Below are 72089 nucleotides of genomic sequence, written 5' to 3'. Positions count from 1 at the left end.
AAAATGGCTGCCGTGATTTGATTCAGTTTACCCAAGAGCACCAGTTATGTGAAACCTGACTCAGAGTCAGAGCGTTCAGCAGAAAAACAAACAAAATAATCTGAAAGTTTAAAACTAACTTTGTACGAACGACCACCATATACAGCTGGCAGAACCCAATTGAATCTACAAAATAACTTTGGAAGTCTGTAATCAGAAGTTCAACATACATGAGATACATTTTTACTAAAAAGATGACAATAATGTCATTTTTTGTGACATACAGTTAGGGAAATTTATATCTGAAAGGATTTGTTAAGATTTGTGTACGGAACTTCTGCAGCTCATCTTCCTTCCAAGGATGAATCCCGCTACTGTGGACATTACTGGGCTGTTTATATCTGTCGGCTGCAATGGATATGAAAGCACTGATTTATGGTTAAGGGAATGAAAAATAGTAGGGAGGTTTTCTATTGACCCTGTAAAGCCAGACAACCACCAGTTACATAATTGTCTTCTGGGAAACATCCTCCACCATCAGAGCGTTATGTGACTATGGTTTTTGGACTGTATGAAAAACAGACAGTGGTGGAAAATCGCTGCATGGGAACACGTTTCAAAAACATATTTTTGTAAAGTCCTTTTAGCTATATTCATTTTTTTAGAAGTTGCATGAGAGTGAACTATGACAACATCTGCTAATCCTAAAATTAAAATCCTCAGATTTTTAAGAATATGACTGAACCATGGCAATGGCAACCTTTGGGTTTATCACAACAATATCAGACCCCTATGCCGAGTCCAATATTGTCAACCTCTACATTTACATCTAGGCTGTCATGGGGTTTAGTGTTGCTGTGCTCATGTTACTCACTCTTGTATTGTTTCTTACACTACCTTATTTTAGCCAGGATGGTTTGAATTTCCCTCGGGATTAATAAAGTATCTATATATCTAGATATCTGTCTTTCTGTCTATCTGTCTATCAAACCAGAATGTTTATCGTCACTGCAGGGTGTACTTTAAACCACATCAAGATGGTTTCATGAATTTAATCAAGCATTTTTGTGCTATATCATGACAAACAGCAACTGAAAAGAGTAAATGTAAAGCAATAATGCAAACACAATGGTCCCTCATCTGACTAAAATGGTCTTACTGTGGAATTATATGGTTCATTTCCTCTACCACCAGCACACATATAAATAAGGATTTACTTGGCCAATAAATATCCCCAACCCACAACATGCAAATGTACATGGATTGGGCCATTGAAATAAGATCCGGTGAATTAAGATGAAACACCCAGGATCCTGACATAATATCAGTATGTGACAGCTTGAGAGTGAGAATGGTGTCTTTATGGAATAAATTAATTTACTAATGTAAATGCACACATTCATTGTAGCGCGATAATAAATTAAAAGAAAACAGCACCTTGTAAGAACACAACAACCTTCTAGACTAAAGGCTTAAGAAAAGGAAATATCGTATATCAGTATCATAGAGAAAAATCCTATTTTCGTACCAATAAGAAGCCAAGTAAGAAAGTGCAGCTTTTTTCCTGTGATAGATTTTGAAATGGCTCCTTTCATATTTGCCTATTTCCACAGTGCAGGCAATTTTAAGAGAGCAATCTTGTGAGTGTGGTTACTGCGGGTGAATAGTCACAATAAATGTCTCAGTGTCTGGCTTTATAGCAGCTGACACAGCATTGTGAACAGGTATGCACTTCTCATAAAACGAGGCATACATGATTCATTTTAACAGAAACAAGCAGGTGATGTGTCTGTTTTTATCAAATAGACTAACGCTCGGCCTACGATGGAAGAACAGTTGACATGTAATAGTACCACACGTTAACCTTCATAGTAACTGTACAATCCCAGCACATTCTTCTAAAGCTGATGAGTTTTACTTTCATACTTTATTACATTATCATGACCACAGTGTGATGCTACTTTTGAGGCTGAACAGCTGCCTGCAATCAACTGACACTTATAATTTGAGGAACTCCGGGGTCTCTAAGTTCAATGCTCTGAATTAAAGTTTTTCTTTTTACTTTTTACTTCTTTTTGTTAGGCTGATGAGGACACACATTAGGTTCCCACATGACAGCTAATAACAGCAATAGAAACTGTCAGTGATAGATATATTCTGTTTGGCCTCCCACTGCACAAACCATATCTATGGCACTCGTTCACTGGCTGAATGGTAATGGCAGTGTAAGGATACATGATTGGTGTTGTCTGTGCTCCAGGCACTTCTTAGGGGTGTTTTCAGCTCTCTGAAAAGGGGCTGTTAAAGGACCAATTTGTGCCAGACAAAATAGAAAACCCATACACTGCAAAATATATACTCATTGCAAATGTTTTTTTTCCTGGGAAGCCCTTTAAGACCATGGATGGCTAACAGTAATAGAACTGGGTGCTGAGGAGGGTTAGTTATGGTATTCATGCTGCTTGCAAAAAGGATGAAAATGTGGGTTAAAAATGTTAAAAATGCAAAAGTACCCTTTAGATCCGCTAATCTAAATAACCATGGTTGTAAAAGTTTGACTTCAATGTCTGGAAATCATGCGCGGGGGCATCTGTGTAGTAAAAGCAAGTTTATCAATCTATTAAAACGATACTATATATTGTTTTATTTGCAAAGACCAAGGCACTTGCTGTTTTTTATTTAATTTTCTAATATATATTATCTAAATGTAATCAAATAAAATCATCATAAATTGTCAGCCAATGGTAAACTCTACAGTTTAGGCATGTGGTTATAGAAAACTGTGCAAAGCTCTAAGTCTGTACAACTCTGTTGCTGCTGGTTACGACAAGGCAAGTGATTAATAGATGGGTTTAAGTCATCACGGAGGTGCATGTACATCTAGGAGGGAGAAAGGAGTGCTGAGTTCTTTGGCAGAGCCAAATTCCTACACAGAGATGGCAATACAGTAACCTGTGCATCCTGTATGAAAATGTGGATGTTCAGTATTCTGAGCGGATCACAGCCCTTTTGGCAAGAGCAGAAGAAGATTGTGAATCAACGCCAATAAAAAGGCAGACTGGCGAGTCCAGAAAATCCCAAATAAAGCAGTCTCTGCAAGCAATGTGTCTCAAAATGCAAAACTCGTCCATAAGACTTCTGATCGCAAATTTATTTCTATAATGCGGTACTAGTTAACTCTTGAATCAGTTGCAGCTACTGCCCCAGCTCACAGTAAATATAATTTCTATGAAATATACCAGGTTGTAAGGTAGCATTGTCAAGAAAGTTTTTACCTATTAGGCCTGGTTAAACTGTTGTTATCACAAAGCTGCTGATATTGTTCAATAAAGAGAGCAGAATACAACAAATATTAAAAGGTTTATATTAAAGCTCAAAGCTTTGAATTATTATTTTGTGTTTGAGTTATTTAATTATTGATGCATAAAGAATTTACAAATGATTCATTAAGTGAGGTTATTACATGCTCCGCTGAGGCCTTGCCCCCTGTGAAGGGGTCCATTTGGTAATGTTTGGAAGAAGAACAACAACAAAATAAAATAATCTGTCTACATATACAGTATATATATATATATATATATACACAACAGATGCTGTTTTGTTGAATTATCCCTGAAAGGATTGCCAGAATATTTATTTTCATGCTAAAATGGAAGAAATTTGGAGCCAAAAACAGTATTGGTGTAAAGTTTAACCAACATAAATTGAAACTCGATTTCAACGGTAACGATTTAATTACAAGTGCTCATGGAACCCCGCATCAAATAAAGTGTATCATAAACCAGTAATGGTCCAATTATAGTTTACAGCCAGTTGACTAATGTTTTGCTGCAGAGTCGAAGTTAGATCTCTGCATCAACCCAAGAGTAAAATGTAACAGTGAGTCGCTTTTAACAGCTTATCAGCTGGCCCACACAACAGTTCCTCTCATTTCCACTTAAATCGTGCAGCGATTGTGGTGTGCAAATTAATTAATAAAACATTCAAATTAATCAATTTAACGTATCACGCGTGAACAGACGTGCACGCTTGTGCACAGTATCATTAGTACATTGTAATGAAATGTGGTCTTGATTTTTTTTCCGGTCTGTGGTCTCTTATCATTTTTTTTACTTCTGTGCAATCCTTCATGGCAAGTCTGTGTTTGTTGTCTGGTTTTATAAAAGAATTTGGAAAATTTGCAAGCATTATTTTACAATGCAGATACCAAAAGTATCATTACGGTTTGATAAAATATGCTTTACACCGATGGCTATGAAAACATGTGTTCTATCTTGGGCTTGCATGATGTGCACATTTTCACTGTTTTGTCCTGATTCAAACTCAGACGATGATCAGATACCCGTGACTTGCAATTACAGCCTGCTGATATAGGCAGAATGGAGCCTGGAACCCCATGGAGCTTCTATAGAATAAATGGACAAAAGAAACCAATGAGCCCAGGTGGGAGGTGTTTGAACATCAGCTGATGCCATAAAACATTTTGGGGCACATTCAAACACAGCCAAACTTTATAAAATATAATCCTAATAAATTGAAAGGAACTGTAATACCTGTGGGAAGAAAATCAAGTCAAATTAATTGTATACTAAAAATGATCAATCATTGTTTCTTTCAGTCTGTGTTTAAGTCATTTTATGAGGAAATTATGTAAAATCTCAATGGACCATCTATGTCTCAGGTCCTTAAACCATTGTCTGGATTAAACATTGTCTTTGTGACCCGGATACCAAGTTTTTGCTGAGGGCTGAGAGCGAATGGATGCTTAGCGTAGTGACACTCTCATACTCCCTCTATCATTCACATTAAAACCTTAGCAAAAGCGAGATGGGTAGCAGTGTAACGAAAGAGACAGAAGCAGAGGTGAATTACAACATGTATTAGAATAGATGTGGTAAAGAAAGTGACATAGGAAAGGGAAGAAACTGTTAAACAAAATGTCGTTACCTCTATAGTGCTTCAAATCAGTTGTCAAGTCCCTGGCCCTTATGGTGAGATAGCACTAGGGAGGAAAACAGGCTGAGAGACACAGAGGAAGATATCGAGGGAACTTAAAGGTCAGAACACAATGCGTTCCCATCAAGGATGAGGGCAAAGTCAAGTGTTCACATCCACCAGCCAATCTCTGTTGAACGCTGCAGGCCACCAGTGTTGTTTCCAGGGCATGCAGCTTCCCACCAGCCAAACAAAACTCTCAATGTGCAGTTCAGATTGCTTGAGTGCATGAGCTGCATATTAAATAAGTTTAGTTTTCATGTGTGGCAGCATTGCTGCTCAACTGTCTAGCCACTGTTGATACTTAGAATTTAAAGTGTTGCTGAAGTGTTGATATCACCGTGCTGCTCACCTTCACATTAAGTTTTATGTTCAAATTGTGTTCTCCTGATTCTGTTTCTGTTTGTCACAACTCTTGATCAGCACACTGAGTGCAGAGCTGTCCTGAGTGTTACCAAACAGGTGTCATCTGGCTGGAATCCAACAGAGAAATGATGGCTTCAAGTTATATTTGTCTCATCACCTGCACAATTAGCATTACCTGTTAAGACGATGTTTCATAGTGTGGTTTCTGAGTCTTGGAGAGGCCTTGGATGAGCATTCCTCACTCCAGTCAGCTTTGTGTTGAATCTAAGTTTTTGGATGTAAGGTTAGACTGTTTTATTTCTTTTAAGATATTTTAGATTCTACTTGGTATTCGCTTTGGTGTTTCTGAAGTCTCAAATTACAAAAATATCATCTCTGTGCATCTGACCTCTCAAGCTGATGATCACAAAGTAAATACAAATATCATGTATAAAGATAAGTAAAATTAGAAAATAACACAGGTTTACCTGTGGTCAAAGCTGTGGTACACTCAATCATTTAATCAGTTATGATATTGCTCATTTTTTCATTACTACTATTATTATTATTATTAAGGTGTTTATATTTGCCATTATATTTGTATTTTTTAAGAAAATGGGTACCGAAGGAAATAAACATGTAACAGATACATTTGTCAGTTTTTCAGTATATGTAGTATTGTTATAATCAAAGGCTGTAAATTGTGAAATTGTAACATATGCCTGTTGTTTTCAGTTTTCAGCAGCAATCGCGTGACATTGCGTGTCTCTGATGATTCAGAGGTGAGAGTGCGGTACGCAATCATGAGTGGAAGCTAATCAAATGTGGGACCTCCTTACAGTGCAATTAACCAATTTAACACTAGTGAGGTGTGGAAAGTGGACATCATTATGGACGAAGACGCATGGAAACCTGGAATGCTACAAATGTATAGGTAACAGAATAATGCTTTGAATTTGGTTCTGCATTAGAGCTTTCTACAAACAAACATTTATATGTTGTATCATTTTACTACCACTTAGGGAAATCCCAGAAAGAAGTGAGGATTCAGAGCTCTTAGTTGCATTTGTGCTGTTGTTGGTCTTTTAGTTTTGTTCTGCTGTGAAAAAAAGAAATCACAGTGGACAAAGTTCTGCTTTGTGATGGAGTAAAACTAATTGTTTCATGCATAATTTTTGACACGTCGTCCTCTTTGTTGTGAAATCTATTGCTGCCCGTCCCGTTTCGAGCTGACTCTCATTCAGCCAGCATTCGACCAACCAATTGATCACCTTTGAGGGATACATGCAGTTGAGATTTGAGATGAGTGGGTGTCTATCTGTCTGCAATGAAAAGATACCCAGATTTGTTAACTCTGTAGCGGCTTTGAGTGAAGCAGACAGAGACCTTCATGCAAGTATAAATATACTCTAAGGAAAACATGGTTTATCAATTGTAAACTTTTTGAGCATGTAGCTATTTCAAGCTCTGTCATGTGGTCAGGTTGCAACACCAGTACAGTCTCTTCTGTTTTTAATGCAGTTTACAGTATCAGCTTCAATTAAATCACATGATGACATGACCTTTAGATATTTGACTGTAAAGATTGTAAATTAGTTCCCCCTTTACTAAAGCATGGTTTTGTGATCCTTTTTTCACCCTCCTGCAAATGCATTTTAAATCTCTTATCTGGAGAAGTTGATGGATCCCACCAACAAGACTTTTGTTTTAGCAAATGATTAGGGCTAAAAACAATCACTTGAATTTAACTTGAAAAAAAGAAAAACATTTCTTATGGTTTATGACTTTCCCAACTTTTACTCTCACGTTAAATGCTCAAGACACCATTCACCATCTCTTCAACCCAATACTCCAAACATCATAACTGTTCCTATTATTTCTAAAATCTTTTAAGATTTTAATATGCAAAAGTGCTTATTTTCTGCTCTTTTTTTTGTGCAGCAGATAATAGATTGTAAACATAGTAGCCTAGGTGTGATTTTGATTCAGTGAGTATGTAAGGTTTAATGAGTTTGTTGCCAGTTGTTTGTAGGAAATACATTGACAGGTCTAGAAAAGTTAGAAACAAACTATGTTCCATTCAAGATGAATGATCAAGGACAAAAACTTTATGTTGAAGGCCCATATTTCTGTCAGGATAATTTGTATCCAAAGGCTCCATGTAGGATGCCAGAACTGATTGTTTTGAGAAAAATACTCCTCCACCAAGGCACCTACAAAAGGTCTGATGTAACGTATTGAGAGGTTTTCTGTGAGGAGGTGGCTTTTGAAGCTTTGATACATAAATGTAAGTCTGTCTCATGGGAGAAGGCTAAAAGTGGGGATTTGTTAGGGCGTTATTTAAAAGCAAAGAGAAGCAGGTTTTTTCAGAGCTTCCAAGGGGGGAAAAATTAAAATGGTTCTGCATGGATTATAATTGCCAAAGATCAGATAAAAATAAAGATCAGATAATGCAGCAGTGAAACTGGACTGAATGCATGATAACAAAGGATGCATGAGACAAGAAAAAAATCGGCAGCAGCTAAGTTAGTCATAAAAGAGCTATGAAAACCATATATTTATATTCATAAAAGAAAGTGACAGTAGTCTTTTTTTTCACTTTCATAATTAAACAGTTATTAATGTGACATACATCCATTCACTATACACAACCATAAATATCTGTTTGATGAAAATACAGGGAATCATGCAAATATAACACTTTATTTCATTGTCATAAGGGACATTTTTTTTCCACCTCTATGCTTTTACTTTTAATACTTTAAATAACTGCAGGTAGCCATTGCACAGTCCCCGACTGTTTACAGAAAAATATCAGTCCCATCCCATTGACCCAGCCTCCACACAGAAAGCTTCACCCCCCTCCCCCCTCCCTCCTGTTCACCAAACAAACATATAGAGATAACAGGCTCAGTAGAAAACCAGTCCTACAATTTGTACAAAATTCACAGATTTAACTTGTTTGTTTGCCTTCTTTGTATAGTTTACACATCGCTTCTCAAACAGGCAACCAAACTGCTGTAAAATCACAACGGAAATACATCAAAGTACACCAAAGAAAGCAAACACTAACAAAACTTAACATAATTAGTCTAGAAATAGGTTCTACGTGCTCAATATGGGTCCGTGAATTATGATACAGCAGATTTTTAGGAGGTGCAGAACACAGATATTCACATTTCAGTTCATTGTCTGATTCCATTTGTCACTATTCATGTCACACTGCAGTGTCATGGTCCCCCATCTGATCTGTCGCTTTGCATATCAAGTTAAACTCATAACAACTGCCGCACTAATAAAAAGACTTTATTAGTGTTGGCTGTGGTTGTCATTTTACAGACTTAGAGATAATGAGCTGTATTTTGATACCAAATAGCGCAGCCAGTGATCTTTGTCTTCTTTTTAGCAGGATCAAATTCAACCTAAAAGATGACAATTTACACCTTTTTGATAATGAGTGAGCTTTTATGTCTCCTGGAGAAAATCTAGCTTTTCATTATTGTGTAAATATTCACTGTATTTGTGGTCAGCAGTGATCATAGAGAATGAAGGAGGAGAGTTAAATTAAACTGAGCCTGATAGCTCACCACAGTGAAAGAGAACTGGTGAGGTGGAAGGAGCTGATGAATCAGGACAAACATTAAACTGCCTGTGTCAACACGAAAAGTTGCACACTGAAACTTTTGGGAATGTCTGGAACTGACGATATTTTATAGGTTTCTCCACAAACTATAATTTGTATTTACTATAACTTTAGTCAGGTTGGAGTACAGAACACAGGAAAACAAGTGTAGTTTGTTAAATGTGTGGAAAAAAGAAACATCGGAGAATAAATATAACAAATTTAGATGAACCGTTTTTTTTTTCTATGAGGAACAAATATTTTTTCTTTCTTGTTCCCAAGATAAAACAGGAAATATATAGAAGTACATATTTCCAAAACAAAACTATGAGAAACTTTAATAAGTATATGCTGTAAGAATATGCTGAAAAAATGAATGATGTTGCACAAGAAGTTTAAAATAAAAATCAGACATCAGCACTTAGTGACAAAACAGTTATGTTTCTAGGATGTTTGCACAAAAGTTAATGACTGAGATTGAGGTTTTCTTGTAGCTTGGTTGTGCTCAGTATATCTAATGATAATCTGCCCATCTAACTGTGTTTCTTACACTCTGATACAGGTGTTTGCGGGTAAACATTTTGTGATTACAGCGGCACTATACATGTGGTCTACAATACTCTATAGTATGCCATTGGACAAGAAGCAGGGTGCAGCCTGGACAAGCTGCCAGTTCATCACATTTGCACACACTCACATTGAGAATAACTAAAAATACACAGCTTCATCTGAACAGTTGAGGTTGGCATAACACTCCATTAGAAAACCAATTATGTAGTTTCAGACAAGTCTCTGCCTCCTTTTCCAACAGATTCATTTACCAGGGTTGTCCACCTGTATGTATATCTTCTGTGTGACTGACTTTTATGACTGATTTTATTTTAGTTAGTTTTATTATGTCATTTAGTGATTCAGTTTAGATGGTTGGTGGTTATATTTGCTTATGTGTTGTGCCACATCTCTGTGTTAAAATGTATCCACTGCATCTCTGGAAAGGTCTGAATGAAAAAAAATTAAGCTAGTGCCATGTACGAGTCTGAAGATGAAACCTGAACTCAGGTCGATACTGAGCACATTCTGAAAAGCTCAATGATTACTTTTTTTTTGTTACTTGAAAATGGCAGCACTGCACTCTGGCAGTGATTTGCCTATTTCACAGTTAAAGGTGAAGTGCAAAGTCAATGAGCACAAAGGAAGAAATGAGGGGAAGGTGAAAGGAGGACTGGAGCGTGACACTGCTGTAAAATAGTGGGGGGAGCAAGTGTTGATGTCGGTCACTCAAAATGCAGAATTACGTCTGAAAAGCTTGAAACTAAGAGACAATTCTCCGCGAAGGTGACGGATGTCAAGTGTGCTGATTGGTTCATTCAGAAAATGATCATTTCAGGGAGGCTTTTGTTGGCCACTAATTGAGATGGGATGATAGCTCATCAGCGTGAGAAATAGTGGTAGATTTCAAGTCCACCAATGTGCCACCTGGGGCTATTGCCATGGCAACAGCTGGAGATCTCAGCCAAAGGGACTGATTAGACTCATATGATTAAAGTCATACAACAACTCATGAAAGAAAGAAATAGCTTAACCATGGGGTGGTGTGTGTAAAATAATTTCTGGTTATAACAACAGTCATGATACAAAGTGGCAGTGAGGGCATGGAGTCAGTTAATGGACAATCCGTTGACTCCTAATCGATATACAACAGAAGCTGCACTTGTAACTTTTTCCTCCGAGACTGAGTGATGACCCTACAACAGCTCCCAGGGGCGTTATAGTCTTCTGCACACATTTTTTAAAAAGTTCTTGTGGAATAAGGGACATGGGGCAGAGATGTGAGAAGTCTGAAGTTTCATGTAGTTGTTTTATAAAGTTAAAAACCTTCAGTCAAAAAAAACGAAGAAAAAAATGTAGCAGAATGCAAGTAGCTACTGCACAAAGCTAAAAAGAAGCAATAAACCAAATGATTCCCTCCAAACAGATAATTGTTCACCAGAAGTTTACACATCTACTGAACATAGTTCACTTTAGACCAACGAGTATGACTTTCTCCTATGCTGTTGTGTTGCTAAAATGGGATTTCACACATTAGCAGAAGCTGAAGTAACTTTGAGACCTCACCATTTGATGTGTGATCCCAGTGGAATCACATCCTATCAAATGATAGCTGGGATCAGCTCTGTGTATGATAAATGAGGCAGCTGCGCCAAATTACTTCTTTCAAAACGTCAAAACTTTCAAAACACAATTCTTGTTAAAGAGTTGTGTTTTGTTTACTTTACTGTGTTAATCCTGAACTTTCCAAGCTGTGACTTTGCTACTGTAGGTCTTATATATAGATGTTACTCAGTCAGTTAATTGCAGCCAAGGAAGAATACTCAATAAATGTTTTTGCAAACCATATATGTTTTTCTGAGAAGCAACATGGTGTGATTTTTGGAATTGCTGCATATATAAAAAAAATAATAAAACAGGGATCAAAAGAGGCGTATGTCACTTCCCCTGCAAACATTTTTTAATTTATATGAATACACTGTGCAGTAGAACGTGTAAACCTCCATTGACACTCCGATTCAAACATAAGAATATCCTGGAGATGGTCATACCTGAGAACAAATGCTGAGGTAGTGAACAGATGCAAAAGTGTAGATATTAAATATAAGCACCTCTTGGACACAGTCATTACACTCCATATTCTCATTATGATGATCAGTGACAATTCAGGCCAAGTTCACAAAATCTAAAAAAAAGCAAATGCTGCAGTGACACTTGTATATAATACTGACTGAGGGAAACAATGGCGATTTGCAAGGACTTACAAATTAAAGAATTATAAGTGAATGAGTGTTCAGGAACACACTTCACTGTTCTGTGGCAGGATGTTTTCTCATCTTAATCTTCCTTTTGGTCTTTGATTCATGAATATAATATTTATTATGAGGAGAACATACCGCAATTGCAAGAAGAAATTCTCAAAAAACTAAAACATCAAAAACACCTTTCCATTGAAACACAAAATCAAACTCTGCTATGTAGAATGAAAACTATCCTTACAAGCAAAATTGGTCAGTGACTAAAATCAACAAGTCCTCAAATGTGTTTATTCTGGCCCTGAGATACAACTCATGATGGTGTCCTGTTGAGTAATGTTCCTGCAAGTGTCTGGAGAGAAATACGACTCTTTTGAGTGTTCCACAACAAAGCCAACATTGTCTCATTAAGTTCCCTTCAAGAAGCTGTAAAATCCTCACAACGACATGTGCATTCATTACACCAGCTCATAGCCAACATGTGACTATGACTTTTCCACTTCTGGGTTACATTCGGTTGGTAAACACAACAACACTTTACTAAAACACTCGTCCCTTCCTGGTTGGGTTTAGGCAATAGCATTAGTTGGTTAGGCTCGAAAAAAATTAGGGTTAGGACTGTAATGCATTATTTTTACAATGCGACCATTTCCCTCATGGACATCATGTTGCTGGTTGCTTTGGTTACATGTAAACATATATTCGTACTTTGTAGTTAGTTTTAGCCAAAAGCTTAATTTGGTCAGGGTTAGAAATCATAGCTCGGACTAAAATAAACTCTTTTTACAACGCAACCATCATCTACGTTGACACCACCTTTACAATCTACACGCATTTGCTAACACGATCACTCAAAGGTTGTATATTCTATAAACATAATTATAGGCCATTTTAACCTAAATAAATATATTCCCAATAGGGATGTATTCATGTTAATTCATTAATTTTTTTCATTATAAGCAACTTCCAATTGTTCTCAAGTCATGATGATGGCTCGGAAACCTCTTTGGAGTTAGGTTCACGTTTGTATTCAGTGTGTATAGGACCCTAATTGACCTGTCTCTCATGTCACACTTATGCCTTTGTACTTTTTGCATTATCATCATCAGATAATCGTTTTTCCCACAATTATCATTGTGGTTATAAAGGTCTTCACTGGGCCTTTATGTCACTCCATCTATGGTTTTACCTTTCTTACCTGCCATGGTCCAGGCCTCTAACAACTTTTCTTGAAAAATCAGCCTACAGTCCACTGAACGCTACCCTGTAGTTGTATCTACTTTGAATCACTAAAGCCCTTCTGAGTCTCTCTGTCCCTCCTCTCTCTGTTCATCTCTATAACTTAAGTCCAATCAGAGTAAGGGGCTCTAATAATGAGCCCTCTGACAGGATAGAAAGTACGAACATTGATCAACTGAATCACTCACACCTTAAAAAGGACAATGACACACAGAAACAGATACACAATCCAAGTACTCTTGACACACAGTAGGAAAATAACTGACATGGTGTTTGCATACAGGCCAAAAAAGACTTGGCGCTGTATTTTTTTATACACCATAAATGAGCATACCAGGTCCTCGATATGGCTGTGTAATATTCAATTATATGCTTGATCAGCCCTTGTGGTCTTGTTGTTTCCATGAACACATATTCGTTTTTTTTACAAACAAACAGTTCTTCATCCCCTCAGAGATTTCAGACATATTTAGATGATGCTCCGGAAACGTGGTGTCATTTCAACCGCAACGCTGGAGAGGTGGTGGGGTGGGTGGTTTAGAGAGGTGTGGGTAGACGGGAGGAGAGGAATGGGGAGAAGGAGGCAGTGAGGGAGACAGAGAGAATGACAGATATGAGAAGAGGGAGATGGGACAGGCTATCAGAAAAGGGTGTGGGCTAGGGGTGGATGTTGATTCTCATCCATATGACACTGAATGATTTCAGTAAAGTCTCCCCCCATCTGTCTCCAAGTGACTCTCCTGTCCTCTCTGTCTGCCTGCACCCACCACCTGTCTGCATGCCAAATTTGCTTCTTTGCCTCAAGCGCAACAAGCTGCCGCTATCATATTTCATAATACACTACATGCTTGTCCATCGTGGAATTCTTGAAGGCTTGCTCTGTTGTGTGTCTGCATTTTAACTCTATGCTTCTTTACTGACTGTGCTGTGTGAAGCACTGATTTGTAAAATCAGCGACATGTCTTTGATCGTGACATACATTTTTAAAAGATTGCGTTTAGATGTCATAAGTGGTAGATATATCGGTGTTTTCAAAGCGCTACCACTGCAGCTGGTGGTTGAAACAGAAATTTAAGTGCTGAATTTGGAATGCGATACCCAGGGTGGTTTTCATGTTAAAAATACATTTATAGAAATGACACCTTTAATGGAAAATTCCAGTAGCTTTAGGGAAAAGAAACTGACATACTGTTGAGTAGAATTTTAAATGTGAATATATAGATTAAAGTTAAGATCTGAAATTCACCATTGTAAAACTTTTCTTTAAAGCACAGGTTTTTCCTTGAGCCATTTACTGACATATTCAGTTACTTTAGACACAGGGTTGTATACTTTCTTTTGATCAATCAAATATTTAAATGTAATTTTCCATGTTGTTGACATTCCAATCTTATCAATTGTTCAGTATTATACTATTAAACCAGCAGGTAATCAAAATTTAAAGGGTGGTTAGTTTATTTTCTTTCAGTTAAAAATAACGATGACTACACCTATCCCCAGTGGCGCAGTTTTACAACATTTGCTTCCACAATCAGTCTTAGAGACTTTTTTCTGGAAAATGACTGTGGATGTGCCTGCAAATGATGTGAACTTAATGGTGAGACCTGTAAAGCAGCCACTGATTCTTGCATGTAAACTACTAAACAGTCAATTCTGTTCAATGGATATTCCTGATAATTACCTATGCCTTTCTTTGCCCTATTTCTCTTTCTTGTCCTCCAAAAAAAAAAGTCCACATGCAAGATAGCAGATGAATGCTCAAACTGAAGTCCAACTGAATTGGCTTTTCATAACCATTGTGAAACTACAGAGCAGCAAAATGGCCATTGATTTACGTGACGATTACTTACACTAGTGTATTCCAGATTTCTGTACCTTATGAAAATAGGTTGTCAGATGTTGATGCAGGTTTCAATAAGTTCACCTACTTCCTGTTTACTCCTGTGTTTTCCTCAATAAAACACAGATAATATCAGTTTTCTACTTTCCTGCCAACTTCTTGTCATATTTCTTCAAATATTCATACTGGATAATTTTTCTTTTGAGCTTGGAGCCATAACTGCAATGCAATTCTTAGTACCTTCTTTTGCAGTCTTGCTCTTCAACCCAGTTTGTCTCTTTCTCTCTTTTGCTATATCTAACCCATTTCTCTTGAGTTTCCCCCTGAGTTTGCCTTACTTCATCTTTCTCTCATTCAGTCCTTTGTTATACCTCTTTATTTCTTCACACAACTATTTCAAAGCTTCCTTTTCCCTTCGCCTTCAAGATGCAGCGTATTCGCTGTTATTTGATCTAAACTACACATCCAAAATGTAACTCCTTTTGGATTTTTGTGTTTTATCTTTTATAAGTTAACCACGGGTTGCACACGGAGGTTTCAGGGTAAGCTGAAGTTTAACCGATGAGTGTGTCCAGTTCATTGGTTTATGAGTCCCATGACTTCCAAGTTTCTGTCATGTTTCATATCTACAAACGTTTACAATACCTCTGAGGACAGACTTTACAGATCCAAGCCCTATTATCTTTGAGTACCACCTTTGTCTTGAGAAATGTTTGGACAACACTTGCATTTATATGGAAACAAAAGTTTCCTCTCTTTCCCTGACTCATTTCATGAGGCATACTTTCATTAATATTTATTTTTCTTTCTGCTTCGATGTTAAATTCTTTTTCTTCCCTTTCCTTCTGTATCATGTTATCAAGTCTCTCATCAGCTGATGTTCTCTACCCTCCTCTTTGCATCTTTCCTTCCCTCCATCCTTACTCCCTCCATTTTGGGGTTAGTTGAAAATGCCTTCTCTTGTTGCTCTCAGCCTACTTTTTAGCCTTTCATTCTTTCAATTTTCTAAAACTTATCCATCTGTTTCACTGCAATTTTTGCACCTCTCAACTTCATATGTGTATGGCAAGGCATCAGTGACCCTAAATCTTGTGAAACAGATAGAATCTGAAAGACAGACAACAAGCCTGACAGTATTAAACAGCATCCCTCAAGGGAAACCTTGCTTGTTTATGTATGCTGGTGCAGACTGATACACAATGTCCTTTAAACACCCTGTGCTCAACCTACTATCCCATTCTGTAAAGCAAGAACATGAGTCTTGGGGGTTTAACTTTCTCCCTCTGAGCGTAAGCAAAAAGGTTTTAAGGAGCTTTTATCTGGGTCCAATGCAACTCCAGAGTGTGTGAGACAGCTGTGCCTTTAATATGCAATGTGGGGGTCATGAAGAGAGGATTTATTTTCAACAAGTCAGAACTAGATAACACCCTGGTTGTTAAAGTAAGGTGGATCGAAAATCCGGACAGTTGTCAAGCTGAAATAATGGACATGTGATTCTACATGAAGCTCCAATTCACAGGAGAGAGAATGCTAGTGTAATGCTTTTGATTGTATCCTGCTGGTTTATACATTTGAACGTTGGCTAAAAAGATAGCTGGTAATGAAGCATTTTGCTTTTTACAGCTTTAAGGGAAAACAGATGTATACAGTTGCATGTTGATTAAAGTCATGTGCGTAAAAAACCCAGCAGCTTGTCTGGTTGTTTTTCACAGTGTGGCTTTGATGAAAGTCAGCACAGAAAACAAACACAAGGACTGTTTTGTCATATCAAACTATTCTGAGCTTGCTTGTCAGGGGTGCATGCAGATTAACTCTCTGACCGAAGCTGATGGGGATGGTGTTTCTGCCTTGAGGCTGCAATTTTCTAGTAAACTGCTCGAATTAGCCCTCAACTGTTGAGATAATGACACTCACATTTCAAACAGATTTCAAAAAGGCAGGGCTGCTAGGGGTGTGAAGTGTTTGAAGTTTATACCCCTTTCAGATTTCAAGATTCTTGACAGGTTTTCATGCCCGTCTAGAAATCTGACTTCACAGGCAGAAGAAAATTTATGTCATAAATGTTATAATATATTTAAACCATGCCCTATGTATTAACGGTGAATAAAACATCTGATTCACCAGTAATGTTCTGGTCCAGGGTATGACACACTAAACTTTACCAGAGTGCTGGTAAAGTCCTCAGTTGATAGATACTAGTGTAGAAAGGCAATTCATTTCTAAATGTGAAATGCATGTAGCAACACATACCCTATGTGTGTATTTAAATGTGCATTTGTGCTTGCATATCTGCAGCAAAATTACCCAGCCTGTACCTTCTCCACCACAGTGGCTAAAGGCAATTAATGAGAGTCTATGTTCTTATCAGCTACCTAGCAACCTTCACTGTTCCGCCCGTTACCCCCAGCAACCACTGCTGCTGTCTGTAATCGATTGCTTGGCTTGACATTACACTAAACCACTGACTTACGGCATTGTGTAGGGTGAAGAAATAAATCACATATGATAAACATACAAAACATGATGATATATTGAGATAAATTGTAAATTGGAAGAGACCAATTAGCCTTTTAAGTGTGGACTTTAAAAAATTCTCAGTAAATGTAAGGTTTTGTCTAATGCCGGCAGTCTTTCTTATGAGGTGTGCAGTTAGGGTTTGAAAATATCTATAACCTACATAACCTATCTTTTCTTGAAGTAAAAGCCACCTTCCTAACATCAGAGGATATCATTATGCCTCAACAAGTGTAAGGCAGGCAGGAGGGACTTCCATATTAAATGCATTACATCATCATAAAAATTGATCTTGAGAGAGGATGCCTCAGTGTATGTCGCAGCTCTCAGATGACAGTGATTAATTGAACAAAGAGTGGTCTATTAAATTGTACAAAATCAACAACCATCTTTTCAAACACAATTCCTGACGGAAACTTTAAACAAGTATATAAGTCTTTCACACGAGAGACTTTGAATGAAGAGAAACTCATTGTTTTTAGCACTAGAAGTTCTAGTTATCGTGTTGATTGTCAGTTGCTATGAGCACAGTTACTGCTGCTTCCACATAAATATATTCTGAAGGGTTTAAAAGTAATTGTGAGAAATCTCATTTAAAACATTAGATAGAGTGCAATGAGAAGGGGTTAGCAATGAAACGGTATCCATTAAATGTTACAGTACAGTTTATCACCTTAGAAATATCACTCTATGCAGCCCCCTACATGCACAATAACCTGCCTCTGTACAGCTGCCTTCCACCACTCTTTCTATTTGGATACACGTTATTAAATTTACGGGTTTGTTTGCCCGAGGGAGCATCAAAAAGCATGAACTAATTTCCCACAGATCATGTTCTGGAGTTTGTAATTGCCAAAGCAATTTTTATTTAAGTGAAAACGCGCAGGGGGTAACACACTGCTGCTGTTTTCTAGTACTGCTAATATTCTAATGTGCTGTGCTTAAGTCAGCTAGGAGTGAATGACTCCTGTGTTGTTACACAATTGGACCACACTGATTTTGTTCTTTTAACTGAAACTCACAACAACTCACAGAAAGATAGAAAACACCAAGAACCAGAACAACATTGAAGTTGATTGAAAATACCACATAATGTATTTTGCTAAACTTCATCTAATCATTTTGCTTTTAACACGTGGATATACATTTGTTTTCAGTCCCAAACATTATCTAAAAATGATTAACTTTGGACAATTGTCAGGTTTCTCTATTTTATTTCACATTCCTCAGTATATATGCTCAACACTTAATATTTACATTTGTTTGGCGGGGTAATAACTTGTATTTGTCACTTTTGGTAACACAATCTCAACACGTGTATGTAAATAATACTGCAGAAATAGGCAAAGGACTGAGAGACATGCAGGTAGGGCAGACTAATGTAGTCTTTGCTTTGATTCATTCTCTGAAATATCATACTTACAATGTGAGCAGTATTATTTAAAAGCATCCAAAACCTGCAGCAGAGCAAAGCTATGGTCTGACAGTAGTGTAGGTGCATCAGAAATGATTTCTAGCTTAAGTGCCATGCTTGAAGATATTTTTGAAAGTCAGCTCTCAACCAGGCTGTCAAAATGCAGACACCCCATGTATAATCCAGCTTCTCTTTTGCAGCTCTGTGTGCCAAGGTCATTTACACAAAGGGATTTAACAGTGGGAGACTGAGATGCACCACAGACTTCAAGCCGTTACAGTTTGGTTCCAGGACTTGAGGTGATAAATAAGCCTCTTCTCCCTAACTACTTTGTTATTTTTCTCTTTTCCTTAATTCAATTGGCATCTTTCCCTTCTCTTTCTCTCCCCTCCAACTCTTTCTCTTGCTTTAATGAAAAGGTTTAAACAAGGTTCAAACCATTCCCTTTACTTAACCCAACTATTTTTGTTTTGTTTTGTAATTATTTTCCTGCCATACAAGAGTTGGGAAAAATCAACACACCACCATAGTTGTGAAACAGCTAACCTTGCTGCACTGATGCTAATTAGATACAGTATAAAGGACCTGGAGGGTAAAAAATGAAAGAGTTAGAACTGAGGAAAGGGCATTCTCTCAACCAGCAAAATGAAGAAATGACAGGTATGTACTAGGTGTGTGTAATTGTGTGGAGCATGAGTGAATAAGCATGTAATTCTAATACAACAAACAGGAACTCAGTGCGTGTGTGTGACTTTTGTTTGACCGATTGCTTGAATTCACAGTCCATACTTGTAAATGATAAGTACGTGTAACACTGGCAGCATGCAAATACAATCTATGCTCGTGTGTCATATGTGCATTTGTGCGTGTGTGTAAGTGACAGAAAGCGCGAGTGAGCACAGCCTTATTGGAGGGCCCTGCAGAGCGAAAGGCAGTTTAATTAAAAATGCTTCTGATATCCAGCCTTAGCTGTCACTCCCTCCACAAAATGGACCTTCATAACAATATCCATCAGTCACATATTTTCACACACACTCATTCTCATTATGAATGCTACCCAGTGTCATGTTCTGAATGCACTCATGCAGGGCTGAAATCTGCGACTGCAGGTTTTTTTTTTTTTAAAGCAGATTGAATTGAGATACAAACTGTCAGAAAACAATACACACATACAGCATTGTGCAAAAGTTTCAGGCACTTAAAATGTTTAGATTCTTGTTCACCTTTCAGTATCACCAGGGATTCATCTGACTGATTCTATAGTCGTTCTGCCACATGACAACAACCCCATACAAACAGCAGAAAGAGCCTGTTGTGGCAAAATCACTGGCAGGTACACACTGGATGGATCACCAAGTCCATCACAGGGCCCAAACTGAGACAAACCAGACAGAGTGCCATACACACTCTTTCCCTGGGTAAATCTAGAATCACCAATTAACCTAATATGCATGTTTTTGGGCAGTGGGAGACAAGCATATGATCACAACTTTTCAAGGTGTGTGGTGTTGGCTAGATAGTTCTTTACCTGTAAAAGTGAAGAGGGAAAATCAATAAAACCTGAAGTTTTGATGTGCCAAAAGCAGAACTTAATCCTCCACATATAAGTTTGGTTAAATTCACTGACTATAAATTGTGCTCTCAGTTTATTTGTGTACTTAATCAAGTGAAGTTTTTCCTTTATATAACAGCACTGAGTTGTGATTTTAAAGACAGATCAGAGGGACCCATGAGAACTCCAGATTTGACACTTGGAATCAGTGATTTCATTCTTCTCAAAAGCAGCAGATCTAAAGAGGACATAAGAACATGAACAAAAGCAAGCAGTTGTTTAAAGAAACACAGAAAAGTAAGTATAAAATATTGACAACGTAAATAAGACACTTAGGTTGTTTGGCCTATAAAGACACTGAGTTCATTTCTACAGATGTTTGGTTCCATTGCGCCTGCACATATAACTTGCCATTTTGGCACTTTTAAGACCATTTGTGTCTGTAAACGTTGATTAAAATATTCAGTCCATCTTTTGTGTAGGCATTTGTGAATCTGGTATATTGTGTCTGTGTGTGTACAAAGGTATTTGAGTGTGCAAAAAGTGTGTGAGTTTATGTTATGTTTACTCAATAATGTGTGAGATATGTTGTGTGTGTGTTCTTACATTTCATGTCCATAAACTGTAACTCTAAACTATTCAAACACATACAGTATATTCATTGATTCTCTACATTAGCATCTGTATGATTTGTGTGTAAGTGTGTGTTTGTCACAGTTGGCCACCGGTAGAAAATCCTCTGCTTTTGTTGTGTTTCTTTCACAAGGGACCTCCCATGGTCAGTCTTTCTCATTAAGTTGGTGACAAGTCTAAATGATCATGTCAACCCACAAATGAGTCCAGAAACTGAAGATTCAGCCTCAACAGCAGACAGACAACATTTGAATTACAGTCCTACTTCCTTCATAGAGCCAGTAAAAGTAGCCAGGGTCAAGATCAGCACAGGTTGTCATAGAACATACAGGAGCAGATGGCTCACTTGTTTAGCTTTGAAATAGACACAAACATAAAGCAGAGCATCTCTGAAGAGAGACAGAGCCAAAGAGCACTTCAGTTTCACAGTGCTTAAATCTAAATCAAAGTGCTGAAAGTACTCACTTCTGTCAAGGCTGTGCAATACTCAAAAATAAACCTCATTAATTGAATGGAACTATTAAAGGATATAAAAAAACATTTAAAAATGCCCCAAATTTTAACATATTACAAAAATATTTTTGAATCAGCTTGAACTAGCTTTTTTCATTTTAGAATGTTAACCTCTGAATAATATCTTGCCCTGTTTGCTGGATCTAGATCTAGATAGATAGTTAGATAATTAAGATTCATAGTCTGACCACAACTAAGTGGTAGTCCTTCAGTTCATCTTTCATATATAATGAGACATGCCTTTAACACAGAGTTAGGAACATTACTTGAGCTTTGGCTCTGCCTATCCAGATTCATAGAGCAAGTTTGTTTGACTCAAAAACTCCACAAAATGCACTTGGCACCAACATGCTTCGAAAAACCTTGTTGTTCTGTCACGCACCCTGTACCATTTGGACTTGCATGCTGAATAACTTTTGTGTTATTAACATATGCAAACACATAAAACGTTTGAATGAATTTAAATAATAGTGTAAAGTTCTTAGAAAGAAAAGAAGAAAAAAAAGGATTAGCCGGCACTTTATGGGCTTTCAGTGGGAAGTAGGACTGTCCCATTCTTTCACACTTCAGCAAAAAAATACTCTTCTTCAAATCCCCAAACTGCGGCCTCTACCATAATGTTTTATATTTTACATGTTTACAACATAAATATATTATTCTCTTCACTGGAATTCACACAAGAAAAATGTGCCATGTGATAAACTCTGAGATTAAATTCAGGATTTTCTGATAAATTCCCTTTATAGCATAACATCTTCTCCAAGACTCCCATTTTCTATACTGATATTAAACTCCAGGAGAAGTGACAAAAAGCTGTATTCGTAGAACAGGTGCTTGAGGCCCATTAACCTGGTAACAGTAAATATAAAAGGGGCATGGGAGGATGGGAACAGGAATGCCTCAGGATTTTACTATTGCGAGTGTGAGGTCATTTTACAGTTTTAATGCTAACAGAAATAAAACAAAATGTAATATTTCTGTTGAAGATGTTATAGTAGGGTTTGAAAACTTAATCAAGTAGGGGCAAACTGAGTTCAGTGTCATTCCCAGGGAGCCATGTTCTGGTAGAGGTTCACATTGCAAACAACTACAACTCTAAGGGGAGGGAATCAGGACACTTATTCCATGATTTTCCATGACTATTGATTTGTGATTTTCAATAAGCCTGAACTCCAGTAACTTACAAAAAATGAATGTGTAGCAGTGAACCCCTGAGGCATCCAGCAGAACTGTGTAGAACACTGTTAAACCCCAGGGATTTTTTTTAGATATATAGAAACTATCCTTTAGATTAATGTAAAAGCTTCTTGACCATCTGTCGGAGATGTTCCTCTTATAGGGGCGGATCTACTATCCCATGAGAATAGTTTGTGATTGCAAAGGAAAATAGCATCAATGGGAGTGTCAAATACTGTGGGTGTCATCCTAAGACTGTGCTGATCCACAAACTCAAGCTCATTTAAAAAAAAAAAAATTGTACCTGATGCAAAATGATCATAAATCTGCCCCAAAGTGTCTTTTAATTACAGTGACGTAAACCTTCATGTGAACTCCTTTAAACTCCCTTTAAACAGGTGATCAATGGTTTTATAATTTTTTTATCATCTTGATAACATCAATGTAACTTTGCCTCTGGGATTAACAGCTCTTGACAAAATAACTACTTTCCTCAGAGACTGATATGAGTTACCCCATTTCAGTTTCTTTCTCTTACTTCTTTTCGTCTGGAGGCCCAAGCATGGCAGTGATTCCTTTGCATTGTTTCATCACTGTAGTCAATTGGAAAGACTGGGGAAATAACACTGGTAATCCCAGAAGTATGATATTTGGAACAACTGCCTGTCTTGATTTCTGAAAGTCAGACACTCTTTTTTGTAAGAGAATACGATAAAAGCCATGTAGTCACCTTCAAATGTAGAAGAATACATTGGAGCAAGGCTTGGCCATCATGGGTAGATGTTTAAAATGTAACTGTTTATATTACCAAAAGATGCCTTTAAACAAGTAAAGCAATACAGTCTGTTTGAATAGGAAGCTGAGTAAGGATGAACGTCTGAGATTTAAAGAAGAGGATGAAGATTATTGGACTGTAGGATATAATGGTGTAATGTTCTTAGCAATCAGAAACAGTGCGCTGATGAAAAACTGAGCTAATGTTATTCCTTATACCTAACACAAGGCCTTTGGGTATATGCAGGTAGCCTCATTTCCTTCCATGCTTCCAAATTAAACCAGTATTTTAAAAAAAGCTTGTTCCTCTGCATAGCCTGTGGTAATAATTTAAAAATAATTGACTGGTGATTCCTAGGACCTAATGTAAAATGAGCTACCAGTGGAATTTGAAGAAAAGGCCAAAACAGAACACTTGTCCCTTTCAAAGTTAGAGACTATCCAACTCAGTGCCTGAGGTATTTTTGCTGTGTTTTTAATGGGAGACCCTCTTTTTTTAATTACGGTCTATTGATCTGATAGTAAAGTAATGGTGTTGCTGTGTTATCCTAATGTGAACGCTGGTGGGTCTATTGGATTGGTTGCTGTAGATTACACAAAAAGATCAGAAAGAACAGCCCTTACTTAATATGAAAATATGACTGAATATCAAAAGTGAAAAAAGAAACACCGGGTACTTTCCAATTGCAGCATAAGTTGTCTACTAACTTAGATAACAAAACATGTCTTCTCCCTCGTACACCTTAAGGTGTTCAGCTGTGTGCAATTTTGACTTCTGCCACCTGTCCATTTCAATAAAACACAACAATTAATCATGTTTTATGATTACAAAGGTTGACAGAGCACTGCTGTTTTTTTTGCAAAAACCGATAAAAAAAAAATAAAGAATATTATTGACCCAGGGTCATTTCAATAAAATTCTGTAAGCTGATAATGAATGCTCATGATGCAAATCAAATGTAATCTTCTGTACATGCAACAAATTCATGTACTACTTCCTGACCTTTTCAACAGAGCCTGTTCTATTTTTTATAGGACAAAATAAATACTGCTGTCTGCTCAGATTTTCTCTGTCAAACTAACACCTCAAGATACAGAGTAATTCAAGCCCTGTATAAAGGAGGATGTCAGGGCTAACCCAGTGGAAAATCTAATAGGAAGGCATTCCTTCTAGGCATGACAGACTGACCATCCTGACCAGTTAAACTCAAAATAGAAACTAGCTTGCTGTAACCTGAAGAGTACAACTGACAGTGTAGTTTTTCAGAACATTTGTTTCAAGACTATTCCCGCTAGATGTAAGGAAATTAAGCATGGTTTGAATGGGGTTGAGGATCTGATGAGGGAGGCAGGGAGAGAAACAAAGTCTGGCAAATGACAGCAGCTGACATTAATCTCAATCAGGCTGCTGGTCTGGTAATAATATCAGCATGCCCTTCTGACCTTAGACGATAGTGCAACAGTAACCTCTGCAAATTAGTTATTAATTTACCCCAGTAAGATGGACAGAGGTAATGGGCAGGGGATAAAAAAACATGAAGAGAAATTAATTAATTAAACATTTTGAAATCAAATCATTTTAAAGTGAGATGAACCATAGCAAAGAGCATGAGGTCAGGATGAGAGCAGTCAAAATGTGCAGCAGTGAAAAAAGAAAAAGGTCAGCGGAAAGTAATGCATTGGTAGCATTGGATGGAAAAAGGGTTGCCAGTATGAATGAGATGTTTATGCTTTGATTTGTTGAGTTAGTCAGTTATCTATAATTGAGTACTTTGTATTCAGTGTTCTGGGCAGAATTTTCATTCTTGGTCTGTAGTAGCAACAAGCCTTGCTCCTTTTTGTTTCTTTAAATTTCAGTTTAATACTCATAAATTTCAAACCTTATCCTAAAAATGAATGCAGTAGATTATCAAAGGCAGCTCATTTTTAACCTATTCTCTATTGATCATACTGTAAAAGAACAACAAATATAGTTAAAAAAATATTCTAAATCAATCCTCCCAAGGACACTTTGATCCATAGCAAGCTACCAGGTAATACCCAGACGACAGCAGGATCATATATAGTGAGTGTAGAGTCTTAGAGGCAAAAAAAGATTTCTGTGGCCTTCACTCCTCTTACCATTAATTTTATCTCACAGCGCAGTTGAGGAAACATTTCCATGCAGCCTCGCCTTGAGCATTTCTACAGCTGAAAACCCATTGAACCTTGTCTCATCTCCTCAACACTGACATGTTTAGAATTAGATGCTGTTAAAGGAAACCTCTAACCTGCTCTTAGTCTGTGTCTTTTCCTAAATGTGATTACCAGTTTTTTTTTTAATATAAGAGCTAACACCTGCCTCCCCAACCTGCCTAACCCAGCCTAAAGTCATACCTGTATGACTTACACTATTGAAATGTAAATTTCCCATCCCATAGCTTTCCTTATCAAAATAAATATACTACACCTGTATATATAGGAAAGGAAAGGACTTTCTTCACATTATCTACAGTAGATGTGCGGGTGAGCAAAACCCTAATTTACACACATACAAAACCTCAGCTGTTTTTTTTTTCATTTACTGTATCTATCAGTTATCCACTTTGTTCTTATGGAGGAGCCTGAGACAAATAAATGACTCACGCTCAACCCCATTCTCCCACCCACGTGTAATCACTCATACTAGCATGCACAAACTTACATGTCTACACTTCACTGAACATATGTAGCAGGATGTTTCAAATCAATAAGCATTCTCAACAAACAGTGTCCCTGACCTTCTCTTTCGCTAGCTAATTACCGGGGAGAACAATTAGACTGATAAGTATCATTTAGTGTTTTCCCCAAAGAGGAGGATTCAGACTATTCTAATACAAATCCACTTAATTTTTCATCCTGCTTCCTCATTATCACCCTAAATGGTACCTCTATAGCAGAGCAGGTGCAGGCGGTGGAAGGATTTTGTGAACGGTTTGATGGTATTAGAGAAAAAATGGACAGGGCTTAAATCTTGAATGGTGCTGCTCTGAGAGAGACAGCTCACCTACAGTGTGTCATTAATGAGGTAGAAGACATTAGCTTGTCACCACCCTAACTTTGCTCATTAGCAGGGAGTCATCGAGTCTGTGAAGCCTGCAAGGACCAAAGTGCCCAGTATGAGGCAGTCTAATGAACAGCTTGATTCTTGTTCATTATAACTGAACAACTCAAAATTGTGATAAAAGAAAAAACAAACTTGGGAACAACCATTATAAATGTCAATTAGCTGTCATCAAATTCATTTTTAAAAATCACCCAGAGAGAATTCCTCTTTATGTTTGAACCGGTGACTGAAAGACCCATGTCACCACACATTCTGAGGAAACATCTATCTTTCTTGCTACATATACATCTATTCCCTTTATTAGTCTGCTGTTGGTGTTCACCTCACAATCTTCCATAGGCCATTACATTCTGCTTTTCCAGCTCACAACTTCTGTTGGGCAGAAACACCCTTCCAGTAGTCCAAAATATCATGAAGGTCTTCATCCTTGGCAAACTGCACCTTTTTACGCAGGGCATGGCCTGCTGCTATATAGGATGCTTCTTCTCTGGGACTTTTCTTATATGGTCGGAATCGCTCCCAGATGCGCAGTGTGCTCTCAGATGAGTACTCCGGACTGGAGGAGTAGCCAGAGTTATAGTTGTGGTGACGAGAAGGGGAGAGCTGGGAGTAGGTGGCCGTGGCATCCCTCTTGGTGCGGCCCAGTGGCTTGAGGAATGAGGCTTTTTGGGCTGGTGAGGGCGATTCGTTACCCCCCTCGTAGTAGAGTGCAGGAAAGGAGTGCCTGTGCTCAGAGCTGTGGTAGTCTGGCTGAACTTCCAAGTGGTGCTGCTGCCCAGGGCCAACGATTCCACATCCACCCCCATTGCCATTATTACATCCAATTCCTCCCCCATTCAAACTAACCCCACCACCATTTAGGTTTCCCTTTCCATTCCCGTTACAACCCCCTACTGCGCTACCTCCACTTCCACTCCCTCCCCCACAACCAATAGGACTACCCTTTTCTGTTGGGTACTTGGATGGATCACTGCGCTGTTCAGGGATATCCACACTGAACACTCTTGCGTTCTTGACAGATCCTGCAGCAGGAGCACCACAACGGTTTTTCACTACAGCAGTGTCAGCACTCAGCTGCCTCTGAAGGGGCCGCACTGCATTAGCTGGGGGTGGGTCACGGTAAGGAGGGGAGAGAAACCCACCACCACTGATGCCAGGCCGCTCAGACAGGGGCATGACCAGGGGTACTGGGGCCATAGAAGGTGGATGAGGCTGCTGATGTAGCTGTAGGTGGGGCTGAGGATGGGACTGAGGTTGTGGCTGAGGGTGAGGCTGAGGATGAGACTTTGAATACACTTTAGGAGAAGATGCCATGATCTGATCTCCAGGATGGCCTGGAGAGAGGGGCAGAAGGTTGCGAGGGAGGGATGCAATGCAAGGAGGCTGGCAAGAGGACACAGAGTTCCCACTGTCAGCTGTGGTCACAACATTAGATGAGGCATCCAACTTGAGGGCATCAATGCAATTGTTAATGATCTGGTTGACCTTGTCTACCTCTTTGGCGATGGTGGAGATCTCTGATGCTGAGCCCCGACCATCATCATCAGAATCCTCCCCAGCCTCTGTCCCATTTTCAGCTCTACCACGCATATCAACAACTACTTCCCCTCCTACCCCTGGTCCTCCAGCAGCCACAACTCCATCTCTGCTTTCCCCTGCCATTCCTGTTGTCCTAACATCCATGTAATTGCCTTTGCCGCCCATCGCCTCAGAGAAGGCAGTGGCCATTTTTTCTACTTGTGGCAAGGTGGAGAGGCGGGAAGAACTGGTGTTGGCTGATCCATGGAGCATTCCTGTACTAGAAGAGGCAGATGGTGGCAGCTTGCCTCCCCCTCCTCCTGAATGGTGGTGTTGGTGGTGAGCCTGCTCCTGAAGATGCTGCATGGCTCCTGGGTCATTGGCCACTGCAGCAGCTGCCTCTGGACCATACCTAAAGAAGCATAGATTCACTTTATAACAAACAATACATCTGGACTCATCATTTGGTCCCCTATTGTTTACTTAAGTTGCTTTCTTGTTCCTTAGTTTTGTATGTGTGTGTGCATGTGTGTGTGTTACAAGAGAATGACAGTCATCTCTGATTTAATAGATTATGTCATATAGATTATGCAAACTTACGGTGCCAAAAAATGCAATACAAAAATGGTTGAAAGAATTGTTTACGTAGATTGGAATTTGATTACGTTTTTCGACATTTAGACCAAAGTAATACAGCAATAAAACAAATAAATCCATTCCTACGACATAACTTAGTCCAAATATAGAAATTACACCGTAAAAACAAATGTTGCTGTCATATCTGTTGTGGTTAAAACATCCCAGACTTTCAATAACCAACATACTAAATAATTTCACACCTCATTTCCAGAATTGTTTTCTTCACACTTATAGCTTTTTGCTTTTCTTCTTGGATGCGTCGTCGCCGAAGACAGTAATAGACAAATCCAAGCACAATGACCATGCCAAAGAGACATCCCAGGATGGTCATAATGTAGTGGGTAGTTGTTGATGGATTGGTTCGATGGTCCTCGGACCCCACAGCCCGTGTAGTAAAGGACAGACAGGTGTGATTGTAGCGCTGAGTTTTACTTTTAGAAGCCACACAATAAGTGTAGTTAGTATGAGGTTTCAATTTGTCCAAAGTAATTACTTCTGTCTTGTTTTTAAGAGGCATGATGTCTTCAGCATAAGTGTGGTTGTACTTGGAGAGGATGTACATCTTACTGTATGGATGTGGAATGTGCACTATTAAAGAGGCAGTGTTGAGGGACACTGCTTGAAGCTTCACAGATATCTGATGGTTAGAGCTGGGGTAGGGAGTGGACGATACAATTGGTTGTTGGTACAGGCCTTGGTCTGGATTGTCCATACCCATCCCTGAGCCATCTGGATCTGGCATCTGGGAGGTAATTCCTGGAATGATCACACCATCACGACAGTCAGATAAAAGAATATAACGAGCATTTCTTCCATGGCCAGGCACTGGGCTCAAGAGTGGGTAACCAGTCATTCCTGGAGGGGTTTCACACTGAAGGCGGTCATAGGTGTGGGTTACATTATTAAACTCTTCCAGCCAATTGAGAAAGCTGTAGAGCTCACAACCACAGTGGAATGGGTTTCCTGCCAATTCACACACCATCAGCCTGGTAAGGACAGTGAAGGTAGATGGGTCAACACGAGCCAACTTATTGGAAGATAAGTCCAGACTACTGAGATTGGGGCACTCCCAGAAAGTGTTGGTTGCGATGACCTCAATGAGGTTGTGTTGCAGAAAGAGACACTGCATTCGACCCAGACCTCTCAACATGCCTTCAGTCAGGTTAGTCAGTTTGTTGTATCCAAGTTGGAGAACCTGACATGGAAACACACAATAGACTTTTGAAATATTCAATAAAGACATGTAAAAACAACAACCAAAAGTAATTATCATTTGGTTTGTCTGGTTGGCATTTCTAACTCAATTAGTTTCAAAACTTTATGCTGCTAATGTTATCAAAATAAAAAACCCAAATTCCCCAGAAAAATTCCCCAGAAATAAACATGAGAATAACTGCAACATGGCACACTTGATATAAACAATCTGTCTGGAGAGGTGTCCTTTTCATAACCTGCTTAATTAAGAATTTTCTCTTAAATATGATTTCAGTTACAATAGCAACACAAAATTTGAAACCTTGTTTGAAAAGTGTATAAATACAGTTGAAGAGGACTATTTTTTTCAGTTCTGTCTTTCAAAAGATTTGTTTCCTAAAATATTTACAATAACTCATGTAAGTGTGTAGGATTTAGTGACATCAGTCAATTGAATACCCTCACCTAACCCTCCTCTTATGAGCGTGTAGAAAAAAACTAATAAGAAAGCCAAAAACAAAGAAGGCTAACTGTAGAGTCAGTGTTTGGTTTGTCCAGCTTCAGACTGTAGAAACACAGTGGAGTAACTTTTGTAGACTTTATAAAAGAGTACACACAGTGTCAGTAAATACAAAATAGCTATATTTTAAACATAGATACCCCATAAAGTAGCATGGTGTGTAAATTAAGATAAATAAATCAAATTACATTTAATTTAAACATTCAATTTCTTCCTCTCATCTTGATTGCTACACACTATAATTATTCAGCCAATTGATTAATTCTTCTGAAGTCTTGAGGACTTCTTGGACCTTGTCAATTTTACCTCAGATACAAATAAGAAAAAAAAGCAGAACAAAAAAGTGTAAGTAAAGACACAAAAACAGATTTTGGTTACTGATTGCAGACCTGCAGGTTGGCCTGTCCGGCAAAGGCGCCATCCTCAATATAGCTGATCTCATTCTTGGTTAGATTGAGGTCAGTTAGATTTGTAAAGCGGTACATAGAGGTGAAGAGCACTGCTTTGAGTTTGTTCTCATTCAGCCTCAGGTCATGAACCTAAAAAAGAAAAGATAGCAGATGATTTTCGAGTGATACATCGCAGCCATAGACGAACACCTAAAATTTCTGCCAAAAATGGAATCAACATATCGTCAACATAACGTTCTTGGCAGCAACATAGAAGACTGCTGCCTAATGACTAGTTTCCCCAATTATATATCTGATAACACTCTGCATTTTTACATTCTGTATGCAAGCAGCTGCACATCCCTCTAGAGTAAGGAATAAATATTGACACTAAAATTGGAGAGTAGTTGCGTAAGATTTTCATTAGGTCATTTAATTAATTAAATTAAATTAATGAAATGTGCCATTACATAATAATTGTGCAACAGCTCCAAAGACCTAGTTTGAGTTGCTGTATATTAATTTAGCCTTGATATTATTCTAACAGCTTTACAATTCAACCATCACTGTAACAGAATTTTATTATAATTATGTGATATGTAACTGCAGTTCCAAAAATGGTGAAGCAACATTGTGAATCAATATTGTTTTAAAACAACAGTTATACTATTAAAGCAACCCATATACAACCAAAAGCTTCCCATTCACAGTATGGGTATTATGTTAGATAAACACAAAATTAGACTTAAATGCAGTTTTGCAACAGTCATGGTAACAATACCATGCATGCATCAAAATACATGGAAGCAAACAGTTTACTAGAGGTGGCTGTGGTGGTATAAAAGGTCTACTGATAGAAAGGCGTTATACTGACCGTGCTGTTGATATGCTGGGGAATGGTCTCATATGGAGGCTGGTTCTGACTGCAGATAGCCAGCCAAACGTAACCTTTATCCCCCTCTATCAGCCAGCAGTCCCCTCTCACAGTACCCGGCAGGTGGAGGAGCAACAATGCAGGAAGCAGGAGAGAAAGGAACAGGGAGGGAGACAGGAAAGACAAACACAGTCTGCTGACCATGGTTTGGACTTAAACTGTTTGATGTCACCTCAGTGGAAATTAAAAAAAAAATGAGTTGGTAGAGAGCAGCAGTTCAAATTCAGAACTGGAACAGTCTCAGGTCAGAGGCAAGGAGGGCAAATCCGAGTGGAGAGAGAGGAGAACGGAAAGCTTCTTCGTGATAATTAAAGCTTAGTTTGGAGCAGGGCTGCCTGTCCCCATTTTAGGTTTTCCACGTCAAAGGGTTTTGAAGACTGTCACCCCAGCAGCAACTCATGGCCCCTGATAGCGGCACGTCTTGATAACACAGATGAAGATGCAGTCCCTCTCAAAGATAGGTTGTATATCTACATGAAACACAGATAGAAAGAAGGAAGAGAGAACATTAACACTAATAGTGATAATTACAAACAATTATGAGTAAGCAGAACAGCGGTATACATCTTAGATGGTTTTGAATTAAAAGGGTGTGTGTTTGTTTTCTAAAAGAAAAGAAAGTTATGAATCCAATGCCTCTGCTACTCATCCTCTTGAAGGCTCCACAGTGATAAATCCATTAAGCCAGAATTATTTAATTAACCCTTAATAAAGCCCAGAGAATTTATCAATTTTTGTTTTTTTTTAACTGTAAGGAGACTTATGCTCTCTATTTATTCCTGTTCATTAGGAGCCTCATACGAGATTGAAATGCAGCTCCTCCATTCAGACTCTAGCATTTGATGCACTAGTAAAAAATGTGAATTGCCAAAACTGAAAGCAACACTTTTACTTTGGTGTGCGTGTTGTTGTTTTTTTTTTTCAGTGTTCATGGGGTTTGCAAATTTGCAGCTGCTGTTCTACCATTTTAGCCTTCACGTATTGTACAATGAAACAATAAAACATGTAATAGCTGCAGTTTTATAGGAGTGGAAACAAGGAGATGGTCTAAGTGGAAAACAGAGAGGGGCTGCTATAATTTGCATGTTTAACAGGATACTAGATGACATTTAGCTATTTACCTTGCTCAGAGGATTAACCATGGATTAGGCTCTAATCCAGCGTAAAATATTATGTATCTCATCACCACAGACCCTCTCTTTTTTAATTTGTTTCCAAAGTTTTGATTCCCTTCCAGGCAAAATCTGTTTCTCCAAAACATTAATGACAGCAACTTGATAACAACTAAGACAGAGAGACCTTTCTTCAACACTCCTTTTCCTTTTCTCGTTTCAAATGAATTCCCCTTTGATTTGATTTGATTGTCTGAGACAGTAAGAAATAATAAATAACATATTGCCACCCAGCAGTAAAAGCCTGTTTTAGATGCATCTTTTAAAGTGACCTATCCCTAATAGCCTGTTCAATCAGCTTTTTTACTTTCTCATCATCTGTTGCTTGGCATTTCTCAGTAAACCTTCTGGTCATCTTTTTCTGCACACCCCAAACAGCTTCAAGCCCTTCCTTTAAATTGTTCTATGGAATTTATATAGACAATTCAATACCTCCATGACAGGCCTTAAACCTGCTATTGATCCTGTACTGTTTTCATCATTATATTTTATCATTATATGGAGGTGAACTCTACAAAAAGAAGTTTCTAATCTTACAATGGAACCACTGCCAGAATGCTTGTTTTCACTTGCATTCTTAATTTGTTCATTATTCAGCTTTGAAGCAGACATTGGGGGAGTGTATTTAGCACATGTGTGTATGTGAGCACTTGTTTATAGTATCAAATGAGGAAAGTAATAATTTATCAGAGAATCAATATGTTACACTCACATAGAATTTTATTCTTCTCATTTTATCCAGTCTCTGAAACTGTTGTCTTGCCCATTTGAATGCCCCATCATTCAAGAGTTTGACAGACTTTTACAATTTCCCTCTCTTTAGTTCTTTTTAACATTATATGACTGATACAATTTGATTGCTTGTCTGACGTGGTATTTAGTGCTCTAAAAACATGAAAGACAAGCCAGTCATGACTCACTTCAAAAGGAAGTTGTTTTCTGCCCAGTCCAGTCACAGCAGCTTAGATCAGAACCATATTCTTTATTTATGATGCTGTAATGATCCTGACCACACCACTCCCTTCTGTCTTATTTTCTGGGTCACTCTCCTGTCACTCACTCCAGCTGTCGGTTTCCGTATTTCTTTTTATCTGACTGCCTGTCTTCTTCTCTCTCCAATTTTCCATCCACCTCTTTCTTCTGCCTGCATTGTTTTAATCCTGCTTATCTATGCTGCCTTTCAAAAAGAAACACAAATGAATATGCTTCATCACCAAAACACAGCCTGACACCTTTTGTGTGATATGCCTATTTTATCATATCCAAGCCAAGAGTTTTGATTTGACAGGAATCCAAAGAAAGAGACTGTTCTATCTGAACAGTCCTCTGTTCTTTCTCCTTCAAACCATGTTGCCCTTATTTCTAATTATCCCTTGTAGCTGGACTTTATTTAAAGTGCTGCATCAAACAAACAGCACAAATGATATCAGGTCACAAAACAAATGAAAAGTACCATGAGTAAAAACACAATGTGTTCAGGGTTGCCATTAGAAAACTTGTGTTTTCAGCATTGCTTGTCCTCACAGCAACATCACTAGGGAAGAGACGCTGAAAGAAAGGAGTGTCCTCACAAGAAATGGAAATGAACCTGAACATAGTGATGACAGTTCTTTGAAAATGCAATCAGAGGCTGAAAGGTTTGTATGTAAGAAAAACAAATGAAGAACTAGATGATTAGAATCTTATAATTACTGTTGAATGGCAGCATGTCACCGTGCAAAATGCCAATCGCCATTCATTGAATGTTTTATATATATCATTTGAAGAGAAAAAGTTAAACAGGGTTGTTACAAAAAAATGCGAATCATGAGTTGTGTGTGTGTGAAGTAAAATATCCTCCTTGTCAAGTGCCTATGTAGCTTATTAGCAGCAATTATCCCAATACCCTAATAACATACAACAAAAAAAATAAAAGAAACTGGAGCGCTGATTGTAGCAATGCAATTATAAATGCTAAATGTACATTCTATTCTTTGTGTGCCAGGGTGAGAGGGATTTTTTTTTTACAGTTAAGGTTAGATCTGGCCGTTGATTAAAAAATGCAGTAAGGAATGGAATCACATATCTAGAGCACAGAATGTAAGTCAATACACTGTCTTCACAAGGTGGCCTGTGTATCTTCGGCCATCGCATGAGATGAAAGAGTTGAGAGAAGAATAACAATAAAGACAAAAGTAAGACAACTATCCTGCAGGCCAGGTAGGACTTTACACTCAGTAAGAAAGAAACAGAAATCAAGACAGACAAGAGGCAGAAAACAGATACAGTACAGTGAGAAATAAGCACCATGGCATGACATTTAACTTTTTTCCCCCCACAGTCTGTCAAGTGTATCAGACAAATGGTCAGCCAGTGATTCTGAAATCTAACACACCATATCAGTCCAAAACTAACTCTCACACAGGCCAAAGATCAGTCAGACAGCTTTTTGGTTTGTCAGCAGGCTAAATTAATCCAGTCAATCGGCCCAACAGAGAATGAGTAAAATAGCTAACCACACATGAGGTCAATATGTGGACCAATCAGGCAGCGAAAAAAATAAAAAAATAAATAAAACAACCTGTCAGTCATCCTTACCTCGTAGTAAGTACAAAAATACCACTGAAGTAGAGCTCAAAATTATGCCTATTTCGACTATCTGTGAGTCCCAGCCTGCTTTACTTTCAAAGCTGCCCCACTGTTCCTTCACATTAATGCTTTTTGCTCCTTTTTCTTTCTCTATTCGTAAAGCTGCTACATTGTTTTTTTTAAATCCTAGGCAAATAGTTTATTCTCTCTCCATGTCTGCCTTGTTCTACTCAAATCAATTAATTAAAAGTTATTTTCTCTCTATTAGTCACAAGCCCTTTCCTCTTCACAAATATCAAGTTCTTTTGCTTTTCGGGCCTGGTCATGTTCTTCTTTTCCAGTCTACCTCCAATTTAGATTTTTTTACTTGTAAATAACACAAACATTTATGTATGCTACATTATAGTTTGTTGGTCCTCTTCCTCCTCCCACAGCCAAACCCGTCCTTCTCAGTTCAACCTATCTTGCCCCCATGCATTCTGAACACTTTCCACTTTTGTTTAGGGTGCTTGTAACATCTGTTGCTGTCTACGAAACACACTCCCACGGGTATAGTAGACTAGAAAAGAAGTTTTCAGGAACTGAGTGCTTTCAGCCACTTGTCATGTTCTATAATGGTTGAGTGGATTTATTAGGAAAAATCATTGTGTGCTATCCCAACCAAAACTGTACTTTAAAATTTATGTAAACATGTTGCTCCAACCGAAATTATATGAAATCGAAGCTCCTAAAATCAAACAAACACACTCAGATAACTCTTTTTGCATCTTTTTGTAAAAACAGTAAGACAGAAGTGTACATTAATATAACTGAATTCTTGAGAAAGGTACTCTTGTTCAAAAATCTTTTCTCTTTTTTTTTTGTCACATAGCTTCACAAGTGTCACAAGTGTTAAAATTGAGACTGAAAATTTGCCCATTAAGATGACATGTCAGCTCACATTTGCTTAAAGCATTTCTAGACTCTGCTCTAATAAAATCTTGATTTTTTTTTTAAATGCAGCATCATCTGACAAAAATCCATTCAAGTAACTTAAAGAAAATGGCTACTTGATCTTACAAGTACAATGATCTCCCTGAGAGAAAGAACATTTTCTCACACAGTACACAGCATTGTGGAATGGACATACTTCGGTGTACTTCTTCATGTGCATCTATACTCAGGAAGAGGATGTTGGAGCAACTAAATTCGCAGATTGAACTCTAACTGCAGCTTGACTCAACTGTAACCACAATGTCTGACGAATACATTAACAACATACTTTTTTTTTCTAAGTAGCACAGGAGTCAGATGAACAGATTGTTTGCATCTCTAAATAAATATTCTCCCTCTTCCCACACACCCTCTGGAAGCCTTGTTTTATCTGGTTTAGCTGCTGAGCTTAGTCTTTCAGGATCAGTCCACCCAAATCAGAAAAACACATTTTCTGCACCAATCATCTTGATTGTTAATTGCTGAGGTCTTGGGAAATCAGACTGAGAATTCTGAGCCCCAATATCACAAATTAATTTAATTAAATTTGTGATTGTAAAAACTGCAGGCAATGGTCATCAGTTTTCATTGGGACTGGGTTACTGTCAAAGAGCGGCCCCATTAAACTGTCCTTGGATGGAATATTAAACATGACCATTTCCGTGATGAAGTTCAGTGTGGCTAATTGACAAACCTACAAGTCTGCAGTGCTACATTTTGTAGAACAGCTTTGATTCATAAGTGAAGGAGTAATGATGGTTAAGCATTACGTTACATTCTTACTGGGTCAAAACATCAGAACTGGCATCGAAGCGCTTAACAGCCATGCTCCTGCCTTTTTATGGGTTGCAGTTTCTAAAGCTCCCTCCTCATTTTTAATCAGAAACACAGAAGTTATTTGGACAGAAGTTCATTACCATGGCCCTAATTAAGGTCTGCTGTACTGCGATAGGTCTCTGGACAAGAATCACCTATGCTTAATTGTCTTCTTATACACTGAGCCCACCGGCACAGCCATTTTCCTCAAAGACTTGTGAGTGATTGTGCGAGTAAGAATGCATCTTTTTTTTTTTTTTGTGGGGACCAAATTAGTTTGAGATAAATGATGAAGATAATGTTGTGAAGGCATATGGTGTCTTTGCCAGTTTTGCTGTTGGGCATCGTCACAACCACTCTCCAATCCTTTAGTGTGTACATGTCGTTGAGGGCAGGCTGTGATTGGTTATGATCTCAAATGCAGACCGTCAAGCCTCTTGGCTAAGTCACACCATGAGTTGAAGATATTGAGGCCAATTCTATGATTTCTATACATTTTATTTCTGCCCTGGTCATACACTTGTATATAGATATATAGCTAGGCTATATAGCTGTAGTCCAGCTATATACAGTTACAGTACCAGTAATACAACAGCTTTCATTTTAGTGGGTTTCTGTGCTCAGCTGTACAGTATGCATCCTCATGTATAAAACACATGTGCTAATATGGGTTTGAATGTCTCTTCAAGGATAACCTTTTACATGAAATTGAGAGATGAGGACTGATAGGCGACAGGATGATAAATGACAACATAAACACAGTACTTCTAATTCTTATTTTACTATTGAAGTTGAGAGCAACCACATCCTGAATTTTGTTCAGTCTGAGCCAGAAAGATAAGGAGTTTTCTTGGCATATAAAAGAGTCTCTGCTAAGATCACCAACAAATACATTATGAATTGCTACTTTAGTGTTCATTTTTACTGTGGTACAAGAAAGAAGAATAATTGCACATATGCACATGGTCACACGTGGAGGCTGTCTAGTATAAAGCAACTCTCTTCTTTGTTGGCAGGCAGTTCAGGGCTCAGTGCCTGGCTGAGGAGTAGTTTTTTTTATTAGATTCAAATGATGCAGTGTTGAGATATGCCAAAAACTGAAAAAAAATGTGCTAATTAAAGTAAATGCTTCTTTATTTTAAGAACATCCAATGAGATCCCTTAACATAACCAGAAAATACATGAGATCCTCCATTTGTATGGGTATGTTTAAAAAAGTCTTACAAATACTTAATCTATTCATTCGGGGCCTGTAAGATTTATTTCTGTGTTACACAGACAAGCAAAACAAGATGAAAGATTAAAGACTGTCTCCGAGGTCTGGTCTACTGTATTCTGACTTTCTGCTGTTGAAGTAAACTACTCTATTAACTGTACAAACTACTCTCAAACGAAAAAAAGATATTACTGTGATGGCAAATGAGCTGCATTCTGTGAAACCAAACATTTTCTACAAACACAGGAATCCCAATGATGGTTTCAGACTATCATAGAGCTGCAGATAACAGTCAAAACCATTGGGAAAAAGGTTTGCATGTACAATCATAGCAGCGGGTATGCTGAGGTGGATATACGACTACACTCCCTTGTGCACATGCTAAAATATACAGAAAGAGGAGACACAGGCATATGAATATATATATATATATATATATAAATATTATATTCACTGGGAGACACCAATACAAATAGAGATGCAATGGGGTGCACGTTGAAAGTCATCAGTCACTGTAATTGCATTTAAAGATAATGATATGTTCTGTGTTGTCCTACTACAGAAGACAAATCCAAACACATTATTCCTCATGACACGGCATCTGTCTGAGAGGGGAAACTGGAGAGGATGGAAGTGTGTGTGTATAGAGAGAAAGTAGATATATAAAAATGTTCTTATTTCCCATATCTCAATATATCAATTATAGAAATACACATACAATAGTTGCTGTTCTCAACTTGAGACTAATGCAAAAAGCAATTAATAATTCCTAATCTTAAGAAATTGCCATCAATGATGGATCTCAGGCCCGTTTCATCTCTTCCTGTCTTGAGCTTTGTTAATTGCCTTTGACATGGAATCAGCATTTGAGCATTTTTGGATGCTCCAGCAAAATGGTGAAGTCCTTCACTTGTGCAGTGCCACCAGGACAGGTGTCAGTACCTGTGCACCCGTTGAACTGGAATTAGTTTTCACCAGGCTAAATATAGAAGAACTGCCGACATCCATTTGGCTTCTTCATGAATATTAGGTCTCTGAACTTGCTTTGCACTTTTACACGTGCAATTGAATATTGTACTTTTAAGGAGTTAGCGCTCAGCTGAAGTAACTTAGAAACTTAAAGATAAAGGACAGGACAAAGCAAAAATTGGACAATGAGATACAGAAACAGGACATAAAAGCATTCAGACACAAAATGAAAATGCTGTAATGCAGTATGGTAGGTGTTGATGTTATCAGATTTAAACCTCTGGTGAAATGGTACATGTGTTTTCATGTGCATGGAAAATAAGCTAACAAAGATCAAGAGACAAAAATAGAAAGCAATCAAAACTAATTGATTGATTGCTGTGTTTGTGGGAACTGTGACTGACCTTAACACACAAACACACACAAAATATTTTTTCAAAAGTGTAAATCTAAAGACAAAATCAGCATAGTGAGAATAGACTGTATCCAGTATTCAGTGTGAATATGTTGAGGTTACTGGCAGCTCCCTCTATGATGTCTTCTGTAAGATTATCAACATCAGTAGGAGCTTTCATGGATGCTGGAATGTAAGCTTCAGTTGTGGGGATTCTAATGAGAGCAATTTCCTCTGTTGGGATAATGATGGCATAAGTGGTCATCACAGTCAAATCGCAGTCACAGTATTGTTTGCTTTTTTCACATCAACGTCTTTGATTCCGTTTGACAATTAGACAATCAATTGCTTAGATTTTTTTTTTCCTGCATATTTTCCTTTCCAGAAAAAAAAAAAGAAGTTCCTTGTCTTCTTTAGTTGAAAAAACTAAATCAATCCATGGTCTTTTCAGCATTATGTATCTCCTTGCTGAACTACTACTTTTGAATGCAAATTGCCTGACTTTACTCTTTGATTCCTGCCTTACAAATGCAGAAGGCAGACCTCCTGCAGTCTAGCGCTTCTTTTTCTGCAGAGTGTACATGAGTTTGTGGTCGAGTCAGCAAACAACTTTTGGTTGCAGAAAACACAATCTGCGTTTGCTTCAACCTCCTTTGTCTGTCTATTTTATGTTGTACAGCTGAATATACATGTTGCTGGGCTTTGGGTGCATACATTCAGCAGTGCCCAGATAATTTGATAAACAACATGTAACTGGAGAACTATTTATTGTCAGATTTATATGCCGAAGGGTGTAGGTTGTACATTTGGAGATTATAATTCCATGTTAAAGGGACACAATGGGCACTTAGTCAAGGGGTTGCAAATTGGAAGTTGGGGGAAAAAAAGAAAATCATATCACTGTTCAAGGCAAACCTTTTCAACATTATGTTCTTGTTTCTAATAGCAATAGAATCACTTTGAACTGAAGTAAAGTTAATTTGGGTAAGTGATAGTTGGAGACGTACACAGAAAGAGGGAATCATTTATAAATTTGCTAAAGCCAAATTCAAAGCTGATGGAAACTGACTATAGGATAAGTTTGTAAGCCAAAATAGTTAAAGCTGCAGGCAAAAGATTAGTTTTATTTGCATGCTGGTAATTAAAGTGATGAAACAACAGATGGGCAGCACAAGATAAAGGAAAACAGGAAACTGAATAGTGAAGGAACAAATAGTTGTTTTTTTTTTTTGATAAGGCAGAATTATTCATTATTACGGCTTTACTGTTTAATCCTGTTATAGATTACTGTAAACAAGTATGCCATTGCATGGTGATACTTGCAATCTCAGGCAAACACAGGCTATTCCAATACTTACAATTACCTTCTTAACAGTAGTAACTACATAATAAGCATAAGGACTTCTCTGCCTCGCCCCTTTTCTTTTTTCCTTACCCCTCTATAGCTTCCATAATTATCTCTCTGTCTGCTTCCTAATCTAATCGTTTCATGACTCTCTCTCTCCCTCTCATCATCTATTTTTCTTGGATTTTCTGAAATCGTCAAAAACCTTTTAATCTTAGCCTCAATTTAGGTTACACTCCTACTCCTTTTGCTTACTGTCTGCACATCTCTAGCACCCCCTTCAATTTTAACATCTCAGTCCCAAGATTTACTTTGCTTTCTCTTCTTTCATCCCTCTTCAACTCCCATGAAAGGGTCTTCGCTCACTTTCTCTGCCCTAAGATTCGTGACACCTCCTTGTTCTGCTGTCCCTTTCTACATTTTTCTTTTCATACAGCTCCCAAAGAAATATTTCTCCTCTTGTTCTTAGTGTCAAGATACAGTAACTTTTCCTCTCTTTCATCTGTTCTCCTGTTTCACAATTAATATCTGACCTGCCAAGTTGTCAAACAGCATCTACCATTTTTTCTTGAGATTTCTACTGGATCTGACATATCCAACATTATTTTCTTATGAGCATCTAAAGTTTATAATTGACAACTCATAATCATTCTTTGTGCCTTGACATAGACTCATGTACTGAGTGCCTGGTCACATACATACACTGTATCCTAAAGTGAAACTTTCTTGTGTCTTTCTCTTTACTGCAGACTTTAGTATTTGCATAGTTGTACAAAAGTAGAGATTACAGAATAGGTTCAAAGTCAAAGTGGAATAGATGGGGAAACTGGATAAGTTCTAGCAATCAGCAACTTATTTTTGTGGACCAGAAGATGGTCCATATAATCCAGTAAAAGACATCTGGACAATATTGCATGTTCTGCAAATGTCTATGAAAAGATTAGATGTTTACAACTGATGGATAATCTTGGATTCCAGCTGCTTGCCTTTATCTTCTTAATGGGGTGAGCACAAAGACAAAGTTTCAAATAGAATCTAGTTCATCCGTAAAGAAGAAATTTGATTAGCCACATTGCTTTGCATCTAGTAGCAAATGAGTAAGAAACCACAGGCAGAAATCCAAGTTTTTGGAGAGATGATGCTGGTGGCCAACTCTGAATCTGACAGAGACAGTTACAGCATTGATTGATGATAGAAAAGGTAAGTTTACTGTAAAGTATATTTGGGGCCGGGGTAGACATTGTCCAGCTCAGGGAAAGGGAAGGATTTAGGGCAGGCAATGTGAGCTGTTTTACTTTAGGAAAACCAGTGCAAACCAGAGCAGGGTGAGGCAAAAGCCTAGAATCTCCATGGCTGACACTTTGGAACTTGTGCAGGTAGGAAGTTAGCAGGCTGGAGGATAGCCAACTCAAAGGATCAGGCAGGGGGCAATGATAGCCCATAAACCCAGTCTGTCAAGCTACAAAATAATTCAGAGAGGCCAGCAAAGAACTCCAGAGATTATCAGTACCAAATAATAGTTCCACCTTGTCCGGAACCTCCATAAACCAGAGCTTTGATAAAAATACTTAGATATCAACTCCACTGGTGAGCCTGCTGTCCAGGATTCTGTATATGGACTCTGGGTCCTGAATGGATTCATACAGATAATCATATTCTGGATGAGCAATGAGATAACATTAAAAAATACACATTGCATACTAGAATGTTACTTTACGACTGATACTTTGAAACTTGATTACTTCATCTCTATTCTCATACCTGATTACAGTTTTATGACTGATTGTTCAAGATGGTGGAGTAGTTTGGTGATTTAAATCTCACATAAAAAAAAAACAGACACTAAACAATTTTTTTGAAAGACACAGATATCAATTAAAATATCTCTATAAATAGAGACATTGCTGTGTATGTGTGTTACAGTAAAAACCCTCAATGCCCTCGGGGATCTGAGAAGTGGTTGTGTGATAGCGATACTCACACTGCAGTTTTGGATCATACCTCAACCTGATAATTCTGGTATTGCCTGAGCAGATTGAAACCCTAGCTCACCTTTTGGTCCCTCATCCCAGTGAGAGGACATTAAGAGAGCTACATTGTTACTGTCAGACCACAGGAGAAATCCTCCAACTATATTTTGCCATTTTACAGAAAGGCCACAAAACACATTTAGGATTTGTTCCGGATTGACTGTTCATTACACACAGATAGATCAAAACTGGATAGACAGGTCAGGGGTGGAGAGCTGCTGTCATGAACATGAACGGGCTGCTCGGCTCAGAGTGTAGCATGATTATGGAGACATTTGTGGATGAATGTGGAATCGAGAGATGAACTGCTGACCCTTTGCTTCCTTTTGATTGACTGGCTTATTATCTCTGCATGGGCTGATATGTAAAAGACACAAAGAGGGGCTGAATAGTGAATGTATTACACATACATGCCCTTTAAGAGGAAATATGTGATGATTTCAACCCATTTAAGGCTTTGTTTGAAACACGTTCAAAAAGCTAAGCATTGACTTGAAAACTGTCTTTTTCTGAAATAAAGAAACTATAAATATGAGAGAAAAATCTTTTGAAGTTAAACCTCCAGTTTTTAGTGTGCTCTAATGCACATCCATGTTGGTTTCATCATTATCATTGTTTGAGTGTCTCGAAAATAATCCAACACTCTTATTGCATCGGGCTCCAAAAGCAAAAACACAAAAATTTGCTCCATATCTGAATTCTTACATCAGTTATGAATGGGTTAAATTGTCCAATCCGCGTTCTTCTCTCCTCTTCGTTCACAGTCAAACATGTATGCTACTGTAGCCTGAAAGTTGTCAAGACCAACAATGAAAAACTGCCTGAAAACGGAAAAGGAGACAGACAAGCCAAATGAGAGACAGACTGTGAGAGACAGAAATGACTGAGAGAAGGATTGAGTGACAGAAGGATATGACAGCTAACAACCAGAGCTGAAAAGCTGCCAACTAGTCCTGAAGACTATTTGCCCTGACACTTCTCTACGTACCTTTTTTGTTCACAGTTCACTAGTGTTCTTCACATTTTTCTTCATTTATCTTTGAATTCTGAATTACGATACATATTCTTTGTTGTTTCGCCTATTTTCTCACAGTTTGTGAATGTAGTTTGTGTTGTATTTTATATACAAAGCTCTGCTTCTCCTTTTCCTCCCCCACAGTTTGTTTTGTACTGTAGTAGAATAAACTTGGTGTCATGTAAGACACCAATGTGTACTATGAATAATGCATCCCGTGTTGTTGCTTTTCTGTATTTCTATTCATATGTACCTGAATGAGTGTAAGTATTATCAGTTTTTGGGTTGTTGTTTCTTTGTTTGTTTCCTGTATGCATATTTTTCTGTGTAAATTATCACGATCACATAAAAGCTTATGACTGTTTAGCTTAATGGCCATTGCTTTAATATTTTAAAGGTGAGAACATTGGAGGTCCTTTCAAAAAAGATATGTTTTTGGTGCCATCTCTCCCATATCTGGACCTCTACTCTTGTAGAGTTGGAAGCAGACCATTGAGTAATAGGCTTGAGAACTCCTCGATTGACACATCTCTCTTGACAAATTATCATGCAAATCAGTATAGACTTGGTAAAAGAAGATGCGTTGATTTCCACCACACAGCCATAAAGCTGCTATTTAGAAAACTCCATAGGTACATTTTAGTATATCTAATCTACATGAGGATTTAAAAGTTTTTAAATATACCTCTATTGGAAGATACCTAATGTTGAATGACTCTGACAAGGATGAAATAACACACAAAAACCTTAATTAGGACTTCACTAATGATGCCGTCTCAAAGTGGTCTCAAAAAGCAGAAGGGGGTGATAGTGATAGTTGCTGATTATCATCATAATCTACAAATTAAAAGAAATGAAATTAAACATTTCAAATACAACATTACTCTCAATGACAACGCATGCCTAACCTCAGGAGAAACAAGTCGAGGTCTCCGTTCACATTCTTCTTAATACCATTCGGACTCCCTGCATAACTGACATGAATACAGATAAGCCATGTAAGTGAAATGAAAACTTGAATTGAAAGTTTGTTGTGGTCTATAAAAGTCTTCAATGAGTGTTTTTAGGATACTGCTTTATCTGTCCCCAAACTCTGCATTTGACTAAGCGGGTGTAGACAATGAATGGATGCATGGTTTAACTACTGTAAATTCCGGACTATAGCGCGCACCTGAATATAAGCCTCTCATTTTAAAAAGAAAATCCATTTTGTGCTTGTATAAACCGCACTGGATTATAAGCCGCGGGTGTCCACATTTTAATACATATTTACACAGAAAGATGTTACATGTGAGGATTTTTAAACTTTTCATTTAATGCGTGTGGTAACATAAACAAATACATACTGCAATTGATTTTTTCCCGAACAGTTCCTGTAACATCGATGGTTTTAGCTTAAATACCTATCCGTAACGCACACAAATGGCGTAAATGCTTTTTTTTCGAACAGTGCCTGTAACATTGATGATTTTAACTTAAACACCTATCGGTAACACACAAATACGGTGTAAATACTTTTTTTTCTAACAGTGCCTGCAACATTGATGATTTTAACTTAAACACCTATCGGCAACACACAAATACGGTGTAAATACTTTTTTTTCTAACAGTGCCTGCAACATCGATGATTTCAACTTATCGGTAACACACAAATACTGCGTAAATGCCTTTTTTTAAAACAGTGCCTGTAACACAGCTGATCAGAAGAAAAAAAAGACAATAGCCTACCAGGAAAAGTCATTGATCGCCTTCTTCATCTTCCTCCTGCACACTAAAACCATCAAACTCATCTTCTTCAGTGTATGAATTGAACAGCCTCAGAACTTCGTCACCCATATTCGTTTGTTTTCCATGTTGAAGGGGAGTACAGATGACCGATTTACAATAATTTAGTAGTGTAAGTGTGTTTGATTTATCGTACAATTTCATTGGACCACTCATTGGACAACTATTTGTTAATTTTATTGGTCTAATGTTACGAGGCAAAATGTTTTTAGCGGCATGAAAAAAAAAGAAAAAACATACATTAGCCGCACCATATTATAAGCTGCGGTGCTCAAAGCCTCGGGAAAAAAGTAGCGGCTTATTGTCCGGAATTTACGGTATAAGGTATGTGAAATCTCACCATCAACACAAATCTGCAGTATTTACATTGGGCTTTATAAATAAGGAGAGACACGGGCTGAGGGACATCTGCAAAAAGCCTTATAAGATGAAGTCTGTCTGATAGACTGTTAAAAAAAAAGTATGCCTACTAGTACTTCGGTTTGCTTTCTGCATGTGTGGGATTCTTTATTTGCACCATCAGTGCAAATGTACATAGTACTTTAGTGCATCTGCCAGTATAATCCATGTACTGCTGCCCCATAGATAAAATAAAGTGCAGTCTGCTGTAATCCTTTATCTTTACTCATAATTGACAGGCGTCTGTATGAACATATGCATGAACTGTAATTCTGACAAACTGAGGGGAAATTACAAGCCTCTTGGCAATATTGCATTCAATTACTTGTGATACTCTAATCATAAATACTGACAGGAATTTACAAAATAACATGAACGTTCTTCTGGAAATGGCTGGAGGAACAAAATCTTTTGCAGTTGTAATAGTTTTCATTTTATTGGCTTAAAAAATATATGAACAAGCAACAACCTAAAACCATTGTCATCCTTTTTTTTCTTAAATTGTTGGAATCTCAGCAGAATACAGGAAAAGGATGGGGGTAATTGCTAAAAAGTCATTTTTAATTCAGCTCAGATATTTACTTTTTCACCGTTAGCATAATAGTGGGTTTATATTGAGTCTTAAGGGAACATTAGTGCATTAATCAAAACCTTTATAAATTACTGTTGGCATGAACTGGATATGTGTGCGCTTCTATTCTTTCGCATCAATTTGCATCAACAGGACAAGGATACGCATGAATGAGTGTGTGGATTGTGTGCGTCTGTATTTTAGAACACATCAGCTGAAGAGCTGCTGCCTGGATTGCCTGAGGTGATCTTTCTCTGCAGAAAACCAGCCATTCAAATGTCAGAGCACATGGGGAAGTTTTTCCACTACACAACTGATCACTGAAAATATCACTGCTGAGGGTTGAGTGGACAACAGACACAATCCAGCGACTTACGGAAACATGAAAAAACAAAAGCACGCCTTCTGTAAATTCTAAGGATTTTGTACGTAGACATGATTAGAAAAAAATTCTCAATTGAAAGATTGTGTATCCTTGAGAGAGGACTAAGTTACAAAATCTGAAAAGTATGGACACCAAGAAATATTTACATGTAAAAACACAGTGTGCACGCCTGAGCCTCTGCACATTCCCTTCATCGATGCCAGTGTACCCCCCCTGTTACCAGTTCGCTAATCAAAAGTGGAACTTCGCAGTGTGAGATCAAAGTGCTGATCACGGAGGTGGAGGTCAGAAAAAGAATATTTCTAATCTTTTGGATCAGTAACAAATGAAAAATACTGAAGTGGCATGGTGTCATCGTCACAGTTGTCTAACAATAAAGTGAAGATAAAGCAAAGGGGGATAGTTCAGAGAGTGATTGACAAGGAAGGAATTCTGGAGCTCATGGCACATGAAGAAAATTTTCATCATCAATTTTCACAAAGTTATTGTGGGTGTATCTGCAGCTGTGCATCGTGTGTAATGTCTGTAGAAAACCTCTAAAATGAGACCTTAAAAAGAAAAGGAATATCAAGAGATTGTTTCTGATTTTCTGGCACAAAATTGTCACATAGCCTACCACGGAGCTGTTTAAGAAAACATCTGTCTCCCTCCTGATCATCTCCACTGTATAATGTAGAAGCTGTGCTTTCATCTGCTGCAGAGAAAACAAGAGTTGTTGGTGCTCCACCGTGTGATGTGTGATGCATATTTTGGCGACTGGCTTAAATCCAACTATTTTGTTTCTTTTTACATCTGCAAGCTCTTTTGCTTTGAACTTTTTTTGCAGTTTGTGATTACAAAACTAATGAACCATTAAAACAAATTTCCTTTTTCTCATTTTCACTGATGACTGTCTCAGTTTTACATCCCTTAAAACTGCACTTCCTTTTATTATTGATTTTATTATCATGTCTATTTAGTACATTCATAACTAAAAATGGGAGTGAAAATCAGGTTTGTGTGCATGAAAAACTCAGTGCTCCCTGTATCTGCAGGAAACAAAAGAGCAGTCACTAGCTACCAGGTGCTGTTAATCAAATGCACTGTGAAGATCATCGGCAGGTGTTTAAAATTTAAAATGAAGCTTTGGCAGTTTGCTGGTCTGGATCATTCAGGTGTGTGTTAACGAAATGCCAAGGAAGAAAGAGTTTAAAGATAAGGCAGAGAGAGAGAGAGAGAGAGAGAGAGAGAGAGAGAGACAGAGAGAAAGAAAGAAAGAAAGAAAGAAAGAAAGAAAGAAAGAAAGAAAGAAAGAAAGAAAGAAAGAAAGAAAGAAAGAAAGAAAGAAAGAAAGAAAGAAAGAAAGAAAGAAAGAAAGAAAGAAAGAAAGAAAGAAAGAAAGAAAGAAAGAAAGAAAGATCTGCAGTGGTCTCGAGAAATCAGTCAATCTGCCCATCGATCTAAGAGGGGCTATATCTCAGGCTCTACAGGCCTCAGTAAGCACGTTAAATTTTAAAGTTCATGACTGTACAGTTTGAAAAAAAATAAAAATAAATAAATAATAAATACAATTAATCTCTTAACAGCAAATAGGTTCAAAGTTTCAGTAACCAATTAGTAAAAAAGAAAAAGACACCAAAACAATGCACAAAAGAGTAAAGATGGAACAAAATCATAAATTGCTTGTAATGGTTAGGCTGTAGATCTGTGTTTCTTCTAAGAATTAGATATGCATTGTCCAGCTTGTTTAGGATGGAATATGAATTTCCCTAAAAGTTTGATTACATCTACAAGAAAAAAAAAGACATTTCAGATCATATTTTGTTTTACTGACCATGTCAAATGAAAGAAGATGGGAGAAGACACAAGCTGAAAAATGAAAATATTATCTCAGGATCTCAGATGGTCAAACATTTACAATGCAGTTTATTTATACAGTGCTCTGTTATGGATGAAAGTTCAAATAACAAAGGTCATATATACTGCCCTTTGACTTCCCCTCGCTGCTCTCCACTTCACATGCTGTGTGTTGCTGTTTCCTTATAGTTATTAATAATGTTTTTTTTTTGTTTTTTTTTCCTTTTAACTTGACTATATTGCAGTCAGGCTGTTATTTTTTCCGGTAACTTATTCTCATAATAGAAGCAGACAGAGCAGCCATGAACAGCTGTCTTTGTGCATCTCCTTTCTCTGATTTGGAGTGATTTTTGTTTTAAAGTTTTGATTATTAAATGAGAGTGAAATCAGAGAATAATTTGTGCCGACAGCTTTTTTTATTTCTTTAGTTTTTAAATATAGTACATATACATTGGTCAGTGTTCTGCAGACACTGTAAATAATATGGTGCAGAAGACTCACCAAACTGCCTTTATAGATGATTTCATGCATGATCCATGAAATGTTTAAATCCAATGTAAAAAAAATGTACAAGATCTCCAAAAAAGTCTTAAAATGGGTGTCTAGTGTTCATCTGTGCTTTCAGAGTTTAACTTCACTGAGTCTGAACTGTGCGTAAAGACAACTGTGAAGGGGTTACTTTTCTGGTTTGAGAGTTTTGTCATCTGACCCACTGGAGCAGCAGCATTTCTCAGTTACACATTAATCACAGAGTAAGAAATATTACTAATAACCATAAGAACACAGTGATATGCATCTTGAGATGTGGGGGGTGGCTAAGGTTGATTATAAGGAGTGAGGCCTTCATTTAGGCTTTTTTGATGTTATGCATGATCCATCACACAAAATAGCACCTTACACAAAATTTAGAAATGACAGGGGTTACAGCTCCTTATCAGAGATTTTTCTTTGTTTTGTTTTTCTAAAGCAGAACTGATGATCCAAGAGTCTAAACCCATGATGGAACACCAGTGCATCTATCAATGTTTATTTCTACTTCTCCTTGCTATGCATGATCTGAAAACATTGCATCCTCTCAGATGTAGTCAAACAGCATTTCTACAGTGTGTTCCTGTTTTGTAATCGGGTGTGGGATTGTTTATTTCCCGCAGTATGCTGTATATATCATGTGTTATGGTAATTGTGGTTTCCAGTCTCTTTTACAATTAGAAATCCCAAACTGGGTGTTTGGTAGGGATGAGGACTTGGGTGAACACCTGATTTGAATCTTTCTCTCATAGTTTGTGCTTTATAAAAAAAGCCAAGCTGTAACACCAAACAACATCATCATGATGCCAAGTATTTTATTGCTTCTATGCACTACAGAATGAGGCATTAGTTAGTTGTAGAAGATGTATATTCCTCCCCCCCTCTCTCTCTCTCTCTCTCTCTGTGTATTTCACAATCATACACACACGCACACACACAAACTCCTTGGAGATCTAAAAGTGAATCACGGATGGAGCAGTCAAAGGTTTAAAGTCTTATCCAGCTAGCACAAAGTCTTCATAGTTTACCGGCAACATAATAAATAATAATGCCTGAGGCAACAGCTGAACAATATTTGAAATTCATTCATACTGGCTGTGAATTGGAATAATTCTTGTTCTGATAAAAGAAAATAAAGCAGCATGAAGGGCATCACACACAGCTAATTCCATCATGTGTAGGAATGAAACTTAAACTGGGCATAGTTCTTTTCAGTTAGTTTGGGAATTTAGTATTTAACACATCTAAATACACAACCATGAAAAGCATTTTAGACAGAGATTATGTTGGTTTCGGAGGGAGCTAAACTGGTCACCTCTGACAAGCCTTTTTCAATTCAGACTACATTGTAATGATGTACAATTCTTGTATACATCACTAACAGCCATACAGCAGCAAGCTGAATCACTTTGATGTATTTGTTTCCAACCAGACAGCTTTGCTAACACTGTTATGAAGCTGTCACAGAAGAAAGGGAAAACTCAATGTACAGCCTATCAATAATCCAAAAGCTCAACGATAGGGGATGCTGTTTAATATTCATGCTGGTGAAATGGATATTCTCAGAGCAATAAAGAGACAGCAGCTCAAATGATGCTTCGAATAACAACTCAGCAACATCAGCGAATGAAGACAAGAGACCGTGCGAAGCAAACACATTTTATCAGTTTGGGTTCTGATTTTATTGAAAAGTTAATGTAGGCCTAATTATTTTATGGTGTGTAGTTTTAAAGAATGGCGGTTCTGCATGTTCTTTTCTGCATTCAACCACTTTTATGAAACAGTTTAAATTATATGCAAACCAAAACAAAAATGGGAACATAAAGAATTCCAGTTTATTTACTCTCTGTTAAAAGAGATCAACTGGCAGCATGTATCTCTGTCCTTTCCTTAAAAATGCATCACCGTCAGCAATGTGAACTGTTGTATGGAATACCACTACTGACATGAAGCAGATGACACCACTTTATGTTCATTTAACTTTTTCAGTCTTTGTTTTATAAGTCTGAATTGGACACAAAATAGTTTTTTTTCTAGCAAACAGAGGTTGATTATTAGTGTCATTATTACTATTATTATTGGGCATTCTGTCCAAAATTGAATTCAACTGAACTCTTTTCACCACGATTGCCACTCAAGGAGAGGTAGCTCATGTCACAAAATCATATTGCAGCCAAATGCGTTTAGAGCTATGAGTAAAATGTACTTACAAGCATGACAGCCTCATGTGATAGAGTTATAATGATAGCATATGAATATTTCACTTCACACCCAAAATCAGTGCTGAGTTGTACAGTTAGATTACAAAATGATTCCATGGTGCATGCCTTTCTATGCATAGACTGGTTTTAGAGCTGTTTGTAGGGACTTTAGAATCTAGTGTAGAGCATATCAATATCTTTGCACCTCAGTTTAGCTGTGTTGTCACTTAACAGTCCGCTCATCTTCATTCAATTTTTACACCTCTAAGACTGGCCTTGAATGGCTTAATCTAAAATTCTCCCCTGTCACCTTTCTCCAAATCCCCGGGGGTGTAGCTGGCCTTCGGCAGATCAAGACTAATTTCTCCATGCTCGACCAGCCAAGGCCATCTCTGCCACACACTTCAAACAGAAAGAAGAACAGAAACTAACATGAAGTGAGTGATATAAACAGAGATAGAAAAGTGCAATCAAACTGCTGCAGGAAGATGCAATGAAAGATATTGATGGGGTAAAACAAAATCTCAGCAAAGAAATTAGAACTAAAAGGTTGTAGAAAATAGCAGTAATTGATGTAGGAGGCGGAAATGAATTATAATTATTATTATTATTATAACAGATTTGAGAGTAAAAGGTACAACACAATATAGAAAAAAGGGATTGGTAAAAGGAAAGGGCAAAAGTTAAGTTTAATATTGTAGAAAAATAGAAATAATGACTGAGAAGTGTTAATTATTGTGGCAGAGAGATTTAAAAAAAAAAAAAAAAGGGGACCAGTAGAGATGTTATCCCAAGCCAACGTTACTGGCACAGAGCCGTAGTTGTGACAGTGCTCCCCTGCATCATTATCTGGTAAAATGAACAAGGTTGGATGACAGTTTGAAGTTTTGTGTCAGCTGTACTGGGTGCATTTTGTAATAAAAGGATGAAAGAAAAAGTCACTGAGCGCTATAATAGTTTTCCAACACAACCAAAGGCAGGTTGTGAGGATGACAGTCCATCTTTCCTAAACTGTGTAATTTGCCATGTAAGCAAAGCTTTTATGAGCAGTCAGTGAGCATGCAATACAGTTCCTATCAGCTGGTTGTTCTTTCAGAAAAAAAAAACAAGTTTCAGCTGAGATTCTCCATATTTAAGTGTCACTTTAGATTGAAAATAATCATTTTCTTTAAATATATTTTTCTTCAGATATTGACTTCAGCACCAACTTGTCTCAGAATTTGCTGAATGACTGAGATTCAAAGTCACTTTGTGTTTTGCCAGTTGCATGTTTATGTGAATCTACAAGAAAACAAGACAACCAAAGACATTAAATGACAGATGTGCTGATCACAAGGATGGAATCTAAGAAATTAAATATCACCCATACCGATGATCCAGTCACACAGGTATTTAAAGCATTCATGTACTAATTAGTCTTCTTTTCTTGATATTTTGAGTATGTGAGGAGTGTGCCTGATTGTCCCCATTATTCATCACACCAAGGGGAGAGATGAGGCAGAAATACAGCATGTGATCAGTGAGATTTGTTTTTCTTTAGGTCTGTCAAAAAGGTTATGATACAACTGCCAAACCAAGATTAATAAAACTTGACATTCAGTCTTTGTGGAAAAGTTCTACGCCCCTCCACTTAGTTCTGGTTTATCTAATATAATTCCTGCATGGCTCAACAGAACTTCAGAGCAGCAGTGAAAATGACGTAGCTTTTCAGGCATATAACCATGCAGGTTGTTAGAAGATGCGCCATAGACAGATTTTAGAACTAGAGAGGATCCACCATAACCATGCTGACACCATTCCTATGTGAAGATGGAACAGGCTTTGCTGGATCACCAAAGCATCTTTATATCTGGCTTCAGTAGGGTGGAGATGAGACAGTTATGGGCTGCTTCTTTAAGGATGAGCTAGCTCAACTTTTTTGGGGGGAGGGGTTTGAAGATTGACTGAAAATGACTTTTCATATCCGCTGTCTCCTAAGTGCTATTTCTCAAATGGTGTTACAAGAAGAAGTCATGAACAGACATGTTCCATGGATGGAAGGGACATAAAAGTTTTAGAAATGTTAATCTAAATAAAACAATATTTAAACAAGTGATTTACATAGTGTCCTAAAAAGTTACACATCAGCAGTTGGATAATGACAAAGACAAAACTCACTTCATCTGTTGAACATTATAGTTTCATGTTCAGAAACATTCTAGATTAACTGAGAGCATTGCAGTCGTTCAACAGTGCAATGAATGAACAATGCTACTGATTTAATAATTTTGCAAGCAGTATAAACTTAATGTGGGTTGCCTTGTGGTTAGTGGGTCTTCATAACTCTCTGTGCCTCATTAAACGTCTTACGTAAGCAAGTGAATGACCTAAAAAGTGCTCATCTTTTATTCATCAATCTGTTTACAACTGACTCACATGTGCTGAGCGCCTGATGTGTAACTTTAAAGTAGAATTCTAAAACAAAACAAAGGGATCAGTGGACAAATCTGCAAGATTTTAGCTTGATTTGCTGTAGAGCAACTGTTTTAGATGAAAAACTGATGTCATCACTCTAACAGCCACCAGACTTCATACAGAAAGAAACAAAATAAAACTGTAATTGAACCTACCTAAATACCAACTTTCCGGTCCATTGCTGCCTATATTTGCTAGTTTGTCTTTTTGTGTGATTGACCTTTTGATATTTGTTGAAACATTAGATTTGACACAAAAGTTCCACATTAAAACAAAAAATAACCCAGTGGGGCAGCTGTTCAACAGATACTACAACATTTGGGGAAGTACAATTTTTTTCTTTTTTTTTTCTATGAAAATGATCATTACGTAATTCAGGTGCTATGTTTTCATGTCAACTTTAGTGTGGTGCAGCAGAAACTCAACTGATTTGCACCTCTTTTTCCCTCTTCACTCAGTTTTATTTTAGGCAAATTATCAGTAAAGCCATTCACTTATTCTTCGTCCTGTTCCTTGACAACTATGGTAAAAGCTTTTCTGTTCCTCACCTGGTGCCCTGCCTTTGTTGAACAGTCTTAAAAGCAACTGTAGATCAAACATAATCAAAAGTAATAAAAAGGCTAACTTGAATAAGTCTGAGTTCATTTCTGAGTTCATTTAAAAGATTTTGTATATAAAAAAAAAATCCTCCTTTTTTTATATTGAGTGATATGATATTCTGCAGACAAAAGGGACTTATTTTTTTTATGTTTTTATCTCTATTAATGAGAATATCTTAACTTGAAACTCCAGGATTACATGAGAAGAAGTGCAATTTTTATGTACTATGTTCAGAGGTGAGCCACCTTTGTAATAATAAAACCCCAAGGCTAACTCTGACCTTACTAAGCCCAAAGATTAGCTTGTTATCCCCTTTATTAGAAATCTACAATGATACATTGAAATGGCTTACTGCATTAAATTTACAAAATCCAAGACCTCAGTCATCCAAGAAGAGCAAATTGAATAGCAGCATGACACATTATAATAAAATGCTTGAAAATCCACAGTCAGATGCCAAAGAGGTCTCACGCTGGTTAAAATAAAACTTGTCTAACAGTGTGACAAAGAGGTGGAGGAGATCTTATTCAGGATATTGCTTTCCATTGTGAGTGCTCAGGTTTAGGGACTTCCAATCTCTCACCTGCAGTGAACCATAGAAGCTTCAAATAAGCTTGTCAACTGACGTGTGTCAGAGGTTGCACTGAGTCAGTTTCAAAAATCAAAATCTCTAGGAGGGCGGAGATAAATGGGTTTTGAAGGTCTAAACCTTTCATACAACATTATTTCCCAAGCTGATTTCTTAATTTTCACTTGGGATGGGTGAATAATTGAACTTGAGTTAACAGGCTTGGCCCTTGGTTTAATGAGGCTAAAAAGAGTCATTTTACAGTCTATCCTCCAGTCTTATATATATATATACAATATATATATATACAATGTTTCTGTATATATATATATATATATATACAGAAACACGTAATTGTTCCATGGGGATTGTTCTGAGGACAGTTCTCTGATTTCTATAAATGTGATTTCTCCCCACAGGCAGGGTCACACAAGTCACACTTTAAAAAGATTAACTAAGAATACATGACGCATAAAAGACATTGTCTGTAATAAAAATACTCATCTGTAGTGTAAACAAGTAAACCATCACCTTTCTCATAAGATACAATTTGTGTTACAATTTGAGCATTTTATGTTAAATGTGTTAAAAAATTATGTGTAATTATGTATGATTGGTAATGAAACTAAAGACAGGTGACCAAAATTAAACAACCGTTTTGTTAGGGGGGAAACAGCAACGACAACATATTGCTCTTAATTTACATACAGTTGAAAATATTTTAGATGATGCAAGTACATAATGTAAAACATTATGATATATGGTGTGTTGTAGTCTTTTTTATAAACGGATCAGTAACTCAAGGACTGTTAGTTTGTGAGTAAAATTTGAAAAAATTCAAGGCGTGCTAGAATTAACAGGCAGCCCCTTGTGTTAAAGGAGGCAATTATAAACATTCTGAAACAGATTCTTAAAATATTAATATATCTGCGTAAATCATTCACAGGAGTTGAATACAACAGAGAAGATATGTAACAGATTGTTAGTACAGACCTAATTTAAGCGACATATGCAGACAGCAGTTCATTTCATTTTAACACGATATCTTGAGTTTTCAGTACATAATCAGATCTTGTTTTTCAGACCTGTCAGATATGACTCTAATTAGAGAGAGAACACACTCTAATTAAATATGGTTAACTGAAGAATAAAATACTGAAACTATCCCACTTAATTTTGTATAGACTTATTAAATAAGGCTCGAAAAAACTTAGGAATGTGATTCTTGAGGCTTTTCATTAAGCCTCAGGAGATTTCCTGAACAAGACTTATTCTGAGGAACCAATGTTTTCGCCCAATAACAACCATACGTGAAAATGGACACGAGTTCAGCAATGTTGTTGAATGTCACTTTGACCATGTGAGCTATGGGCTTTCACTCTTCTCTCCCTTAGAGAGTAGTTCCCTACTTGATCACTTGTCAACCTCCCTCTTCTCCTTTCTCCCACCTCAGTCAAAATGACAGAAGTGTGAAAAGCTTTGTGTGACACATTTGTCTTTAAATGTAACTGTGTACCAACTAGGGGTATCCAGCATGGATGAAGGGCAACCAAACCCTGTCATAGCTCACAGTGCATGTGTCTGCCTGTGTTTGTTAGTTGCCCTAGAGATCACAAGCGGGAAAGAGAGGACTCAGAGACATGTTGAAATTTCATTTATATTAGTAATATTTTCTACAGTTTGGCTTCCCCTGAAAAGTCTGAAGAAATGTGTGAATTCGGAACAATTTCATACCATCTAGCATTTTCAAAAAGATTAGTTTTAATGGTAAACTACTCACTCAAGAAACTAAATTCATTGTATTTCTTTCTGAAAGCACTCTCAGCTCTCAGTTGGACATGTAAGTAGTTTCTGCAAAAAAAACTCTCTTCCATAAGGCCTCAGATAGTTGAATCACACCATGATATGGGCATTTAGATAAAAGTGTACAAAATGCAAGTCATACATCCAGGGCTATTCAAAATCTTTGTGTAGTTGAGTACAGCAAGTTCTTTGACAAGGTTAAATCTTGTCTTGATTTAGTCGGCTGACCGTTTGCAAGCAGTCTTTGAAGTTACCATGGCAGACGTCAATATATGCAGATATGTCCCAATTCTGTTCATTTAAAAATGAGGGAAAAAAACCCATGAACTGTTGACAAGTGTGTTCTCCGTTGCCTTAAGAGAGCCAGTAGTAAAATGTCAGCTTTTAGACCTAATTTGTTGTCCTAGTTAAGAGCCCAACTTTGCTTATAGTCAAGGCTGTTCTTTCAGCTGCCATCACTTTCAGTGTAGAGAACTTAAGGATGGAAATGAAACACCAACAGTAGAAACAATCAGCATGGTTACATGCACAGTAGAGTTGAGCTACTATGGACATGTGTAGCGAACTCAAGTGTTTATTAATGTGAAACTTAATCTTTGGGATGCCCATTGACATTCTTGTGTTGGGTTTGTTCAACCTTGATCCTCTGTGTTTCCCTGTGATGGACTGGCGACCTATACAGTGTGTACCCTGCCTCTCGCCCAGTGACGGCTGGGATAGGCTCCAGCCCCCCCGCGTAAAAAAAAATTGGAATAAGCAAGTATAGAAAATGAATGAATTAATGAATTTTAACATCTCTGGTATATTTCTCTATTCTCCTCACCATTACGCAAAGCCATAAAGTGTTCCCTATACCGCCATACATATTCCACGTGAAATTAAGTTCTTAGAACAAACACACTTTTCCTTTTTGTACTTTAAGGTTTGTGTTTTGGTTCAAGGATTCAATGAAGTACTTAATTCCTGTATTAATAAGTCATTACACATTTCTTCATGCAGCTGTGGCAAATTCAAACGAGAATTATAGAATAACCCTGTGAGATTGATTTAGGATTATTTATAATAATTTTCCTTGTGATGACGGATGATGCCCCTTATTAAGGTTTCATTTGATAGTGAGTACGCTACACATGACCATAGACATAAACAGATATCTGTCCTCTGGTGATTTTGACAAGGGGGATAAATATGTTAGTCTTTTCTTTGTTTTCTTCGAAAGCAAAGCCCAGTTTGTAATGATTATGGGTAGCTTTGTGATGATGAGCATTTGATAAGTTTAAAATAGATAGAGAACAATGGGAGAATTGCAGTGTGTTTTAAATGTTTTGTCTTTTTGTCTGTGAACTATCATCTCTAACCATCCTTTGAGAGTGAAATCCTGTTGAAATGGAAGTTGCAATACAGACTTGAAGAGAGATACCCTAATGCAACAGATGGATGCAACAATTAGTTTACTGAAAAGGGAGGGTGAACAGCAGCTGGAGAGGCTACCAAGATCACAATGCATCTGTGTATTCAAATATCTCTCCATTCTTTTTAATCACATGGTTGAAGAGATATAACTGAGCAGTAATCATGGAAAAAAAAAACACAATCATCCCATAACAATAGAATTTAGCTAGAGTGGTACAATTGAATTGCTTTGTATTTTTTCATATACTATATATATATATATATACATATATATATACATACATAGATAAAAGATTCCTTAAGAAAAATGCAGTGATGAAAATGTCGAGTGTCTAAACCTTACTGATTTACTCAACTGATTTGGTTGAGTATGCGTACATAGAGAAACAAACTTATCCTTGTGTTCAGTAGCAGAAGACTATCCTCTGACCAAATGCCCATTGTTGTGTCTTGTTTTGTTGCATGTTTGATATTTGGTTGTGCAACAAACTGCCCTGTTTCCACAACTCAAGTATTTATCGTTCTTCACTAGAAATATAAGTAAGTGGTGTGTGTACCATTGTGCACTAAGTATTTGGCTTTTTGGCTGATCCAGGAATGTCTGGGGATGCCTTTATTAATCAGTTTTGCTAGTTTCTCTCTCTACCTTTTTCTTCAGTCCACTCATCAGTCATTTATCTGGGACTGCCACTTCTCCTTTTCATTTACTGCCTCAACCTAAAAATGTTGGTAAACAAGAATTTAGATCCATAGATTTCATCAAGGTGTCCTCTCCTTTCTAATATTTAATTTCTGACATTTTGATTTGCTTCTAAGTCGGTTACTGACCTTTTTTTTATACCTCCTTTATTTTTGTCATTCTTCTCATCTCTTTTCAGTCTTTCAATTTGCTCACTTCCTCCATCACAGCTCATCTTTCTCAACACTCTTTTCACTTTAATTGTCTGCATATCAGTCCCTCTCTTCTTTTATTTCAGCTCTCAACCTCTTCCCTCTATCCATCCGGTTCTTTCCTTTCTCTTGGTATTTCACACAATGGCAACTGACATTTCTAGCTGATGCGTTCTTCTCCCTTATGGCCTTTTTATGCCACCTTCTTTCTTTTTTTCTTTCTTTCACATTTTTTATAGCTCCTTTGAAAGGTTCATCTTGGATTCCACTTACTTTCTTCCTTTTAGTTATTCCTCTCGATAGCCCTTTCCTACAGGAGAAAACCTTTGGCTTTTATGTGTTAAAACTTTATTTCTTTTTTCCTTTTGATTCTGTCCTCAGCTTCTAACTCCCTGTGTGGTCATTGCAGAACTGACAAGAAATGATTTGTACGAACATATGTCTTTGAAATTTTAGGTGGCTAAAACTGAAAACAGGTGAGATGAAACCTATAGTGGAAAAGTACCGGACACAGGGAGCTAGAGAGGAGTTTTCCCACACAGGGAGAAGACATCTGAATAGAGCAGAGATGGGGTGCAAGGCTGATATCGGACCAAGGACCAATCAGGGACAGCCAAATCTAAACCACCACTCGACAATATGCAGCCTTGAACTTTACCATTACCCTGACATTACCCTGATTAGCTTCAGGTGAGAATATGACATCCATATTCATCAGAGTCATTCTGGCCATCACACAGACTTCATCCTGTCAGGTCATTGCAACAAAATACATAATGTTCAGGTAATGTTCAGTTCAGAGTTAAGTTTAGAAAATTTACAACAAGTGTGTGTTGCTTTAAACTCTTTACCACCTGCCTGCATATTGTGTTCTTTTGTCGATGTCACGATATATCCAACAACCTCTAGCACTGAGTTAAACAAAAAAAAAAAACCTAACTGCAATATATAAGTCGGCTGCATCGTTAGCCATCTTTAATAGAATGTAACAAAATCATTACAATTCATGCATTCTTTTATTTTGTCCTGACCAATTACCACTTGAGAGTATTTCAGTGTTTCAGTCCCACACCTGAATATCAAATGATTACAATGGTCCCCGGCACAAAATGTAGCTGTTTTACTATAAAGGGTCAAAAACTGTAAAAAATACGACACTTTCTGCATTACAAAATCATTACATGCCAACATCTGCCTTTTAAAATCATAAACCATGAACACTGTCTGGACATTTACAAAGTAGAGAGGAAACACTATAAAACTGGAGGCATGTTTATACAGTAAACTATCCCAAATCCTTCCAGCAGTACTGGTGCCACAGAATAGATCTCTCGCCAAGCTTTTTTTTCTTTTTTTTCTCTGCCCTGCAACACTCACTGGAACGACAGTTTCTGGAACAGGGATATGACTTGTACCAAACTAGGCCATTGTGTGTCTGTAATCACTGTTGGAAAAGTAGTGATGGAAAGCTGAAGACAGAAAGAAGGGCTAAGAAAAGTGGCAAATAAGAGTGATGCAGAGTTGCACAGCATTGGTTGGTAAGTGTTTCAGTTTTTAGATATTACCTCAATAACTCGTTCCTACTTTACTATTACTACTCTTTTAGATGTAAGTAGGAGTTTTACTTCTTGTCAAATTAATTGAAAAGTCCCTATGATGGTCAATGGGTCAACAAACATTTATATTGGGAAGTCGTTTTTTCCACTGCAAATGTTCTACTCAACTCTACTATTGTTGTCTTATAAAGATAGCAACTGATACCAGGAAATTTTTCTGTACCGCTTCTTCCGATGTTCAGTCCAACAGAGGTAAATGCTAACTAAAAATAAACAAATACATATTGCTCTGCATTACCGGGTGACATAATAAGACTGCAGATCACACCGGCATCATTGCTTGCACATGGATTGCATAAATGGGCACAGATTCCAAAGAAATAGTCATGAATCTGTTGTGGAAAACAAGGTGGTGAAAAATAGCTGTAGCATAATAGTATGCAAAGGGAAATTGGCAAAACTAAAGCAGAAGCTCATATTGGAGCAAACAGTACCAAACTACCCCATGGGAGCCAATTATCACCCGGATTATGTATTCTGCTGATTTCTATAGACCTCTGGCTTCACCAAATCTACAGTTATTATCAGTTATCAATGTATGAAATAAAATACTGAAAGGGTGTATTTCCGAGTCATTGTGCTGGAATAATGATGTGAGGCAGTGAATTTCAAACCTCATCCCAATATTTTAAGATAATTGTGCTGCCTAAACCCAACCACATAGCTGTGACAAACAACTTGGACAAACAGAGAGTGAAACAGAAAGTAAACAGCGTGATGTTTTTGCATATGAGAAGGGGTCTACCTTCCATGCAAGGGCAGGTCAGGATTTGAAGTCAAGTCACCCACATGAAGGGTACCAATCTTACCACTACACTATCCCTTTTTTTTTCTTCTGAAAGCAGTCTTTTACTCAGGTCTATTGTTTGTGGGTTGTGTATGATGCCTCGACAGACACTTGACAGTTATCTGTGTCCAAAGAAACTGTGCAGATGTGGTAATAAGGGGCATGAGAATTTGATTTGAGACTAAAGTAAAAAGAATTATATATATTCATTTTGTGGCACAGTGTTTTGTTTCTTTATTGTTCAGCTAAGTATTGGAGAATGATTCAGATAGATGTATATGCATATTTATTTGTTTTATCTTTGTATTAACAAAAAGAACATTCCTCATATGTTCCAGTGTCATCTCATCCACTGTACCCTTATGTACGAAGCAATTCCAAAGATATGATAAATCACTTTATCCTCTTATTTCCTCCCCTATCCTGTTTTTGATAAGCCCACCAGGAAAAGCATGGATTCACAAGTCTTAGAAAAGGAGCGGGTTAGTGCAACGGAACATGGTGGTGGCAAACTAAATAATCTTGTATTATCTCAACTAATTTGGTTTCTCGCTCTGTAACAGATTAAGAGTGCACCTGTGTAAACTTTGTGTGTGATGCCAACTACATTCAGGAAGAATGATAACAGGGAATATTGACATCAGCAAAAGGCATCAAGTTTAGTAGCTGTATGGGAAATGACGGTTTTAGGTGTCAGGAAGAGATAGTTACACAAACAAAACTGCCTCACATGGAAAAACGTTGCATAATGCATAAAGGATCAATAAATGCTGGCTTTGTATTCATTTTAGTATAATAGAAAGAAATATTTCATTCAGACAAACGCTGGCAGGTAACATTTGAATCAACCAGAAAAGAAATATCATAAACTGGCTCATATTATAACCTCATGAAAAGAACATAAAAACATTTGTTTGACGTATAAGGAAATGTCAGAAATTAAATTTAAAACATCAAGATGTTTTTCATATATACATGCTCGGAGAAAAAAAATGACAAGATTAATGAATAACCTTTTCAGTTTCCCTTTTGTACATGTCAGTTATTCTCACAATGACTACCTGTCTTTTTTTTCACCTGATGCACAACGTTGCACAAAGGGAAAACAATTTTCTCACTTGTGCATTTTCTATTTTTCATCAACAGACAACACCACTGAGGCTTATCGCTTTTTAAGCCATTTTAACACATTCACTGCAGCCCTGAAATTTTCTCAACATTTCCCAGAGGGGCTGCGTGTGAGAATCAACTTCCCCACAACGTTCACTCCAAACTTTTGGTGGAGAATATCAGCCAGGTTCCTTGTAGGAAGTCTGGAGAATGACCAAGTGATCCCAGCAGGCAAGCCTTCAAAGAATTTCCAGTGATAAAATGTGCATGCTAAGCGTTGCTGTCACTCATGGATATCATTTATATGAATGCAGTGTAGAAAGTTAGGCATAAATCAATCTCATTACATTTAAAAGCATGGATTCTTATCCTATATTATTGATTCACTATATATACAAAACTGCAATTTCCATAGTGTACATTTTGCAGCATGTCCTGCCTCATATGGATTCTGTGTTGGTGCAACTCTGGAGTTTTGCAGTGGTGGGAAGCATCTCACATGTTGACTCTCCAGCTGTGAATTGCATGTGTGAACAGGCAGTTGTAGAGTACATTCCCCAATGTACATGTGTGAAAACAGTTGTATTGTCAACACCAGCTACTATGAGGTTGTGAACGCCAGTGTAAAGATTGTGAAAAGTTTGCTGCCAAATTAGGAGATCATATAGGGTAACTGATATGTCACTGTTCATTTTATGACACTTTTCACATGAGCACTAAATGAAAAAGGTTTAGAATTTTACAGTTTTTATTTGAAGAGAGCAAGACAAATTAGGGTGATAAAACTACAGCTAGTAACACTTCTAATGTAAATTAGAATCAACAAAAATATCAATAAAGGCTAAAAGTATTCAGCAGATTCATTCATTCACAGTCATGTTATTAATAACACATGTAGTTTTTCTTCTGTGTTTGTTTAATAGAAGCTAAATCTGGTCAAATAAAAGAGAATTAATAAGTGCTATAAACAACTGACCTGCATCATCCAAACCCATGCCAGCCTAACTTTCAGTTGAACTCCTGCAGTTTTGAAAGTGATCGAAGCCGGATGTATCTCGTTAGCACGGCCCACTGGAGGCCTGTGCTACTTCAAACGCCTCCATACCGCTGCTTCTACAGCTGAGCCCGCTGCAGGTTATAAATAGAAACCAATCTGCAACACTACCTAATGAGCACAATCCACTTCAGACCTAACTGTCAACAGCCAGACACTCTGTGGGTGTGTGTGTGTGTGTAAAGATACAGCTGACCATGCTCTTTTGATCATGGGTGTACTGCAAATCACTGCTCTGTGTGTATGTGCACATGCATTAAGTTCTTGTTATCGTTTGTGCTAAATATAGATACAGCAATTCTTCAAGTTTTCTTGGCAGGATGATGACAGGTTGACAAGAAAATTGCCCTCCCATTTTCTAGGTCTGTGCCTTTATCCCTGTGAACTTTGTCTCTGTATTCTTTAAAGCTTTCTCCTTATTTGTTTCCCTCTTTTTGACTTGTCCATTTCCCACCGACATGGCTTACTTCTACTGTGGGAGAGAATATATGTAACTGTAAGTAACTGTGAAAGTGTACTGCAATTGCCTGCATTCATTTTTGGGCATCTGTTTCAGTTGATATTTTATCTTAATGTATGTTTGTCTGTCATGGTACTATTTCATGTATCTACATGACAATAAAGTCTTAAATTTAAAAAAATCTTTGCCTTGTCTGGAAATATACACATTTAGTGTCCTCATCTGTTCTCATGAGCATCGACTCCACTGAACAAACATCTCAAAAATGTCTGTGTGAACTAAGGATTTTTTCCATCTATCTTTCTTTTTATTAAAATTGTGCATTCAAAAAGTTTCTGGGAACTTGTTCCCTCGGCCCCTCAGATGTCGGTCCTGGGCTTTGCATGCGAAAATTAGCTGATGTTAGTGTTCTAGGGTAAAGATACTTATCTGTATAAGGGAAAGGAGATGTTAATGCAAAGTACAACTGCACGTAGAATGTACTGGATTTGATAACTTGGAAGTCTGAGGAGAAGAAATGTAGTTTTGCAAGTAGAAAAGTCAACCAACTTCTAATTGTTCTCCTTGTTTAGACCGAAGCTTCCCTTAAGCTAAGACATGCTATGTTTGTAGCCAAAACTTCCCAATTAATTTGCACATTTATATCAGATCAGACTGCAAGTAGAATGGTAAAAATTTTAAATTGTTCTTAAAAAAATTTGAGCTGTAAATTCAATCGTCAGTATTCAGATAATGTGTCCAATTTCTTTTAAACTGTATTTCTTTTGGTCCTTTCTTTCCTGACGACATTTGTCTGGAGGAGGTTCTTATCTCTTTGAATAACATCAGATTGACCACTGTTGGTAAATGACAGGAATCTTTCTGTCTCCTCCTCACTGTCCGGTTCAGCGTGCATGTTGCCGCAAACAAACACTAATTAGTGCAACTGTTTCTCAATAACTGCAGATCAATGGTACTCAGCTGCCTTCTGGGAGTGACACACCGGGGGCCGACCAACACATCTGTCACACCAGAGAAAGTGAGAGAACAGAAGGGCTGTCAGCCCAGGTGACAAATGCTGTCACTGCATCAAGGGAAGAAAAAAACATCACAAGATCAATGTTTAAAGAGTCTCATTCCAAAATGCTACATATCTATTATTGGCAGGGTTGAGGGCTATTACGTTTAAATTGCATTAATGCTTTTGACATTTAAAACGGCAGTCTGTGTGATTGTATCTTCTTTTATTTTAGTAGCTTTGTGCTTAACTCCCTAAAGATTGCTTGTCAGTCAAATGCTGACACTGACTTTGACATGTATTTTTTTCCTTTATACTCAACTTGTTTGGAAAATCTTATGCTTTCAGCTTTAATAGCTGTAATTAATGACATTATGTTGTTGGTTATTTAGATATGTATGCATTTAAGTATTTTTGTTAATACATGTGGTGATTTAATTCTCTCTACTACTGTGATAAAGTGTGGAATATCACAGTAACTTGTTGAATTGCAAAAAAATAAAGAATTAAATACCCTCGACCCGAACCAACGGATTAAACGGGTATAGAAAATGGATGGATGGATAAAAAATGTAGTATTCCTGGTGGCTACAGAAACATTGCAATAACTTATTCATTTGTTCAATACCACTAAAGACTGTTGGGAGCTGGTTCCAAAACAATCTCTCTCTGGCTGTGGTAGTCTCCTGTTCAAATACTAACCTGTTTCCTGATATACACATCCCCCCAATCGCATTTCAAGGATTGCTCAACCTTCTTATCCAGGTATGATCAATAGTAGCTCCAAAAAGACAGGTGGCCATCCACTATAGATGGGACTGGCCAAATAGTAAACTTGAGGCTAAAACATGGCAAATTCACACAAGTTTGTCTGTGCTGCACGTGTGTGTCATCCTTATGCTTCAAACTGACAAGAAAATGAGAATATTTACCTTGAATTTGATGTTCTCAGATCATCTACCTGTTATCAGCAGTGAAAGCCTGCAATACCAGAACAGAAAAAAGCTGGGTCAACCACTTGTATCATCCACTGAAGAAGGGGTAGGTTCTTGTTTGACATACGCTGAATAACATTGCCATGTCCTATGGGTTTTCTAATGTTTTTGATTTTGTGATTTCCATGATTTTGCATTTTATAGTTTCTGTGTTAGTTTTTTCTTTGTCTGTTCCCTGGTTTGTTTTATTAATCCATCCGTCCATTTTCTATGCCCTCTTAAGTCGAGGGTTGCAGTGGGCCTGGATTCCTGTTCGAGCTGCGATTGGGAGAAATTGGTGCACCCTGGACAGGTTGCCAGACCATCACAGAGCCACACAGAGACAAACGAGACAAACGACCAAGCACGCTCATACTCATTAACCTAATTAATCCAACATGCATGTTTCTAGATGATGGGAGGAAGCCGAAGAACCCAGAAAGAACCAACGCATACACAGGGAGAGCATGCAAACTCCACACAGAAAGAGCCCAGCAGGGACTCGAACCAGAGACTATTTTGCTGTGAGGCGAAAGTGCTAACTACCACATCACCGTGCAGTTGTTTCAGTTAGTACAAAATGAAGCAGTAGGTCAAGCTTTACATGGAGAAATAAATCAAATGGGTATCATGAAGATACACAAATGAGGCATTGAAGCTCTTTTGGTCAATTTTAGCAAAGCAGACTGATCTTCATTATCAGACTTCCGCATGATGGTAATAATCTGAAAATACATAATATGAATTGATAAATACCATTTACACATGGAAACACACAGTATTCATGCAAAGCAAATAACTGAACTTTAACAGCAACTAATCTCTGAAGAATGTGAGATGTTTACTTGTATTGTGCTTGTGTGTAAACTTTTATCTCATAAATAAATCCCCAACTTCCTCAAATATTCTTATAGATAATAATAATGAACCCCATAGAACCCCAAGATAATGAACCCCATATTACACATTTAATAGTATGTGCTTCTCTAAAACTGAAAAGGTGTACATTGGAGAGGTATTTTTTGGTCCCCTGGAATCCAATAATCAACCCTAGATCACAAGTTTGGATCTACTTTTGTTTTCTTCTGGGGGATTTCTGTATTTTGAGTTGGGTTTAGTTGGAGCCCATCCCTATTAATGAAAGTATTCAGAGCCGTTGAACCTAAGGGATCTGAAAAGACCAGAGCTGATAATAATGAAATTATATATTTTTTATTATGCTCTCATTCTGTGGTGCCACAGAAAATGTAAATGAACCTCAGAATGGATCCGATCTATGCCACAAGGCGGTATCAAATGATGTACTTGAATGAGCGCTCTTGCTCAGGAGGTGAAAGCTTGGCACATCAGTCATTGTGAATGGTGCAATCATATGCATATCCTAAAGAGTGGGTGTCAATACTGGGAAAGTTACTCCTTTTACGCTGCAGGAATGGAACGTTGTGAAAAACGTTGATCTGGATGTGTTTCATTCATACAAAAACAGAACTACAAAGTTTCAACTTGCCCATTTTATTTTAGGCGATGTTTGATGTTTTTGTTGGTAATGTTTACAATAATTGTACCTGTTTGGGTTTTAATGTGTTGAACAAATGCCTGTAAAGAAAGACCTGCTTGTACAATTACCCTCTCATTCATCTGTTTTTTCAAACGTGCCATAACTGAATTGTTTTGCTCTGGAGAAGGCTTTCCAAAGTCATAGAATTCATTGTAATGATTTCATTCGGATTTTGTGGTTATTTTTTTCCTTTTGTAAGGAAGTCATTATTGAATTTTGGTTATGCATATTGTTTTACACTATCCTGTCTCTTGTGAGCCCCAACTTGATAAAAGTGCAGGGATATGAACAAATAGTTCTAAGATTGGGTACCCGATTTCGGTGTTCACATGCACAAATCTATAGGAACTCTGCAGATATGCACGTGGCCCCATTCATGCCACCTTTCAGGTCAACTACAACAACGCTGCCTATGCACAGTTATATAATGAGTCTACAGTCTATTGTAGAGGTGTGGAATATAGCAAATCTCCTGCAAAGTCGCTCTTCAGAACGAGCGTCTATGTTGGTTCTCTGCTCCTTGTCGTCTTTGTCTGATATATTGTTTTCTGACAGCAGATTAATCCAGCTGCATGTGTTGTCAGCTCGCTTGGTTAGCATGGTCACAAATGTTTGGGCTAACAGGAGGACCCCTGCGCACCGGTAAGGTTGACTAAATCTATGTCAAGTGGGCCTTGCGCAAGAGCAGAAGTGGAAACCATGAATTACATTTAAGTCTCATATTAGGTCTCTTTTTAGTCTTCCTTTGGATAGAAAAAAACCCAGAATTTTTGGAATATCTCATTCTACAAAAACTTCACTCCATACCATCATCTTCCTTTTGTTTTTCATTCATATGAAAACAATTTAGTCAATTGAACAAAACACAACTGGGACCTTCTCAGCTCAACTTATTGGGCTTGGGATGTTTAATCACAGAACAGAAATCTGTAATTTGGCAGGAAAACAAATTATACAGACGAAACCCAATTGTTTTTGTCAGTGTCAAGCTGAAGGAAAAATGCTGCAATTAAGTTGTTTCATGAGTCAGCCTAAAAAAAAATGGTTCTTACAGAATTACAACATGACACACACAATCTTTATCACATTCACGCTATTTTCTCTTCCGGTCTAATGTATCTAGTATCAGTGTGGAGGGGATGTTCTCACCAAAATTTGCTGTTGCTCTAAAGTATCTTTAAGCTGAGAAAAGAGACATAAATGATTTTCCGACCAGGGGAAAAACAACTGAGGCAGTTCAATTGTGACTGAGGTGTGAAATAGTGCATCCTGGGTGATGGTTAAGATCACAGCCTTTTGCCTGCAGTCAAATGGAGACTTTGCCAACACTTCTACACAAAGCACCACTCATGTTATTTCAGACAGGGACTAGGCCAATCTTACTATTTAAGATCATAAAGATCTATTAAACGTATTGGACTAAACTATCATATGCTGATGAACTTGATAGATCTCAGTTGTCTTCTGAATCTGCAGTCTAAATATGCAACACCTCTAAAGCTGTAAATCAAATATTAAATCCAGAAATGACGTGATTAGAAGTCTGTCATTCCAGGAACAAAGATGTTGTCTAAAACCAAAGGTACTGAAGGGTTTTTGCACTGTACATATTACAGTTGTTGAAACTTTACACACTTTGAAATGATTTGAAGTGTTTATCTATACTCCCTGTATACCTTAAGGCTAGTAAATTCAGTTCCTTTCTAAAATTTACTAACTGACCCTTAATTTGGAAAGTCCTGCAATAAATCTTTGTGCATGAAACAAATTGCATCTTTATTGATATCAATGCTCCCAACTGTAATTATGTAAATCTAAATGAAAATCCTTGACCTGTTTTCAAACAGAGTGCAGCTTTGAGCTAATTTGAGTAGAACAGTTTAGTCCATTATTGAGCAACCATGAACTTAAAATGTTAAAAAAAATCAAATATGAACATTCTTGTGAACAAGGGTATTAATGATTAAAGTTCATAATTGATATTTGTAAACATGTACTTTCAATGTCATGGACCATGCGGTTTCTTATGTCACTTGGTTTCTTTCTGTGTCTATCTTTTGTCTAATGTTGTCCTTTTTGTGCATCTTCGTAAACTTTTCTTCCAGATTTTTTTCTAAGTGGTTGTGCACCTAAGTCAGTTTCCCTCCTGCCCTCAGGTCACTCTTGTGATACTTAAAACTGCGCCTGTCTCTCATCTCTTGATTACCTCTGTCAGTAAATAGGTTCTTAGCCCCTAGTTCTCTTAAGAACATTAATATAAATAATAATAATATAAATATTAAACCAGATGTTGTTATTTCATATCTTTTGTAACCGCTTCATTTTCATTGTTTCAGGATGTATTACAGGTGATGATGTCAGTGAAGCCTTTAGACAATCCAGGCAGAGTCGTCGTCATTGTGGATCTCCTTACCTGTGCCGCCTGCATCCACTTCGGTTCCGCAAAAGCTTTAAAGTCATTTGACAAAATTATGTTCTGTTATCCTGGCAAAAGTCAGACAGGATTTACTGTCTGACTTCACTTCAGGAACATGCTGCATCAGGTGAAGCTGGCATTGTGCAGCACCACAGCACAATAAGTCTATAGAAGTCAGTCCCACAGTACGGCAAGGTAGCATTCTCATTTTTTTACCCTCATATTATTATCCGTTTATGCATTTAAGCATTATGAAATAAGTCTCCTTTGTTGGTGTGCATTGTGTTTTGTTTGCTTCACAGTATCTTATATCATCTATATCAGGTTGGTTGAGTGTTTGTTTGATATCAACAAAAAAAAAAAAAAAAGAAGTGAAATGTGTTGACTCCACTGTAAACAAGTCAAAGAAATTTTGAATCAGCTGTAGAATACCACCCACAGAGCAAAACATCACATAGGCAGCAAATAACTCCTGCTGTGTCAAACTCATAAACTGCGGAAATCCTACAGAGCTATGGGCTTGTTGCATCATTCACCGTGCCACCAACACTCATACATAAACATGCACTAGTTTGAATTGAATTTATTTTCAACCTGGATTACATCCATTCAGCGTTAACTTCATCATACCATCAACAAAACTCCAAATACAAAAAAGTGCATTCATTTTTATGTTTTGAAGATGACCCAAAATCTCCTTCTTGATGAATATCTGGTTTTCATAATTGATGCATGGCTCATCAAGAAAGCACTAAGTTGGCAGCAAATAGAGCTGCCGAAGGTGTCCTTGAGTATAAAGACTAAACTTGATGTTTATATTAAAACTGAGACCGAGCAGTTTCTTGTAATGTAGGTTGAATAAAACTAATGGCTGATTTTTACCCAAATCAAGCAAGTTTCCTGCTGTGAGAATGTTATTAAATCTTTTTACAGTAATGCAACAGAGAAAAGCAACTAAATTAAGGTGACTTTGCAGTTCTTTGAGGATTTATTTGCTTTAGTTTGAGTTCTGTTCCCACATCCAAAACAAATGCAAAAGTATCTTTTATTTTATTTTCATGTTTTGTAACAGAAATACTAAGTATGTCTTATACCATTGATAATGATATGACTATATATCATATCATTTGTTCTTTTTCAAACATCAAACAGCTAAAAGATGGTCATAGAAGGAACACAAACCCCACAGTCTGAATGAATGTCTTGATTCATGCTGCTACATCTTATATTTGGAATGTCATTCTGTGAAGCAATAGCTGTCAACCCACAGAGTATGCAAAGCTGATGACATAAGTTGGTATATTTAGATGGCACATTGTACTCCTAGCTCTGAGGGTGTATTTTATATGCTCAGGCACCACATTTGAACTTTAAGATTATATTTCTGTTCTCAAAGTGTAGGATCAGCCTTTGAATCATGTCTTTCCATTTTTATTCCTGATAACCAAACTTTAAACATATCCATCCATTTTCTATACCCGCCTAATCCGTTGGTCGGGTCGCAGGG

General features: G+C 37.5%; 1 protein-coding gene across 1 annotated transcript; it reads right to left on the bottom strand.

Moving 5' to 3' along the window:
• Positions 1-26744: 26744 nt before the first annotated feature.
• LOC140305018 (protein phosphatase 1 regulatory subunit 29-like) lies at positions 26745-31823 on the bottom strand. The gene is made up of 4 exons (XM_072383800.1): positions 31620-31823; positions 30746-30895; positions 28843-29837; positions 26745-28415 (listed from the first exon to the last, which is right to left on the bottom strand). Exons 1-4 carry the CDS (start codon positions 31821-31823, stop codon positions 26849-26851), a joined length of 2916 nt encoding a protein of 971 aa, XP_072239901.1. The 3' UTR covers positions 26745-26848.
• Between the last annotated feature and the right edge of the window lie 40266 nt (positions 31824-72089).

Source organism: Leuresthes tenuis, unplaced genomic scaffold, assembly GCF_036924035.1.
Source record: "Leuresthes tenuis unplaced genomic scaffold, fLeuTen1.0.hap1 SCAF_4, whole genome shotgun sequence".
In the NCBI taxonomy this organism is placed as follows: Eukaryota; Metazoa; Chordata; class Actinopteri; order Atheriniformes; family Atherinopsidae; genus Leuresthes; species Leuresthes tenuis.
This window is presented reverse-complemented; position numbering and strand designations above follow the sequence as displayed.

Coding starts and splice junctions, on each gene's coding strand:
- LOC140305018 (XM_072383800.1), bottom strand. CDS start 31,823: ATGGTCAGCAGACTGTGTTTGTCTTTCCTGTCTCCCTCCCTGTTCCTT. Junction 30,896..31,619: donor CCCAGCATATCAACAGCACG/GTCAGTATAACG, acceptor TTTCTTTTTTAG/GTTCATGACCTGAGGCTGAA. Junction 29,838..30,745: donor CCGGACAGGCCAACCTGCAG/GTCTGCAATCAG, acceptor TTTCCATGTCAG/GTTCTCCAACTTGGATACAA.